We start from the raw sequence: 72,089 nt of genomic DNA on the forward strand, positions 1-72,089 counted from the left end.
TATTCGCCATCATCTTTTTTTTTATAACACAAGTCTTACATTGGAAAAGTTTTTGCCTCATTCTCACTTTCAAAAAATAAAGCAGATCAATTTATTAAATTAATGTTGTTGATTTCAACTGCGATGTAGGACTTGTTTGCTTGGGTTCACATGTACTCTGCGTTTATATGTCATTAAATTATTTTGAAGTGAAATCAAGTTGCGGTATAAGTATTATTTGTATTTCTATCTTCACCATATTTGCTTTATTTATATATCTAAAATCTACCACAAGTTCAAAGTAAGAAAGTTGTTAAGATATCTCCATCATCCCTAATTATGTAATTTAAATATAAATCCCATATCCTACAAAAATGACTGCCCACAACTATTTGTTTTTATCTCTTTCAATTTTGTTCATACATTGTGATATTTTGTGTATATTTTTTCATTTTGTTTCTATGATGATGATGATGGTGTTGTGTGTGTATTTTCGGGTATGCATAGATCGTTTGGCTGCAATTTGCTGTAACTTATTTGCTATACTGAACCCAAATGGGTGACAGTATAGAAGACTACAGGGCAGCCATAGGTTCATTTCATATGACAAGAAAAAAGTCTTTTAGATTTCTCGACTGTCGGTCTAGTTCTTATTACGAAATATTTATAACCAACTTACGGTCTACTTGTTTAATCTTCTCACTTTTTCTTCTACAGTCAGTAAATCCAAACATCGATATAGTTTTTCTGTTTTTTGTACTTCACTCCATCCTAATTATTGGGAATATTGAAACAAATCCTGGTCCTAGTGAAATGAAGGAATCGAATACACCCTTAACGGTCAATGAAAAATCCATTTCAATATGCACTTTAAATATCCGTAGTATAAGGAATAAACTAGAGTTCCTAGACAATTTCAGTGATGAATTTGATATTTTAGCTATCACAGAGACACACTTAGATTCAAATATATGCGACAAAGATCTAGAACTTAATTCATTTTCAAATAAAATCATCAGAAAAGATCGTAACAATTTTGGCGGCGGCCTCCTTATTTATGTTAAAGACGATATTGGTATTCTTCGTAGAAATGATCTTGAAAATCAATCAGATGAATCTCTCTGGGTTGAAATCCGTGCTAAAGGTCAAACATTCTTACTCTGTAATACCTATCGACCTCCCGAATTGACAGACGGTCATTATTGGACACGCTTAAATCATGCAATAGGATTGGCTTATCAATTTAATGAAAATATCGTAATTACGGGTGACCTGAACAGTGATTTATTCAAGACGCAGAACAACAAACTAATAGAAATTCTAAATATATTTAATTTAAGTAATGTTATTAATAAACCAACTCGAATGACAAATCATAGTAGCACACTACTCGATCCAATTATTTTAAGTGACACTTTGTCGTACTATATGTCAGATGTTATACCAACGCCTGCTAATATAAGCGACCACGATGCACCAATCATTTTTCTCGAGTGTCCGACAACTGTTACACGTTCGTATAAAAGAGAAGTGTGGATTTATGAAAAAGTTGATACAGTTAAATTCTCTGAAAAAATGGACGACGTTGACTGGAATGCACTGCTTCCTGATAATAAAGATGTGGATGAACTATCTGGAATCTTTACTGAAACATTCTTGAATATCGCGAGGGAGTGCATTCCAACTAAATTAGTTACTATACGTAGTTCTGATAAACCATGGTTTAATGGTGAATTAAAAAGAGAAATTCGAAAACGAGACCGTTTTAGAAAAAATGCCCTGAAATATAAAAGAGAATCGGATATTGCGAAGTACAAGAAACAGAGAAACAAAGTTAACAATTTAAAAAAGATCGCTAAGGAAAGATTTGAGACTAATTTAGATAATATTATATTGAGTAATGCTCCAAATTCAAAAAACTATTGGAAAATAATGAAAATGTTAATTAAGTCGAACAAGAGTTCAAATAATATTCCTCCTCTTCAAAACATAATAAACGATGAGGATTTCAATGACATAGTTTATGAGGATTGTGAGAAGTGCGACCTGTTGAACAAATATTTTGGTTTGATATCCAAACTCGAGGAAGAAAATGTTCCTGTTCCAGAATTTAAAGTAAAAACTAATACTTATATTCAAGATATATACATAAATCAAACTGAAATAATTGATATTATCAAAACTATTGATCCGAATAAGGCATCGGGACCAGATTTGATTAGTCACAGAATGCTGAAAATTTGCCCTAAGAAAGTGTCGGTTCCTTTACAAATAATATTAAATAAATCTCTTCAACAATGTAAGTATCCTTCTAGCTGGAAGATTGCAAATGTTATTGCTATTTTTAAAAAAGGTGATTCGTCATTACCTTCAAACTATAGGCCAATCTCTTTAATAAGCTGTGTAGGTAAAATCATGGAACGAATTGTTTTTAAACATGTATATAATCATCTACATATGAATAAACTAATTTATGAATATCAGTCTGGATTTTTGCCAAAATACTCAACTGTACATCAGCTTCTAGAAATGTATAATTGTATTCTTGACTCACTAGAAAAGAAGGAAATAAATTGTTTTGTCTTTTGCGATTTTTCTAGAGCTTTTGACAAGGTATGGCATAGAGGGCTCTTACATAAAATGAAAGCTTACGGAATACATGGTAATTTACTTAACTGGTTTGAGAGTTATCTTAGTGATAGGAAACAAAAAGTTGTTATTAATAAATCATCATCCTCATTTTGCAGTCTTTCAGCTGGAGTACCTCAAGGATCAGTCCTTGGTCCCTTATTATTTATAATATATATAAATGACATTGCAGAGAAACTCACATCCCTGACCAGACTCTATGCGGATGACACTTCGTTTAATTACTCAGGGCACGACGAAAAACAGATAAAAAATGTTATTGGTCGTGACCTTGAGGAGCTGAACGAATGGTCAAGAAGGTGGCTTATGTCTTTTAATCCAGACAAAACAGAAATAATGATTTTTTCAAATAATGACGCTCCAGATCTAAAATTCTGCTTAAATAACAAAGAAATTCCTATTACAAAATGTCACAAACACCTTGGGGTAACGTTTTGCTCTGATGCTCGGTGGAAAAGCCATATAGACAATTTGATTATTAGTGTAACGAAACATTTAAATATACTGAGAAAACTCAAGTATCAACTTTGTAGGAAAAACTTAGAAAAACTCTATATAGTATTTATAAGACCAATTTTTGAATATGCAACTGAAGTTTGGGATAATTGTGGGATAGGATATGCTAATAAACTTGAAAGTCTGCAGCTAGAAGCTGCTAGAATAGTTACTGGTGTGCCTATATTTACAAAATCTGAAAATCTGTATGAGGAAGTTGGGTGGGAAACTTTAGCTGACAGGAGGAAAAGACGAAAATTACAAATGTTTTATAACATTCAATACAAACATGCTCCGGATTATCTATGTAATCTAGTTCCACCCAGTGTACAGAGCACAACTGTATATCCCTTGCGAAATGGCAATGATATTATTGTTCCCTTTTGTAGATTATCCCTTACTAAACAATCTTTTATACCATCAACTATTAGACTATGGAATCATACCGATTTGTTCCTTCGAAAATCAGACTCTATCTCAAAATTTAAAATCCAATTAAAAAGGCTAAATACTATAAATAAAGATGTACCGAAGCACTATTCATATGGACCGAGGAAACTAAATATGATTCTAACACAATTCAGATGCTATTCATCTTTCTTGAACTATGACTTGTTTAGAGTCAATATAATTTCTGACCCATCTTGTTTTTGTAAATGCAACATTGAGACTGTACACCATTTCCTTTTCGACTGTTCTTTATATACACACCAGAGAGAAATTCTGATGAGCAATCTAAGATGGCTCCCTGATGACCTTATATTAAATGTTAAGTTACTAACATCTGGTAATCCAAACCTTTCGTATGAACAAAACGTCAATATATTTAAACATGTATTCGAGTTTATTAAAAGGTCTGAGAGATTTCTTGTTATATGATACTAATAGTGTTTTTGCGGTACATTCACGTCATCATCCTCATCATCATTACCAATTTTTCCGTTATTATTATTTTATCTTTTTTTTTCAATAGATAGACTCTTATAGTATTGTATATTCTGAATTATTGCATGCTCACATTAATATTGTATTGTAATTTATTGTTATTCGGAGCGGACTTCATAAGTATGGTTTACTTGTGTCCAATCCATTTTACTTTGAGTAAATAAAATATGTTTAAACTAAACTAAATTCAAAGATATATATATTGTTCAACTAGATAGATTCATAGATAACTCATTGTTTGCATAGATCATTTTTTGGTTACCTCTGGCAACCTACAGATAACTAGATAGATATATATATATATAGAGATAAATAGATGTGTGATCCTGGGATACATCGATCAACTAACTTAGCTGTTGGATCCTGGGATACAGCGATCCACAAAATGTACTTTATCACTAAAATATAGACCAACTGTAACTGTAGTTTATCACACGCAGCAAAGTTACCAAATTGATCAGGTACGGTATATATCAAACTCAACCGTACCGGATCAACCGCCACTTAAGTGGGGATGAAGCTGCGATTGGGCTGTGGACATCATGCAATCCTGACTCTCTGAGTAACGCCAATGTGTTCTCGGTAAAATCTGAGACCAAACAATCGAAGTATTTGGTAAATAACTGTGTACCTTCTCCAAGGTGGCCTTTATTTCATTTCTTAAATAACCTACTTTCGTCTTCCCCAAATCATTGCCTGCAATATGTATGACAACATATTTCGGGGGTTTTTCATATTTCAGTAGTTTCTTTATAGTTGATTCCAAATCTTTCAAACCCATGCCCCCATACCCTTGCCACCAAATATTAACTCCTATTCTATGGAGACATAAATTAATACCACCTGTTCTACTTCTTGCGTGCACAAATGCATTTCTTATCAAGGATGAGCCTACTATCAATACTGACACGTCTTAGCCTACAATTTAATACATGTATGTATCGACATTACAATCTTAATTGACCATAAAATTCAACGAAATATAAATCAAAATTGTGGTATTCGTATATAACCATTAAAGCTTCAGAACTCCAACGACCCATTACTTTAATTTGCTCGTCAGAAAAATCAAGCATAGTTGCTAAAGTCGCACCCCGATTCGAAATGAATGCGTCCCATACTTTGATTGGTCAGAGCCAATATACCCCAGGGCTTTTTACCAGACTCAAGCTGGCAGCCACTTTTAGCAGCCAATCAAGATAGCAGCCACTTTTTTCCAGCAGCCAATTTTGATGATATGTCTAAAAACCAAAAAACCATATAAGACTCAAACGTTCCAAAAATCTCAAAATCTTAGTTAAATATAATTTAACAGCGGAATTCGACAATTTTACGGCTTGTGGTGATTCTCAAAAGATTTCAGTCCGTTTTAAATACCAATAATGATGGCAGCCACTTTTTTTCGGAGACCAAAAACAGGGGATGATCCCATGTGCTCCAGAAGGGTAAGTAGATCCTTCTTCACATGTGACACATGTCTTGTTGTCATGTAGGTACAAATTCGTTGATGTCACACTCGAGGAAAATATGACAGGAATTTGTTGATGACAATTGGAACAAATCCTTCGTCATCTCTGAAAAAGATATTCCATAATGGGCAACTAACATGTGGCACCTGTCGTATTGCTCATGCGAGTACAAACCCTGTGATAAGTCTAATTAGGTAGGTCAAATGAGTCCAAGTTTCAAGTAAATTGTGTCTTCAGTGTCACGCAATAAAAGAGTGCCATCTATAGCTGCAATCAAAAACCCACAAACCCAACGTGACTCCTTAATACTTAGCAATTCTATTCTTATTAGAATTCAACCATAACAACAAGGAATCAGCTGTTAAATTGACAGCAAACAAAGTTTTCTGTATTTTGAAAGGCGCTCTCAGGCTTTTTTGACCTGCCACATTCTATGCATATTTTCCTATTTATCAAGGACCATAACTCCTAAACGGTAAAAGCGAAAAACGTCAATGTCGAACTTGACCACCATTTTGTCATCAGCAAAAGCATATTTAAATTCTAAAATCATTGATTGAACGTTTCATAAGAAATTGAATGGAAATGACATAAAGTGCCATTTTCCAATATATCAAGAACCATAACTCCTGGATAACAAAAGTGAAAATCCGCAATACCAAACTTGAGACCTACATTTTTTCATCAATGAAGCCCTTCCAGAGCACATGAAATCACCCCCGGTTCTTGATAGGTATCGCGTTGCTCAGTTTTTAGTTTTCTAGATCGTCTATATCGAACTCGACCTCCATTTTGTCATAAGAAACTACACATTAGAGTGGACCATCAAGGAGCTGCAAGAAAATTAATTTCCAAATTAGCAGAAGAATTTGAAAAATCAACAACACAACGCGACGAAATTGAAAGTTTATCTGAGATTTAAAGGAGAAAAGATACATTCTTACACAACTAGACAATGAAATTCTAGAGGAAATAACTGAGGAAATCATGGAAGCTGAGATAGAAGACGCAGATCGGTAGGTTTTAACTGTAGAACGTATTTTGACAAAAGTACACAATTCATCATAGCTAATTAATGGAATTTATGTTTATACATAAATTCGGTTATTCTAGTGAAAAGTTTTAATCTCGTCCGTTGTAGTGCTTTCTTAGTCATTTCATATATAGTTGTTAAGATGTGTAGTTGTGACGTCAAAATTTGACCATTAACGTTCTTTTTAACTTTGAGCAGCAAGAGAGCAGACGTAAAATAATTAGAGAGAGAAGTTATTCAAGTATTTTGAAAATCACGTGATTTAGTGGATATTTGAAGTTGGTATTTTATAGATGTAGGCAAAGAGACATATGAATAATGCATGAATTGTTTAAATCAATCAATTGCATAAAATAACTGTGAAAAGAAAAAAAAAAAAATAATTTCGAAACGGCATGGTCGCCACGTGATGCCGATTATGATATAAAAGAAAAATTATTAAATCACAATACGACTAAAGTTAAAAGCAATATATAATATTTTTGTTGTGATTTTATATTTGGTGAATAATTCATCCGGTGATTCTGCTGCGGAAGTAATATTACTCTGTTGAACACGACAAACGCACTCAATTCAACAAGAACGCTACATACATCGTTTGAACGGCTACAGCTTTAAGATATATTGATTGAAGGTGTTTAGTTGCACACACAAATAAAACGAATAAATTTTAAATAAATAAATAAATAAATAAATAAATCTATTTAGAAAAATCAATTTGTGAGTTTCAGTATGTTGAGACGAGGTACTAGAAAGCGGACAGCTTCAGCCAGAGCAGGTGTTGGAAGGACCCCGGTGACTTCACAGAGAGTATCGTCGGTGCAATCAACTCTGAGGGATGTAAGACCTGGCCATTTGTCCGAGTCTATATATACAACTTCTGGACCTGAAGGCGTTGCCATATCAACAGTATCAACGACAAGAAGGTTGATGCCAACATTTTCTCACAGAAAACTTTGTTTGCTGTCAATTTAACAGCTGATTCCTTGTTGTTATGGTTGAATTCTAATAAGAATAGAATTGCTAAGTATTAAGGAGTCACGTTGGGTTTGTGGGTTTTTGATTGCAGCTATAGATGGCACTCTTTTATTGCGTGACACTGACGACACAATTTACTTGAAACTTGGACTCATTTGACCTACCTAATTAGACTTATCACAGGGTTTGTACTTGCATGAGCAATACGACAGGTGCCACATGTTAGTTGCCCATTATGGAATATCTTTTTCAGAGATGACGAAGGATTTGTTCCAATTGTCATCAACAAATTCCTGTCATATTTTCCTCGAGTGTGACATCAACGAATTTGTACCTACATGACAACAAGACATGTGTCACATGTGAAGAAGGATCTACTTACCCTTCTGGAGCACATGGGATCATCCCCTGTTTTTGGTGGGGTTCGTGTTGCTCAGTCTTTAGTTATCTGTGTTGTGTTTTGTAGACCTTAGTTTGTCTGTTGGTCGTTTTTCATTTATTGCCATGGCATTGTCGTTGTTCGACCTGCGAGTTTGACTATCCCTTTGGTATCTTCCGCCTCTCTCTCTCTCTCTCTCTCTCTCTCTCGCTCTCTCTCTCTCTCTCTCTCTCCGTTTTTTTCATAATTTGGTCATATGTTCGAAAATACGGCCAACTTTAAAACCTCAAGGTACACATATGAATCTATGGTAAAGCGAATTTTAGTTTAGTTAAACTTGAAGGACATTAAGAAAATGGCACACATGTGAAAAAGAATGAAGGGAAATTGGGCCTACTTCTTTGTTTTTGTATTCATACACGTCGTAATTTACATACAAACTTGTATGACACTACAAAATATCGGATAGTTGGTTCTTTAATCTCATCTCCTGATATATGTATCAAATAAGTTGATATGTTACAAATTGAAAATACCCTGATTTCTCATCCTAATATAGGCAAGGATTTAATCCTAATATAGGATGCAGAAGATAAATAAAAAACGAATAAAGCTTGATATTTTACATCTAAACCCCTAACAAAAAGACAAAATATAAAAGAAATCATCCTAAGAGTACTCACATTAGCTAAAACCTATTTCAAAGCCAATTCCAACTAATAAATCAATAAGGTTATCTCAGATTAAACATCTATCAGAACACACACAATGGATTGAGTGTAAGACCTCATAAACAGTAAAAAAAGCATGGCCTTGTGCAATGCCAACAGATAAGTATCGACGACAAGATCACTACATACATGTATATGTTCTTTTGTGTATTGAGGGGCGCACAAACTAAAACGCATAAAATTTACAAGGGTTTTCTTCTGATTTTTATAGGGTCATCTAGTGAACTTCCTGAAGAAATTCATTTGCTGACCTTATTTAGAATTATTAGGAACATTATATCGATTTAACATTTCACTTGCTTTTCGAATTCCTGTACCAATAAAAACGGAAAATACTGATTGCGGGGTTAGGCGTGACAGTTGCTTGCAGTTATTCACAACACCAACAAAAAACTGCATTTCAGAGATTTACTATTGTCAATTTTGTACTCATTTTCATATGGTAGAAATGTCAAGTTTGTTATTATTAACAATGTTGTTTTCATTTTGTTTACCCTTGTACTTATATTTTACTTAATTTGTACCTTTAAGTGTTTACTTTATACTGAATGTACTATGAACTACAAAAACGTCTTGTTAGCGTCTTTGTCAAATTTACTATCAACTACACAACGAAGTCTTTGTTATATTTATTTATAAAAATAAGGAGATGTTTTATGATTGCAAATAAGACAATTATCCACGAAAATTCAAATGAAGCGGATGTAAGCAATTATATGCAACCGTACGGCCTTTAACAATGAGAAATTCCCATACCATTTAGTCGGCTATAAAAGACCCGGACATGAAAATATGAAACCATTCAATGAGAAAACTGACGGCCTAATTTATAACAAAGTAATTTACGAAAAACAAAGAGACATGAACCAACGCCAACCACTGAAATACAGGCTCCTGACTTGGGACAGACTTAAGAACAATGTGGCGCTGTTAAACATGTTTGAAGGCGCCAACCCTCCCCTAATCTGGGATAGTGGTGAAACAGTACAGCACAAGAAAAAACTATAAAAATTAGTTGACAAGGCCGTAACTCAACAGATCGATACAAAGCAGAAAAAAACATCTAGCAAAGACACAGACTGGACGTGGCAGGGAATTTATACATGTCTTACAACAAAAAAGACACAAAGTACATATCTGAGAGTACTCGTAGTTACTAACAGCTAATTCAAAGCCAATAACAACTAATAAAAAAATACTATATAAAACTAAAATATCAATCAGTACACATCCAACATCCAATAGATTTAGTTTACAGACGTCATTTACAGTTCGAAAACACATGACCTTGTGCCAGGCCATATTTTAAGTATCGACAGGTTGTAGAACCGTGAATGTGCATATGTGAACAGCAATAATATTTAGCATGGTCTTAATTAACTAAATTTTAACTGATAATAAAAGCAACATTTATACCAATAAAAAAATAATCAAAGATTTAATTACAGTTTTGAATTGGTAACCTTTCAGAATAAGTTTATTTAAAGGATTGATAAGTTTATCCGGATCGTATCTAAATTTCCTGGCTCGGTAAACAACATCACCGTGCTATTCCGTTTGAAGTATGTTTTCTACAGGTACAGCAAAACTTTTAAACCAAATCTTTGTATCGTTGGAAGAATTTAGTAAAGGTTTTCAGGAATTTGTGGTATTGTAATCCTTGACTTAATAATTTACCAGTAATTCATATATTACGCTCATTTGAAATCCAACACATCACTACAGACACGGACAAAGCGAACGACTTTGGATAGATAAACACCGTAAGACGGTGCCAAAGGAACTTCACCTTCCAAAAAAAGGAAAATTAACAATAGGAATAGAAAGATCGTGTGTTTTTCCGTGAATTTTTGTGTAGAGTTTTTCTTGTAAAACTGAAATATCTTAATCTAGGAAAGGACAGTTATTTCTGTTAATATCAAATTTATCTAAAGTAACATCCTTTGGGTAAATTTCGGCAGTATATTAAGAGAATTCTTGATTATTTAACGAAAATATATCATCACGATAACAGTAAGTGTTGTCGAATTTATCAATTAAATGGAACTTAGACGGGTGTTTACTGTATTATTGTTTGATTTTTCAGTCCGTTGTGTTGAATATCTGTGATGTATATTTACACAGTTTTATCTGCTGGATCAAAAACATTGTCACATTAACCTATTATGTCTGTTTTCTGTTGCTCTCCCAATTTTGTCAATATAATGGAACTATAACAACTGCCATACATGTGTGAGGTTTAGCAAGCTATCACCAAAAATCGGAAAATGCCTGTACCAAGTCAAGAATATGACAGTTGTTTTTCGTTCGTTTCGTCTTACGTTTGATATTGTCAGTTTTTATGGACTTCTCTTTTTTGAATTGACCTTGAAATTCGACATTTTTGTTAATACATTTTTACAAGTTAGAGAATGATATCGAATAACACTAAAATGGGTACAAATGCACCATATGATTGATAATTAGTGCATATAATTATTAGCTTCGTTATAACTAAGATCATTGACAAAGATTGTATGGTCAGATTATGTTATTTCATTTCTTTTGTATTGCAAAGATCAACTAGCTTACATTTTTTACTTATATAAACTAATCTTGATTGTTTATATTAGAAGAACGATTATGGATTTTCATTACCTGTAACACTTTCAGATCGGCAAATACCCTTACAACTTTTAATAGTAATTAAGTACTAACGATTATGAATTATTTGACCGAATAAACAATATAATGGGGAATGTAACAAAATGACGAAATGCATGGTACAATTACAGTAATTCTAGTTACAATAATTTAAGTCCATTTCTAAAAATAATAGGATCAATCCTTATTTTTTGGTTTTTTGCCAAAGATCTCTAGATTAATCCAATTATGACACGGGTTACGAATATTTGTTCTTATATGCATAAATCCAATATTGTTTTTGTAATACGGTTAATGATATACAAGAACTTTTTATTGTACGAGTTTTGTGAACGAAATCGGAATAAATATAATCTTTTAAACTATTTTTATAATGCTTAACATCTGCAAGATATCACATAAACAGTGAAACAAATACCACATATCTCCAAGTTTAACAACATGCTTTATAAAGCAATAAATTAGCAAATATATATATACACATACTATAATTTGTGGATTTTGGTTTAGGTGTGTAGATTTTTCCGGAAGGAAATCAAGTATGCTTTAGACCAAAAGTTTGAGAAGCTAAAATGGTAAGGCAGATGAGAGTATCGAAACCAAAAGGGGGTCTAAAGATTAGCGAAAAATGGTCTGAAGTTCTTTTACCGGAGTTGCCACCTAAGATAAATTACAATAATATAATCAAAAATATAAAAATATGAATGAATATATAGCATCGAACTTGTTTATCTAAATGATATAATTCATCGGTTTCTTTCTAGCCCACACATAATGTAAGTGTACAACATTTTTAAATTATGGCAATACCTAGCCAGACAGATTTGTTGTTATAACTGGCAAAATTGTGAATGCTTGTTTCTGAAAGGAAAGGAATCTCGAAAAAAACATAAAAATGTACACTGTACTTATCAAATAACGTTTAATAAACTTAAATAGCCCAATCAACACTAAAGCTTTTCTCATTGCTGATCATCTCTACACTTTTTTCCTATTTTTTTTTAACCCTTCCCGTATTTTTCTAGCTTTTACGATTTTTCATAAATGTGTAACGTTAAATAGCAATGCCTTTTGCAATCATTGTGTCTTGGGAATTCTAATAAGACAGACTAAATACTTTATTTTTCTTCAATTTATGTTTGTAGTATCGTTAAATTGTGCAAGGATTCTGTTCGGTTTGTTTTTGGATTGTTTGTTTGTCTAAAAAGTGAAAATATCTGTTGATTTTGTATTTGACATTTATCCATGATTGAATAAGTATCTTCTAAAAAGCCTTGGCTTTATGGTTGATTAGGGACTGCAGCTGGTCCCTTTAATGGTTTGTCTGGAATGAACTGTTTCAAACTGTTGAATTAAATCACATTTATTTTTATGTATTTTTCACTTTTTGTTTTATTATAGTGCAAATCGCCTTCTTGATACAATACATATGAATTAGGGTCTGTATGTGGGTTTAAAGAATAGAGAATAATAGGAAAACAACAAAGAAAAAAGGTTAAAAGATAAAAAGAATAGAAAGAATAGCGAAACAATAGACAAAAAAAAAGACTAGAGAAATTAAAGACCCAAAACCACCATAAATCAATATGATTATCATCCGTTCACCATATACTAACTAAGATCAAACTAATTCACTGTAGACTTTGTTTATTTAGAATATACAAAGAAACGATGAATATATATTGCCAACCACACTTTTAAACGCTAAAAAACTGAATACTGATAAAACAAATATAACAACATGAATATCAAAAACCAAATGACAAATGAAATAATGTTTTTTATGTAATTATGATGAGATTAATTTAGTTTAAATATAACAATGATGGCTTGCATTTGCGCTGTGTATGACTGGTCAGTTGACCAACTGTCTATTTAAATCTTCAACACACACCATGCCGTTACAATTGAAACAGCAGTGAACAGCAGAGTCGTCAACGGGAAAGATACGGTCACTGAAATAAAAGTTAACATTAATCATTTCATTTCTAGATTTATATTGAATCCGAATATTTGTCCTTTGGATATTTCACAACTTTTGAAGATTATATGTTTTTTTTTAATTCAACAAAGAGGAAATTTTGCTTGTACAATATTATTTCTACTGGGATGTTTTGTTTAGCAACTTGTTCTCTATTCTAACTTATTTTTGGTATAATACAACAGAACGTTTCACAGGCAAATAAACTATTTAATACCATGAAGTCTTTTTTCCGAAATGTTCACTGTTAACACGAGAACTATTTACTGTTGGTTCATTTTTTGTTCTTGAAAAAACACTTTGACAACTTATTATCAGCAAAACTTGGTCGGAGTTAAAATTAAAACTGAAAATGTTTAGTTCATGGTTGTACACCTCCGATTCAAATTGAGGAGTCTCAAATAAAACAAGAAGAAGGAATTGCTAATTTGTTTGTTATTTTGGTTGAATAATGGAAATTATATATAATTGAATTTTTCAGATTTCAGGTTTTCAAAATGCTAAAAATATATTAAAGTGATTAAGAATTAAAAACGGTTGACAGTGTGGTAGAACCAGCTCTTATTATAGAAAGACTGATTGGAACTTTGACGAATAGAGTGTCACACTTCTACTGTGGCCAGAGCTCGAACACTGTAGCACAACTTATTATCAGTTAAATTTGGACAGTGGGACAAAATGTAACCTATGTACTTCTATTAGAACTCATTAATGCCTCTTCTGATCAGTTCGTGGAAGTTGAAAGTTGTAGCACCATTTATTGTAAAAGTTATGTACTTACTGTGAACAAAACTTAGATAATATGATCATACTACACTTACTATGCGCAGAACTTGGACACGTTGCTAAAACATTAGCATCACAGGTAGCATATGTTGTAGTCTCGTCACTACCATCGTCACAATCTTTGTCACAATCACAAACAAACGCTTCATCGATACATGACACACTACCTCCATAGCAGGTAAACCAACCACTTGGACATAGCTGAATATATGCAAAAGTGACATTACATATTGTGTTTTATCGAATTTGTAATGCTGAGTTGATGATATCATGGATATACTATTCTTAAGTAATTTTGTCATTGCTGAGACAATTTGTCTACCGTCAACGTTTGTCTAAATCAAGGAATATTATATTTTGTTTTTTCAAAATCAACTGATATTTTTATTTCATATGAATATCATTGTAATATTAGAGAATGTATAGAAGGTAATTGCTGCAATTTAATAAGTCTCATGCATATATAAACAGTTTTATCAATATTAGATCATTAAATGCTGTTTTCAAATTTTGCGTGCAGAGTGTATAAGACAAGTGTTTTGAAGCCGTGTTGTGCTTTTCAGTCTGTTTTCTGACCACATGTTTAATTATACGACACTGCTTCTTAATATTTCTACTTACCTGAACGTATTGTCCTGCAGACGCAACTGGACACGCATTAGTATTACAATCACCAAATTCGCTTGAGTCACCACTGCAAGGTAATCCTCCATTCTGTGGTCTAGGATCAGAGCAGGTCCTTGCTCTCGAGTATTTTCCACCACCACAGGTAGTTGAACAGCCTCCCCAGGACCCCCAAGATGACCAAGCTCCATCAACTAAGAGACAAGATGTAGAATTTAAACAAATATAAAATGTGAATACTAGTTTGTAATCAATTCATTATGCTTTTTCCAACACTTTATATTAAATTGAAAATGTGTTGCAAATCCCATCGTTAATATTCTATATATTTAAAGATCACTCGACTTTCTACTGAAAAAAGTCAACGACAAAGCAATGTGGTTTATATCTCACCTGTTTTATATCTAATCAGCACCAAAATATATATTTAAATTTTTTACACCGTTCCGATTCAAAATTTAAAATCATGTCCTCTCTATAAATAATTCATAGTTTCTTGAATATATGCTCATCTGTCCAATCAAACTAGCCAGACTTATGTGTAGATCTTGTCTTGCTGATCATTCTTGCAATTTAAAGTTTCTTTGAATCTATTATATTTTTTAAGATAATAGGCAAAAATGAAATAAACTGGTAAAAATTGTCAATTAAAGGCAATAACTCCTATAAAAAGTCCCCCTGACAGTTTTGACATAAATAGACAATTATTTGAGCTCAACATTTTGAACATTTTTGCCCTTGTCAGATTTTCTCTATTTATAACAGTTTTCAAAATAATGGACACAACTTGCATTTTACCCATATGTTCTATTTTTAGCCATGTTGGCCATGTTGGTTGGCAGGTGGGGTCATCGGACACATTTTTGAAACTAGATACCCTACTGATCATTAAGGCTAAGTTTGATTAAATTTTAAACAGTTGTTTCAGAGAAGATTTTTGTAAAAGTTAACGGACGATGCACGACGACGACGGACAACGAACGACGGACGCCAAGTGATGAGAAAAGGTGAGCTAAATTTCAAACAATCAATCAAACCAATGCGGTACAAGGAAGAATTTTCTGTATTCTTATTATGTAATTTTATACTTCATCGTATTGCGAATGGGTGTTATATTTGACTTTTTAGCAAACTACACACACATCACACATACATACCAACAAATCCTATTATACCAAAAAAAATAACACGCTTGTAAACAAAATTTTTCAACTTAAACTTTGAAAGGAGAAGCATACTTGATATCAATAGTTGTGTTGTCTTGTTGAAGTGAATTAATTACAGGATATCATTTTAGGATATACGTGATTTGACATCAGTGTAAAGTGCTTTTCAATTTTCTTCTTACACTGCAAATTAGTTGCGTATATTTCCAGTGTTTTATGGTCAATCAATATAAATGTGATAAGAGCAAAGCATAACTTTAAACTTTACAATGAAAGAATAACTTACTTATGCATAATTGTGTATTACATCCCTGTGTTTCTGAGGTGACACCAACACAGTCAGCACCGCCGTACTGGGGAGATGGGTTTGTACAAGATCTAGTCCTGTCTTGACTTCCTCCACCACATGTTACGGTACATGTTCCCCAACTACTCCAACTGGTCCATACACCGTCAACTGAAAATTAGCCCTCGTGTTATAAAGGTAAACCTAGTTTCTTCAATTAAATCAACAAATTTTCGAGTTTTACGAAAAAGACTGTTCACTGCAACGGGATTCTGATGGTATACACAAAACATGATTTTAAAATTGTTCTATTGTGTATGTTGTTGTCAGTTTCGATGAAAAAATATTTTCATGGATATAAAAAAAAGAAGCCGTTACTGTGGTTAGATAATCAGAACAAGTATTAATCTAATATCAGAGAAAGCATCAACCTCATCTGCAGAATGTTTATTCTTTAAATGCGCGTTTACAAATATTGATTTTCATCAAAAGTAGTACCCGCATGCATGCGATTTGGCCCATGACACATTAGTCAATTAGATAACAATTGATAAAAACACACAAATTAAAAACAAATATACAACAATTCTCTTCCATAGGGCCACTGACAGCGGTACTTTAAAGAAGAGGAACATTTTGTCAAAAGTTATAGCTTGTACCACCAATACACTAAAAATGCATCTTCTACTTGAATTTAAAACGTTAATCTCCGAAATTATGAGAATTCACAAAAATATATTTCATATTTATCATAGTTTAATACTCATATTTTTCGTATTGATGTCGGTAAAGGGAGAAAATGATACATTTTGTTTTTTGTTACGTTGGAATGCTGTCGCATTGAATTCCAAATGTCGTGGCTAGTTTTCATCGATTAATAGTATCATCTGCATAGGAAGACAGGATCCATTTCGAAAAACTTTGAACAGTACTGATCATAGTCTGTGTATGAGGAACATTGGTCATTTTAACATCATTTTATCATACCAACGCGTATCACAATGTATCGTGAAGGGATCTGTTGTTGCATTTTAACTTCACTGAAGTTGTTTTCACACACGCACACGCACATGTGTATACGTCTTAATATGTGACAACCTTACGTAAGACGTTTTCCATCGGATAACCTATATATGTATATAAATTTGATATTAAGTACCCATCAATGAGGCAGCAATCAAACCAAACAACTTTACCCAATTCAAACACCTAGAGGCCACCATAATATCTTTAAATTTAAATGACAATACAAACAGTTTTTTTCGAATCACACGTACTTGGACAATGATGTGTGTTGCAGGACTGTTGACCAGACGCAGCTCCAGAACATTGTGATCCACCATATTGTGGTACAGGATTGGTACATGATCTGGTTCGGTCCTGAGTGCCGCCACCACATGTAACTGTGCAAGTGTCCCAACTGGACCATGATGTGTATCCACCGTTAACTATGCAAATTGAAAATGTCATCCTTAAGCAGAATAATCATTTACAAATGCAATGGCATTGATATGAAAACTACTATAATGAAGACGGAATTCTCGCTTTATCCGTTCAAAATTATCTATGTTTATATTATTATATTATATTATATTATGTAATATATACTGCTCAAGAAATTACTTTTTCTTTAATAGAATTTTTGAAAATTTTCAGGTTCATTTCATTTACTTACATACTTCTTAGAGATTAATTCCTACAATATCTGTTTAAACATACTTGGGCAATTATGAGTGTTACAGCTTTGTGAGTCTGAGGCTGATCCAGAACACGATAGACCATTATATTGTGGTGCAGGATTTGTACAACTTCTGGTTCTTCCTTGGGTTCCACCACCACACGTTACACTACAAGTAGCCCAAGATGTCCAGGAGGTATAACCACCATTAACTAAAAATTTACATACAAAAAATATTAGAAACTAGAAGTTATTTCGACACGTTCATGGTTTATGTGTTCGTCAAACATGTTTCAATGACTTATATAAAATGACAAAATGTTAAACCACTCCCTAAAATCAAGTAGATTATATGTACATTTTGCTAATGTCTGATATGGGTAAAGATGCGCAATTCATTGCAGGTAGGCGGTAATGGTAGCCTTTTCCTCAATTCCTCTGCCCATATTGTAAACTTGGATATGTATGAAGGCTCGTTTCGAAGCGAAGACATTTTCATATATGTGGTTAAAGTTTCGGGGTACGAAGTGAGATTCATTTTCCCGTAATTTAGCCGACCCCGAAAAGCATTTTGTGATGCGGCTTCTCGAGGTAAAACATCTCTTTCTTTTTTTACACAAAAAGTTCTTGAAAATTAGTTCTTTGCATACATCTAATAACTCCATAGTTTTTACACCTTTATTCTATGATCCTCTACTCTCCAAATCAGCACACATGGTTAAGTTCAGTCACTTGTTAAAAATTGAAACATGTTCAATATCCCTGCACAGAGATTTTTTGTTAACGCACTACTTTTGAGTCACATTGTGGATATTGACCCATATCAGCAGTTAGACAAATGAAAAAAATAGAAAAAACAAGATTATTATTTTTCTTTAGATTTCCAAAATATAGCATACATTGTTCTGTTCCAAAATTAGATAATAAAGGGATCTGTCACTACATTTGTATTCAAGCTACAGGTTGTGTAATATAACAGTTGAAGAGATTGTAATAGGTAAAACAAAATTGTTTAAAATCAAAGAAAAAATGAAGAATAACTCACATGTTGTGATAAAGTAATTGAAAAAGTTTTTAATTAAATACTTTCCTCAAATAAAATGTAAATTGAGAGTATTTTTTTCTTGCTTATAAGTAAACTAAACATTGAATTCTATTAGAAAAATTCCTAATTATCTGAGTTATACCGGAAAACCCATCATTCAGACAATGTTTTAACAAATAAAAAAAACGTTTTATGGATTGAAAAAGAAAACGATCATATTTGAGAATTTAATATAAAGTTAAAAGCAGATTCAACCACTGCATTGACTGTGATACCACTTCGACAGCTAAATTTTAAATTTTAAAAAGCTCGGAAAGCCTCGCGTTTTGAATATAAAAATTTGAATAGAGAAATATGGTATTGCAAGAGATTAGAGATCAAACGGACCACACGTTGATTATAAAAACACAACCTTGATTCGATGTTGTGTCTCTGCTGGGTTACTACAAACAAATTTCAGACATACTTGGACAATTAAGAGTGTTGCAGCTTTGTGAGTCTGAGGATGATCCAGAACATGAGAGGCCATTGTATTGAGGAGCAGGATTTGTACAACTTCTGGTTCTTCCTTGGGTTCCACCTGCACATGTTACACTACACGTACCCCAAGATGTCCAGGATGTATATCCACCATTAACTGATAAATGAATAAAAAAAAATCACAGTAGAATATTATATATCATTAAACTTAAACCAGTTTAGTTGCAAATGAACGTTGCTTTAAAAAAAACAGATGTTGCGTTGTAATAAACATATTTCAGCTTTGACTTCATTCAATGTGAAACATGCAAATGGTTTTGTTTTTCTTATCTAAATATCATACTAATCGATTTTACTTGTGTTTTCAATTCAAAGTAAAATAAAAAATGAAAAATTTCGATAAATTTATAAATATTCAATATTAGAGGAATATAATTTTGAAGATAATTCTCTATAGCAATTTTTAAATGTACAATAAAGAAATCATCGTATCCTTTAATATTTTAATGAGTAGGAATCACTTGATTATTGGTTGTAAAAATATTCTCTAGTAGATGAGTTTCAACATACTTGGACAATTATGCGTGTTGCAGCTTTGTGTGTCTGATGCTGATCCTGAACATGTTGCACCACCATTTTGAGGAGTAGGATTTGTACAACTTCTAGTTCTACCCTGAGTTCCGCCTCCACATGTATTACTGCACTGGCCCCATGATGTCCATGAAGTATAGCCGCCATCAACTGATAGTCAAATATTACCGATCTACATTTTACTATATCATAACTCCAGGAAGCACACGGTGAGTAATTGTTGACAGTTAATGTTAAATTAACGCACTTTTATTTGGGAAATAGGTAAGTTTAGTTTGAATGTATTTTATTTGAAAGAATAGCAAAGAGGATTGGACACAAGTTTTAACAACATACACATATAAACACAAAAGCATTTAAATAATGACATACAAATAATAGATAAATATGCCTTTAAAACATGATTATAGATTCAACGTCGATTCCACGCTCTCTGTGAATCAACGTTCCTTTGTAGTAATGCATACTTGGTAACTAGTACTAACAGAATGTCTGGGAATAAGAATAATAATTTAATAAAGTAAAGATGTACAACGTAGCTCAAAGGGTTGCTTTGAGAAACAATGGGTCATGTATATTGGGGTCGATGTTGAAACGTTTATAAATTGAGCGAAATTTACTATGGTCAGTCTAGACCTAAAGAACATTAAATACTCTTGACAAAAAAGTATCAGAAAACTAAATGTTTGCACCTGTCCTAAGTCAGGAATCTGATTACAGTAGTTGTCGTCTGTTTATGTAGTTCATACGTGTTTCTCGTTTCTCGTTTTTATATAGATTAGACCGTTGGGTTTTCCGTTTGAATGGTTTTACACTAGTAATATTTTGGGGCCCTTTATAGCTTGCTGTTCGGTGTGAGCCAATGCTCCGTGTTGAAGGCCGTACCTTGACCTATAATAGTTTACTTTTATAAATTGTAACTTGGATGGAGAGTTGTCTCATTGGCACTCATACCACATCTTCCTATATCTATCTACATCTTAAATGAAAATTGGCGTATGCTTTTGTTATCAATTGGGTTAGAGAATAAAAAAAGATGTAGGTGTTATACTCAATTAGACAGCGATCCAACATCGCAAAAAACACGTATTGAGATCTTCAATAAACCTGCAGCAGTACAAAGTTTTTATCTAAAAAAAATCACTCTCGGTGTTTAATTGGGTTCGAGCTGCTCAAAATTTGTTTTTCTGTGTATTGTTTTGTGGACTTTTATTTTGTCTTCATTCTTTCGTGACTTTCGATTGTCCACTTAGTATCTTAGTTGTCGTCTTATGCTTCTTTTATTGTCAACTATGCACATATGATTTAAATTGTCAATACTACTATGACAGTTTCCATTTCAATATAATAATAGAATGCTGACATAGAAATAGATATTTTGGACAAGCTGTACATCAGACAATAATGTTTGTACATTTTTATTAAACAAATAAAATATTTAAAGACATAATAATAAGTTATCATTATACTTACTTGGACAAGCGCTCAATGTGCAGGCTTTACTCGCCGTTGTACTACCGCTACAATCAGTACCACCGTGAGCTGCAGAAGGGTTGTTGCAGGCCCTTGACTTTGTCTGTGTACCACTTGCACATGTAACAGAACAAGATCCCCATGATCCCCAGCTGTTCCATCCTCCATTTACTGTCAACATAATACAGATTTCAAAAATCAATAGTACATACTTTATTGCAATGTACTAGTATTATATAAATATCTAACCGTGGTATAAAATATCCAATCTGATGACTTTTGATTTTTAACATAATTCAGGTATGAATTACAAAAGGACACCCACATCAGCTGTGATATAGCTGTAATTTAAATATTACTGATTGTTCGATACTATGAAAAACTGCAGTACAGTATACAAAGTGGTCCTACCAACACATACAAAAGTTGTCTTTATTGATCAATCAGACAGTTTCAACTTAAATTCCGTTGTGTCTGATATGAATGTATTCCAGTTTTTGTGAATCAATGCAGAATTTTCAATTACGCGAATCACTGTCAGAACTTTTATAAATAAGAAACATATAGCAGGCGGAAATTGATAGTGATTCACAGTGAAAAACTGGTGATATATTATTATGGAAAAATCCTTGTTTTTAGGATGAATAATAATGACTACTTACTTGGACAGTAGCTTGCGCTGGTACAAGAAGTACTCTGACTACTATCACCAGTGCATTGTAGTCCATCATATTTTGGAGTTGGATTTGAACATGTTCTTGTTCTGGTTTTCGTTCCAGATGCAGACGCACCAGACGCAGTACACGAGATTGAGCAGGTTCCCCATGAAGCCCAGCTTGCCCAGTCTCCATTAACTAAAATATAAGATTTCTTTTTATATATTATCAGCTCGTAGTCTTAAGATTGTATATCCTTTTAAATCTTTATCAAAATTGCTGCGATAGTTAAGCTACCACAAACAATTATAAGTTGCCTATGTAAGTCGTATGGAAACACCAGGGTTTGTGTGAACGGATGGTATTTAACAGTTCAAGAGAAATTTTAATGTCAGTGTGGGCAAGAATGTTTTAGAAAATTCACAGGCTTTATTACTAATATTCTACAATTGGAAATTTGAATTAAGGTAACTTTCTTGCTTATGGATGTCCAGGTAGGTGTATGTTCTTATTAAAGTTATGTAACTACGGTTAAAGTAAAAAATACTTCGTAAATAATTATTAATTCGAACACAATCATTCAGGTTTACTCGACTAGAACTGTATTTTGAGGATCTCTTTTCAGCATTATTTCTATTTAAGTGACTTACTGGACGACTGTTGGAAGATATTCATTCTTTGTTTTCTTTAAAAAAAATATCATGATAATAGACATAAAAAGTAAAAGCATATTCGGGGATTTGGGTATAATCGAGTAGACCCGTTTTATGAGCTCTACAATTAATACGTTTCAAGAGTTGTATTGAAATGAAATAACCGTTTAAATAGCTTGTGTCACAAATAATTAACCTTTGTACAAATGTTCAAAATCAAAATATTATGAATAAGACATGTTGATTTTCTATTAATTCTTGTCAGAAACTGGCACACAGTTGTCAATTTCTTTGAAATGTATTGCATTACTTCATATTATTCAGCTCAAGGTTACCCCCTACATGTTTCCAACATAGTAAAGGGGTTTTGGAATTCATTATTCTTGCCCCTTTAATCTCAGTTTTAAACAAATTTGAAAAGAAGCAGTTAAATTTAAATTAAGATATAAAATGGTATTAATGTTCAGTACTGTAAAACAAGGGACTATTGCTGATTATTATTTGTTGACCTCATTTAATATGAATGTCAAATTTCTTACTTGGTGATGGTGTTGCACAATCTTCTTCAGCTACTCCATCACCGTCATCATCTGGAAAGAAAGTTTACAATCGGTTTTGGTAAGTGCAGTCTTATGCATGCTATCATTGAAAGGAAATTGACCTCATATTCAGTTTTATAATTAAATATCTTGTCATATAGACTGATGTAACAGATACTTTCTATATCCGAACAATTTATGTTTTTTTTACAAAAACATAGTTACATGAACAAATGGAAAATTCATGCCTTGTACCTATGACTTCAGCTTTATGCCAGCATAGTACCATATTCAGGCAGAATAAATAAATTGCCAATGTTCTCTTACACATGTTTAATGCCACACAGATCACTAAATTATTATACCAAAATCCCAAAGACGGTCGATAATAGAGCAGCCAGCAGTTGATTATCCTTTCGATGGACCTGATTCACCTCTTTACATTTATAGGTGATAAAAAAAATGCAATTAAAGAAAGTAGTGAAACAAATGCTTTAAAGCAAACAGTACAATAAAAAACGAGAAAAAAAAATCAACGTGCAGAGTTAACTATTCATTTTTAATATTTAGGTTTCTCGTCCCTTTAAGAAAACATTAATTGATTTTTTTTAACATATTAATAATTCAAAATAGAGGACTAGTACGGAGAAGTGTCTGAACATAGGAATAAACACAATAAAATCAGTCTCTTTTCAAAACGGTTGCATGCTGAGATTAAAATCAACGTGAAGCTACAATTCAGGATTTTGTACCTCGGAAATTCCAAACACTGATATTAAAAGATAAATTTACCTTGACCTTGATTCTCAGTTGTACACAACTCTTCGTCAATCAATCCGTCACAATCGTTATCTACACCATCCCCTACTACTGTTGAACTTGGTACGCAAATCTATAAACGTATTTAACATTCATAACCAAAATTCAACTTAATCAACTGTTTCTTGGTGAACATAAGATTATGAATGTAAAAAACCTAGTACAAGAATAAATGCAGTAAGCATTGCTGATCTAATAGATTTAACATGTCTTATATTGCCATTACAGTGTACGGTTTAATCAATCCTGATTTTAGATTGAAAAAATGTCAAAAATAATTCTTCTGTGAGCAAAACAGATCAGTTTAGCAGACCATTTTAACATCTAAAATTGCAGTTTAGCAGACCATTTTAACATCTAAAATTGCAGTTTAGCAGACCATTTTAACATCTAAAATTGCATCGACTATTTAGTCACAATTTTCATGTTTAAAAAAAATTGAAGCAGTTCAAAACATTCTGAGTCGGGCCTTTCTTGTTCGAAGTTGCTCTGACGATTGACTGCCTTTTTAGGACTGACTTGGTCCAACGGTCCCAAATTAGGCCGGAAAAGGACTGTCAGACTTCAGAGCAATCTCGGACTATCCTGGGAGAGACTCATACAAGGAAAAGCAAATACGCATGATCGGACGGCTAATCAAACTATTTAAAAATAGTTTGGTGAATCAATGGATATTGCAATGTTATGTTGTTTATATTACAATTGTCATGGTTGTAGAAAATCGAATAACGTGTCCAAAAAAACATTAATTGATTCATAGATCCCTACTTGTATTATATTATTAGTGTTATTATTGATTACTTATGTTACAGTGGTCCTATTATCATTCTGCAGTCAGCCAACTATAACAGGTTTGCTTTATATTTTATTATCTGCCGAAGGTCGGTGGTTCTCACCGGGTACTCCGGTTTCCTCCACCATCAAAAAATTGGCAGCCATCTTGATATATGCGAATTTTGCTGAAATTGTGGTCAAACACTAACAATCAATTATTTTTTTATTGTTTGCTTTATTTGCGTAAAATAAGGAGTCTCTTCGCGATCCGAGTTTTGATGATGTCGATTTCTATAATAATGAAAGAACGGTTAGAAACAAAAAAAAAAGATAAGCGTACAGGTTAAATTAATTGCAGGATAAAACAATTTGTAAACGCTACGAAATGGGAGAAAAGCTGGGTGGGTCTTGATTTTCTTTCTGTTTCTAAAGCTCTTACAAATAAATTTTATATTATCCTTCAATGCACGTGTATTGTATATATAAACAACTTTATTACTTTAAAGGGCCGTTATTTGTCTTTCCATAAGATGTGTTGGTACAAAGCAGAGTATTATAGTTATCTTGTAATTGTTGGGAATACTATAGCATGTTACACAAAAGAATAGAGAACACCGCTGTGTTTTTATCTTTGTCAATTTGTCTTAAAAATACCTTTTATACCATTATGACCGGACGAAAAGCATGTCAATTACTTGGACTATCATATTTCGGACTTTAATAATTATATCTTTTGACATTTTTAGCTCAAATTTTCCCATATAATTATATTTTGGTTTAAAATGTATGTTTCTACTAATGCGATAATGGACTTCGTATCTACGTGTCAAATACAGTTTTAGCAGATTATCTTAACAATGGACAATAATTGCTTAATCCATACGTTACATGTATTTCTTTATCATTATGTTTTATGTACTTCTTGTAAATAATTTATATTCAGGTTTGGAAATGTTCAATAACCGTAAACACCGGACTCACTGTTGTAACATCGTTTATATTCTTGTTGGATTGTTTATTAAATTGTTAAACTTTATACCGACTTGAATCTTCATTTGATAGCCAGCAAATAGTCTGGTTATGCATGGTGTTAGAGATTCGTGAGTGTTATCTTTTATAGATCAACACAAAATTCCCTTACCTTAACAGCCAAGCCAAATTTCCCCCAAGGACAAGTTACAGCCAAGAGACTAGTAAACCCCTGAATTCTTACATTTCGGACAATTTATACATGGACAGTGTTTAATTAAATACAATTGATTATTACGGATATTCTTTCATACCACAATGGATGAGGAATTGTTCGACGTATTGTATAATCCAGGAAGAAGGGAATTTATCATAATGTGTGGAAAATGTGGAAAACATCATACCAACAAGAGTGTTTGTGCCGCAAGAAATTCAAAATGCTTCAAATGCCAAAAACCAGGACATTTTGCTGGGCAGTGCTACACTCGTATAAACCGAGTTAAAATTGAATTCAGGTTTGGAAATGTTCAATAACCGTAAACACCGGACTCAATATTGTAACATCGTTTATATTCTTGTTGGATTGTTTATTAAATTGTTAAACTTTATACCGACTCGAATCACCATTTGATAACCAGTAAACAGTCTGGTTATACAATTCTTATAAGTATAACTTATAACCTTTATCATGATTGAATACTTACGTTATATTGAAGATGATCTTTCTGAGAGGAATTATTCTTTCAAGCATAATATACAGACTAACATTTTACATTTTACTTACTTCGTTGATTGGGGCCATCCTCATACCAGTTGGGAAGCCGTAGGTTTCATACTTGGCCTGCCCATAAAGGTAGCCACCAAAAATAGAAATAGGTGAACTATGTCTTACAACGTGAGAACCTTCTGGAATGATGATGTAGCCGGCTACATAATCTGTTCCTGCTATCTGGTGATATGTAGTTGAGCCGGGAAATGCAACACCGTTATGTAGTAAACCAGCTTTTTCGCTCTCTTTGACGATAAACATAAATTTACTGTTGTATGACCCGTATGAATATTTCGGTGTACTGAAGGTGTAATCTGCTCCATATTGTTCCATGGGAGGTATCAACATCAACATTGGATCAGACTCTTCGTTGCTTGATTGTTCACTCAAGCAGAATTGGAATACACTGATTGGTTTATCTGCAACGACTTTGGTGTATATTCCAGATGGTATTGTCTTTTGTACAAATTTTCCACTATTTGAGATAGTAAATGTTGAACTGTAACCTCCAGAAATTGTCACTTGTGTATTATCTTCACTAGCAATGAATTTGAAATAGTCTCCAGTTGTTCTTAAAGGAATTGGACAAGTGATAAATGTTTTGCCCCATGTACCTACATGTGTTAACATTTCTACAATGTGATCAGAGGACCCTCCAGAACCAATACTTGTTCTCTGATTTCCACCAAGCACTCCGACCGGTTTATTAGACTGAATTCTACTCCCAGTCAAATCGCCGTATGACTGTAATTGAAGAACTTCATATTTCTGCAGACTTGTTGTTAGTACATCACCGCTGTAATACGACTGACCATTGAATGTTATTTTGTCGTTAGCAATGTGGGTTGAGATCGTCACCGTAACTGTGGTACTATCTTCAACACCAATGATGTCAATCTGGCAATGATATGATGACGGGTACCAAGAAACCGTGTAGTAATCGTCACCAAGTACGTCAATCGGGAGTGCGAGATAAGCATCGCAAGAATAGTATTGTTTGTTTACTCCGTAGACTATTACATCATCATCCGCTGATATTTGGATACCTAGAACAAAATTATGACTACTACAATTTTATCATTCTATGTCCTTCATTTGTGTCAGAAAGCAAGGCTACACAGCAGTTATATATTTTCCTACCACTTTGCTGTGATCAATACGATTTTAATTTAAACCTCAGTATAAAGCTCAGATCCCGAAAATTTGGAACATCCAAAGATAAGTAAACAGATTGGAGCAATGCATACAAAGGGGTCTAAAACATTTGTATTTTGGAGAACATATATTTCCCGTTTGAATGGTTTTACGCTAGTAATTTTTGGGGCCCTTTATAGCTTGCTGTTTGGTGTGAGCCAAGGCTCCGTGTTGAAGACCGTACTTTGACCTATAATGGTTTACTTTTATAAATTTTGACTTGGATGGAGAGTTGTCTCATTGGCACTCATACCACATCTTCTTATATCTATATAAATATTCCTAGTCTTTAAATTGTTGTATATATTTCATTTGTTTAATGCAGGTTGTTGCATATTTTTAATTGAATAGTTGCATTGTTCGTCCAATCATATTTGTCGTGATTTTCACCAAATGGGAATTTTATTTATCTCCGAAAGTAAATAGTGTTTATATTATTTTAAATATACTTATGCAAGAATTTTGTAAAGGCCCATATACATAATATTTGCATAAAACTTGAAATGCTGAATTTTTCCCTGTCCCTGTGTAAGATACAGTACCTCTTTTTAATCAGCAAAAAGATTCATTGCCTATTTGAAAAGGAATAAGTCGTGGATAAAAAGTGTAACTATGAAGAAAACTTAATGTCTTCCAAATTTTATTATAAAAGGATATTTTATTTTAATAGATAATTATTTCCTATAGTTTAATTACACTGTTGCTTCTTGTTCATTTACTCAACATTTCATTTCCAAATTATTCATTGATTCTAATATATATGTATATATGAAAAATGCATGAACGTTTTAATTAGACGTTAATCCGCCTCTCACAAAAAGAACCCACTTAATTGTACAACTATTGCAAGTGATTGTCATAATTTTACACCTATTGTTTTTAAACAGTGTGTTAATGGCAAGATGCGATATAGAACCTCACGTTTTAAATTTGAACTGTCTCGACTGGAGAAATATCGTATCACACTCGCAAAATCTCTCTCTTCATATATATGTGAAAGATCGTTGACTAATATCTAGACGTTATGTATAGATTATTACATGGCATTTTTCATATCAGACCCTTTATCGGCCCTAGGTCATGATATCAGCCCAAGAGCCGCAGGCTCGAGGGCTGATATCATGAACGAGGGCCGATAAAGGGTCTGATATGATAAATGACATGTAATTATCTTTTTATCATATACTTCAACAGAAGAAATACAGACAAGAACTATTAATTAAAATTTTGTCTTTCCATGAATTTTTAGATAATAATTTACAGACAACCAAATACAAATGTCTTAACTTTTATTGTTTTTATTGATATTACAAGCATTTTATTTATCTTGTCACAACAATTAACATGTTCTTAGTTTGAAATTTGCTCCTCAACTATTTTGTGGAAAGTCTTAAATCACTTGCGGTTTTCCGCACTGTGTTGTCGTTTTCGAACAAATTTCCGGAAATGCACGACGTTGCATGTGATAAACGTCACGGAAATTAACGGAAAGGCATGTGATAACATTCCGGAAGCAGTCAATAAAGGTTCCTTTATCAGCCCGCTGAGGAAATTCTTAGGAAACTGATAAATAAACCTAGTAATCCTTTCATAGCCTTTTAATATTTTAAATGTTATTGAACTGTAAAATTTTAGTAATATTTTATACAAGTATATGATAAATATATATATATAAAACGTCTAGATATTAGTCAACGATCTTTCTTGCGAAGGCGTTGAATCGTTATGAAAAAACGATACTGTACTGAATAAAAAAATTATATATACGCCTAAAAAGTGTACAAAACAACACCACGATTATAAAAAAGGAAACAATAATTACAAGCATCAATAAGTATTTCGGATAACAGATATCCTTCATTAGTATGATGTAAAATGAATCTTATCAATATATGATAGAAAAGAGAATGCAAACGGGAAGTGTGTCAAAGAGACGACAACAACCCGACCAAAGAGCAGATCACAGCCCAATGTCACAAATGGGTCTTCAACGCTACGAGAAAATCCGGCACTCGGAGGCGGGCTTCAGCTTGATGTTTTCGACTAATGAGTTTAAACGTTCTTTTGATATCTTTCGCCTCTCATGTTTATTAAATTTGCCTACCATGTATTATCATAGTACTTCCTATATGTTTTTTGACTTATTATATATAAGAAGATGTGGTATGAGTGCCAATGAGACAACTCTCCATCCAAGTCAAAATTTATAAAAGTAAACCATTATAGGTCAAAGTACGGTCTTCAACACGGAGCCTTGGCTCACACCGAACAGCAAGCTATAAAGGGCCCCAAAAATTACTAGTGTAAAACCATTCAAACGGGAAACCAACGGTCTAATCTATAAAAAAAACGAGAAACGAGAAACAATTATGAACCACATCAACAAACGACAACTACTGACCATCATATTCCTGACTTAGGACAGGTGCAAACAATTGCAGCGGGTTTAAACGTTTTAATGGTACCAAACCTTCACCCTTATCTGAAACAATAGTGTAACATCACAACATAGAAAGACACACTATAAAATATCAATTGAAATGGCTTAACTCAATCATAAGACATATTAACACCAGTGAACATACACTGAACAAATAAATTTGATCTATGATACAATGTAAATACAAAATAAATGCATGCTTATGTGTGTCCGGCGGTTGAAAGCTCAGTAGAGCTTATGTTGTGGTAATTTGTTTTTGTAAATAATTTCGACTCATAAAATATAAGCTTAATTATTATTATTATTATTATTATTATTATTATTATCATTATTATTAACAAGCTTCAAAACCAAACCTACTAATCGTAAGAAAGTAAATGACAACTTCGAAAAATATATTTACTTTGGAAAATTACGAATTTTACCTTAATCTCAACTGAGATTACAGCTTTGAAATAATTCTGGTCTGGATACTTTAAATTATCTTCTACGTGTACATGTACGTATTACTATAAAAAATATTGATGTTGAAATTAGCTTATTAATATACCTTTAAAACTTTTTGTTGTTCCAAACATTCTCAAATCATTGTCCAAAAGCAGCTGCTTAACGTATCCAGAAGTGACAGTAAATTGCTCATTAATGGTTTGCGCGGTATAAAGCGGTGCTGTTACGTGTACATTTACCGTTGTGGTACGAGAAGTTGTAACAAAAAGTTCTGTGTCCAAATCTTTGCCGCTGTTTTCTCCAAAGGCAACAATAAACAACATTCCTCTGTTGTCAGGAGCTAAAACACGACACAAAATATAAATTTTCTTAACAATATAGCACATGCATGACACGCATATTGTAATAGATAGATTTCACCAGTAGTTGTCACATCATACATTGTATTATCGGCTATCACTACAACAGATACATTATTGATATGTGTTCCAGGTTGCCATTCAAAACCATTGTTTTGACGTAGAAGACCGTTAGGTAATCTGAAGTTATGCTATCCTTCAATATCAGCTAATTCGAATTCTCTTTTAGTTTTTACAACTTCGCTTAAAAAGACAAAGGTTGAGACTGTTTCGAATGGCACATTGATTTTCTGAGTTGGTATTTCAAAACGGGTTTCAGCATTGACGATACCAAATTCTTTATCCCTTCATATATATTAATATTATAAATGAAATTTCATGAACATAATTTTCTGAAGTACATTTGTTTGTAATATCAACATGTTTTGAAGTGAGAAAATTTTCAGTAAAAAAGCATGAATATCTGTGTCCGCGGATAAATTTCTGACTTGATGACGTATACCTATCAAAGATTAATGGATTGAGAGGCATCACCAGTTATGTTGCGTCATTGATCGACCAAGCAAGTATCATTTAGTATCAGAGGATTGAGGTATTAATATAGCTGATAACGTTAAACTTTGATATGCATAGATTATCGGGTTTTCTACACATTTGATATTGTAAAATATCAGCCGCGAGCCACAACGTTAATCTTTTAGGAGAGTGAGCGTAGCCAACGAGCAAAAAGTCGTCACAAGAGCTGAGCAGAGTGATACAGAGAGTGGGACGACCGATAAGGATACATTATCGTTAACATAGGGATAATATATGAAGGAATTTATTTTGTACTTTTGTTCTTATATAGAATAATGGTTTCGACAGTATTTTATGGAAGAAATGTTTGATAACTTTTTTAAAAATATTTCAAGTAAACGCATAGAACAGCAAAAAATTACTTTCCCTTCTTATTTGGTTTTGATGAAATACTTTTAAGGATTTGTGTCATGCAATGATACCTATAACCCATTCCAGTGCATACAATGTATATTCATTATAAATGTCATCATCGATGGTTTCAGGATACTGGTACATTTTGACATTGCGGTTGACAATTTCGACATAACAAGTCGTAATTACGACATCACTATGTCGTAAATACGACATAGCTATGTCGTAATAACGACATCGCTATATATATATAAAAGAATATGTATTATGATTGCCAAGAGACTAAATGACACAGAAATTAAGAACTATAGGTCATCATAATGCCCTCAATAATGAGAAAAGCCCCCGCATAGTCAGCTATAAAAGAGGGACGAAAGATACCAGAGGGAGAGTCCCCGAAATGACAGCTGTTTAACAATTTAATTCAAACGAGTGAAAATAACGGTTTTAATAATGTACAAACAAAGACCGAAACACGAATATGTAACACAGCAACAAATGACAACCACTGAATTTCAGACTCCTGACCGCTATCTGATAATAACGACAACCTTATAGTTTAACTTTTCACTTTTTGAAGCGATAGGAATTTCAAAATTGTCCCCAGTAAAGGCAAAGTTTGTAGCGTAAACAAATTCATCTTTTTTTTTTGAGAATATTGAACACTTTATGCAATCAAGCTTAATTAAAGTTATTCACTAGCACCTCAGACTTGCACATACTAGAACTTTATTTATAAATAAGTCAAATGAGACCCAGTTGAATAGGGGAGCAATTCAAGCTCCCTGGAGCCTCTAATTATGTTTGGCATTGCAGGTTCTGAATAAGATGAATTTTAAGCTTTTCCCAATAAAGACTATGTTAAACTTTGGACTCATAGTGCTCAGACTCACGGATCTCTGTATCTTCATGTGTACACACTTGAATCTTAATGTACTACTGAGGCTTGATGCAAATTATAACTGCATTGCTATTGTTGGTTCTTAATGAGATTCTTCAAGCGTCCTCCCCATTGAAGCCTTATTAAAACTTTGTACCCCAAGTTCTTTTAACCACTGTTCCCTAGGACAACTATTCCTACAAACTTAGAGGGAGGTTTGGGATCCCGCTAACATGTTTAACCCCGCCACATTCTTAATGTATGTATCTGTCCCAAGTCTTTAATTTACATATTTGTTTTTCGTTTATTTTTGTACATAAAATAGGCCGCTAGTTTTTCTCGTTTGAATTGTATTACATTTGTCATTTCGGGGCCTTTTATAGCTGACTATGCGGTATGGGCTGTGATCATTGTTGAAGGCCGTACGGTGACCTATAATTGTTAATGTCTGTGTCATTTGGTTTCTTGTGGAGAGTTGCGTTTTTGAACAAACCAGCGTATCCCAAAGCCTTGATAACCTCTGTAGGCCCCAAATAAGACGGAAAAAAAAATTGGAGAGAAAACTGAAAATAAATGGTTTCTAACCTCAGGGATATTAACCTTTGGCATGCTGATTTGTTTTCAGAAATTGTCTAAATTTCGAGTATTTGTAAAAATATGCAAATGATATGCAAATGAGCTGTACCCTGATGCTGATGCATACTGATTGCATTAAATCTAAGATAGCCAAGGGTTAATATCCCTGAGGTTAGAAACCATTTTTTTCAGTTTTCTCTCTAATTTTGATGTTTTTTTCGTCTTATTTGGGACCTACAGAGGTTATCAAGGCCTTGGGATACGCTAGTTTGTTAAAAAACGCAACTCTCAACAAGAAACCAAATGACACAGAAATTTACAATTAAAGTCACCGTACGGCCTTCAACAATGATCACAGCCCATACCGCATAGTCAGCTATAAAAGGCCCCGAAATGACAAAGGTAATACAATTCAAACGAGAAAAACTAGCGGCCTATTTTATGTACAAAAATAAACGAAAAACAAATATGTAAATTAAAGACTTGGGACATACACATACATAAAGAATGTGGCGGGGTTAAACATGTTAGCGGGATCCTAAAACCTCCCCTTAATTTTGTAGGAATAGTTGCCCTGGGGAACAGTGGTTAAAAGAACTTGGGTTACAAAGTTTTAATAGGGCTTCAATGGGGAGGACGCTTGAAGAATCTCATTAAGAACCAACAATAGCAATGCAGTAATAATTTGCATCAAGCCTCAGTAGTTACTGTACATTAAGATTCAAGTGTGTACAAATGAAGGTACAGAGATCCGTGGGTCTGAGCACTATGAGTTCAAAGTTTAACATAGTCTTTATTGGGAAAAGCTTAAAATTCATCTTATTCAGAACCTGGAATGGAAATGCAGGACTTCATAATTTACACAAATCTGTACATGCCAAACATAATTAGAGGCTCCTAGGAGCTTGAATTGCTCCCCTATTCAACTGGGTCTCATTTGACTTGATTATAAATAAAGTTCTAGTATGTGCAAGTCTGAGGTGCTAGTGAATAACTTTAATTAAGCTTGATTGCATATAGTATTCATTATTCTAAAAAAAAAAAGATGAATTTGTTTCCGCTACAAACTTTGCCTTTACTGACAACCATTTTGAAATGCCTATCGCATCAAAAAAGTGAAAAGTTAAACTATAAGGTTGCCGTTATTATCACATAGCGGTCAGGAGTCTGTAATTCAGTGGTTGTCATTTGTTGCTGTGTTACATATTCGTTTTTCGGTCTTTGTTTGTACATTATTAAAACCGTTATTTTCACTCGTTTGAATTAAATTATTAAACAGCTGTCATGTCGGGGACTCTCCCTCTGGTATCTTTCGTCCCTCTTTTATAGCTGACTATGCGGGGGCTTTTCTCATTATTGAGGGCATTATGATGACCTATAGTTGTGAATTTCTGTGTCATTAAGTCTCTTGGCAATCATAATACATATTCTTCTATATATATATATCGATGTCGTTATTACGACATAGTGATGTCGTAATTACGACATCATTTTTTTTTTAATGGCCCTTATCGGCTTCCGTAGTATGTACTATCAACGACAAAAAAATAATTTTGTTGACGTCACAAGTTGTCAAACTTTTACTGTCTACATCTTTTTAGTTGGCGTCTTTGTTAGATTTATTTGTGTTTGTTTGAATTTTTTAGTCAGTTGTGTTGTATGTCTGTGATGTATGTTTACACAGTTTTGGCTACTGTGTCCCAATTATTGTCTAATGTCTTTTGGGGTTGCTCACCCAATTTTTTTCAATATAACGGAACTATAAACAACTGCCATACAAGTGGGAGGTTTAGCTAGCTATAAAACCAGGTTAACACACCATTTTCTTTGGAAAATGCCTGTACAAAATCAGGAATATGACAGTTGTTTTACACTTGTTCCGTTTATTGATAGCGTTTGATTTTGTCAGTTTTTATGGACTTCCCCCTTTTTTAATTAGCCTTGGAGTTCATTATTTTTTTTATACTATTTGTAAAGTAATTTGGCGGTAAATGTTGAAGATCCGGGCATTTTGATACACATTTGCAAATTAGGTTTTACATGTTTGATGCCACTCGTGAAATGAAATAAAGTGTACCAGAGAGACAAAGAAATATAATACAACTGTACTTCCAACAGATTGTTGGTTTTGGTTATAAATGTTCTTTATACATTTTTTTATAATTAAAAAATAAAAAATTGTCAAAAACTATTTAGGTATATAAAAAATAATCAATATCAAAATAAGAAGATGTGGTATGTTGCCAATGAGACAACTCTCCACCAGAGATCAAATGACGCAGAAATTAGCAACTATAAGTCACCGTATGGCCTTTGGCACTGAGTAAAACCCATATCGTATAGCTAGCTATAAAAGGCCCCGATATAACAAATGTGATACAATTCAAATGAGAAATCTAACGGCCTGATTTATGTACAAAACAATGAACGAAAAACAAACATTATATACAGCAACAAACGGCAACCACTGAGTTACAGGCTCCTGACTTGGGACAGGCACATATAAGAATGTGGCAGGGTTAAACGTGTGTGCTGGCACCCAACCCTCCCCTAACCTGGGCCAGCGGTGTAACAGCACAACATATGAGCGACTTTATAAAATACCAGGAGTCGGTTTCACAAAAAAAATTACGACTAAGATTGATCGTAAGTATACTGAATTGTTCATGACTTGAGATCAATCTTAGTCGTAAGTATTTTTGTGAAACCGACTCCTGAATGTAACATATTAAGATGGGAGCATGGTAAGATTAAGAAAAAGTATGATGTGTTGCTTTTTAAATTATTTCCGGTAAATATTTCCAACTAATCAAACAACCTAAAACGACAGTGTTGGAATAAAAAGGTCTACACTGTAGATTTTAAGCAAAACGGACAACCACCGCATACTATATACCCAAGCATGACTCACATGAGTATAGAATCATCGACACTTAGACTTCTCTAGTCTTGTTTTCGAGGGAAGGTGTTTGTTTGACTGTGTCCAATAGGATTGCTAATATTCATTGATTTCTTTAGTCATTGATCAGACAGTGCCTAGAACCTGTCTCTTTTTGTAGTTATCCTTTTCGACCCTCTGTGTCTTAATGTCATCCGAATAAACATTACGTCAGTTAGATTATTATAGCATACATTAGATTTGTGTCTGCAGTTAATTTTGGCATAGTGTACAGCATATTTTGATCTGTGTTACCTACTGCATCTTTAGTTATGATAGCCGGTAAATAAACTCATCATAGACACCAGGCTTAACAGTGTGTACGCCAGACACGAGTTTCGTCTTTTAAAGACTCACCAGTGACGCTCGAATTAAAAAAAGTTACAAAGGCAAATTAAAGTATGAAGTTGGAGAGTATTGATGACTCATACCATATGAAGTTTTCTCATAAAGATATAATTAACGAACTAAGTTCACAAACTACTGCTATTATCAACCAACCTCCTGATTCAGAGACATCCATCATCATGGCTATGCACACAAGTAGCAGAGTCGCTGCAGACCCGACACCTGTGAAAAGGATTACAAGTTAACTGTATTGAAACGGAAACTACAATGTTAGTTGATACAAGGGAACATTTTTATGTGGTACGTATCTCTGTTTCTGCATATATTATTACCTTAAGTGAAATCCTTGATTAAGGTTCAAATCTTAGTCACAGAAGCTATCCACCATATAATGCTTACATTGGGTTTAAACTGAGGTTCAAGTGAATCATGTAACAAACAAAAAATGAGAAAAGAGAAACTTTTAAAATAATGTATAGATATTTCTATTATGCATATATTATTACCTTAAGTGAAATCCTTGATTAAGGTTCAAATCTTAGTCACAGAAGCTATCCACCATATAATGCTTACATTGGGTTTAAACTGAGGTTCAAGTGAATCATGTAACAAACAAAAAATGAGAAAAGAGAAACTTTTAAAATAATGTATAGATATTTCTATTATGCATATATTATCATTCAGATTCTTAGTATTTTTTATAAAGGGTGGTTTAACTAATACTAATATTCAGGAGGTTTTATTTAATGAATGATAAGCTCTGTAAATTTTAAAACCGGACCAAATGATGCCATAGCTGGTGATATGGGCTGGAAACCACCATGCGTTAAACCACCATGCGTTAAACAATGGACATTGGGCTAGGTGTTCCATAATGGACCCACACAGGATAAATTTTAAGATTTTTAAATGGTCCATACGAAAGTGCAATACTAAAATTAAGAATTGGAGCTTTAGAGTTATAGAGATGTTAAAATTGTATAATTATGAGCAATATTGTAATTTTGAATTAAATGTATTGAACAAAAATAGTATTAAACAAATTGAGGAAGATGTATTTAATAAGTTTAAGTCAAACTGGTGTACAAGAGTTGCTGCGTATGCAGAGGGAAGTAAATGAGGACTTACAAATTGTTTAAAAATAATTATTGTACTGAAAATTATTTGAAAAATATTCTGTCAATTGAAAACAGAAGTGAGTTTGCAAGATTTAGATGTGGGGTAGCTCCACTAAAAATAGAAACTGGAAGGTATGAAAGAAAAGAAGTCCACGAGAGGACATGTTTTAACTGTAGCTCTACTATTGAAGATGAACTTCATGTCATTTCAAAATGCCCATTATATGTAGATTTAAGACAAATCATGATACATGAAGCTATACATTTTAATGAATGTTTTAATATGGAGGCTTTGATCTGTCGTCTTGAAGTCGAGTTGCCGAGATAATTAAGTCGACTTGCCGAGATAATTATCTCAACAAGTCGACCTACGTTTTGCATTAAGTCGACTTAATCACATCTTATGTCAACTTGCCGAGATATTTATCACGACAGGTCGACATAATTATCTCGACAAGTCGACTTAGAATATCTCGGCAACTCGTCCTAAAGTAGAGATGTACGGAAGCGTTAGGTATCTTTTTTTGTTGTTGTTACTATCGAATTGTTGCGTTATATCATACTTATCGATATATTTTATGTCGCTTGTGTGGCGATACCGCAATAAGTTATGAAAAATATTGCGAAATATTGTGTTATATCAAAACAATACGATATAAAAAATATTGACTTGAAGTAGATGTCGATATATTTATGTCGATACAAATCATAATCGAATTTGATTATATCGATTAAAATGACAATCAATTTTATAAATATATTTATCTTAATACTTCGAAAACAATACCGTTATATGTTTCTTATATTACGATATATCGATATACTAGAAATGATTTGTTGCGTTATTTCGACATACATGTATATCGATTTAATATATAGAATGTTTGACACCGGCGGGCTTGATACGGTGCTTTTGGTCCGGGATTCGCTTTTTGTCCGATAATTTTGCTTTTTATCCGACACTTTTGCTTTTTTTTCGTTGCTTTCGGTCCGTAAAAAGCAAAACGGACCGAAAGCAACGGACAAAAAGCAAAAGTGTCGGGCGAAAAGCAAACTTATCTGACAAAAAGCAAAACGGACCAAAAGCAAGGAACAAAAAGTAAAAGTGTCGGACAAAAAGCAAAATTATCAGACAAAAGGCAAAAGAGGACAAAAAGGAAATCCCGGACCAAAAGCACCGTATCAAGCGCGCTGGTGTCAATCATTCTATATATTAAAATCGATATATGTCAAAATAACGCTACAAATCATTTTCTAGTATATCGATATATCGTACTATAAGAAACATATAACGGTATTCATCTCGAAATATTGAGATAAATATATTTACAAAATTGATTGTCACTTTTAATCGATATAATTAAATTCGATTATAATTTGTATCGACATAAATATATCGAAATCTACTTCAAGTCAATGTTTGTTATATCGAATTGTTTTGATATAACACAATATTTCGCAATATTTTTCATAATTTATTGCGGTATCGCCACACAATTCGACATAAAATATATCGATAAGTATGATATAACGCAACAAGTCAATAGCAACAACAACAAAAAAAAAGATACCTTTACGCTTCCGTAGAGATGAATGCCCACATCTGCCGTCGTGTTGTCGTGTTGTCGAGATAATTAAGTCGACTTGCCGAGATAATTACCTCAACAAGTCGACTAACGTTTTGCATTAAGTCGACTTAATCACATCTTATGTCGTCTTGTCGTGATAATTACCTCGGCAAGTGGACATGAGATGTGATTAAGTCGACTTAACGCAAAACGTAAGTCGACTTGTTGAGATAGTTATCTTGGCAAGTCGACTTAATTTTCTCGGCAACTCGACTTCACGGCGGCAGATGTGGGCATTCATCTCGACTTCAGGACGAGTTGCCGAGATATTCTAAGTCGACTTGTCGAGATAATTATGTCGACTTGTCGTGATAAATATCTCGGCAAGTCGATATAAGATGTGATTAAGTCGACTTAATGCAAAACGTAAGTCGACTTGTTCAGATAATTATCTCGACAAGTCGACTTAATTATCTCGGCAACTCGACTTCACGACGGCAGATCAAAGCCTACATATTTTAACCTACTATCAGATAGTAAAAAAATTATATTTTTATTTAATAACGACAATGTTGCTGCTATAGTTGCCAAAACCTGCAACAATATTTTATTGAGAATGAACGGTATTTTATTTCACTAGTTCTTAAAGAAACAAATGTTTTACTCTCATTTAATATAGATGGACACTGTAAATTTTAAATGTAAATGTGTAAAAATATGTTTATATGTATAAATTGTGTCTTAAAAGTCTCTCATACATCTTTTTAAGATTGGTGCATACAATGCAAATGTTTTAATGTTTTATGTTTATTTCTGTGAATCTCGTTTTATGTTTGTATGTGGTGAGACTATAATGAAATATTGAATCCTGAATCCTGAATCTAAAATAAATAAATCACTATCAAACAAAAATGTGTTTTTTTTTTTCTCTCCAAAATTTAATTGAACACTAGGGCGAAGTATGTCCCTTTCACATTAATTAAAAGGAATAATCTGGCACAATTTGCCCGTTTAATTTGTGTCCAATTGGGAGAAACTAATTAGTTAACATATGTTAACAAATAATAATAATAATAAATTTATTTTATTATAGTGTCAGTTAACAGTACTTGTTCAGCAGGAACTGCTTAGCTGACATAACTGCGTTTGAAATTTGTGCTATTCCTTGATCTATCGTGGACTAATTATGCCTACATGACATAAAACTAATCAGTTTATCTATTTACATTAGGGGCCTCGGTGGCCGAGTGGTCTAAGTAGTTACTACTGTAATCACTAGCCAGTCAACACTGAGGTTGTGAGTTCGAACCCCGCTCGTGCGGGTGCACTCGACTCCAATCTTAATTGACTAGGATTGTCAGTTTTCCTATCGAAGGTCGGTGGTTTTCTCCGGGCGCTCCGGCTTCCTCCACCAATAAAAACTGGCCGCCACGAAATAGCCCAAAAGCGGTGCTTAAAAGTGGCGTTAAAACACCAAAAATCAAATCTATTTACATTAAGATAGAAATATTATAAAAGTTTATTTATTTCAGTTGTGGATTATCATTCATCTTGAATTATTAGTGTCCACTAGAATATCCATTAAAATATGATTTGTTAATATAAAACCTGTTTGCCTCTTTCTTTTCTTTTTTTTTTTCTTTTTTTCTTTCCTTTTTCTTAACACAAATAAAATGAATTACCTGTTCCCATAATGAGCATGGTGGCGTTACAGACGAATTTTTCTTGTTTGGAGAAATAAGACGTTTAGCACATTTTTATACAAAGATTAACTGTAATTATGTCAGATTAAAATTTTGTGCTATACTTTAATTAGTCGTCTTTATTCATTGTGTTAAATTAAAAGACATAGTTTGTTTCTAATATAAATAAAATCCAGTCTAATTTCTACCCTAAAGATTTGGCACGATTAATTACTACAAGAATAACAATCGACGTGAAATACCATCTTAACCTTGGTCAGCATTGGATTAATAACTATATTTATATTATTTGAACAATAGTTGCATTTATTTACACTTATAGGATATTCTCCAAATTTTCAGTGAAGAATGCTTCAAAATATGCGTTTTGCAAATAACGCTTCGTCTCACGGGTATAACTTTCCAAGTATTTGTTACTAAGGTATTGGGATTATTTACTTAATTTTAACAACAAATTCACAGTTCATAAGTTGCTTTATGTTAGTTAGTAAAATGCAAGGCTCATATCAATTTCTTAGTTTTCATAAGACTGGTCTTGTTATTGTTTACTTTTATGTTTCGATAAATTTATGTTTACATTCAACTTATAAAAATATGACATTAACGCTTCTTCTTTGGAAGAAACAATTAATATTATACTAAAATTAAAGACATGCAACAAAGAAATAGTAAAACAGAGTGTTGTTGATAGGGTACAAAGTACTCATGAACTTAAAGATATATTTTTTCTTTTGGATGTTGATTAAAATATAGTGACCTACATTGTATACGAACTACTTAAACCATTTGTCAAAAAAATCAGATTAATAACAATCCTGTTAATCTTCTTAACTTCATATGTATATGAATATTTTTAAAACATGTTAAATGTAGTATGGTGGTATAAGATATCTACTTATATTAATCATCTACTGACAATGAATATTGGTAGTCTGCTAGTAAGTAACGCTTTCGTCATTTATGATTTAAATTAATTGTTTTCCAATAAATAAATTAATTAATTAATTAATTAATTAATCAATCAATCAATCAAAAAATTGACCAATCAATAAATCAATCAATGATCAATAATTCAATAAATAAATGAATAAATAAATAGATAAATAAATTATTATATTATATTATTATATATATTTTATATATATTATATATAGCTATACTAATTAAATAAACGTTTAAGGTATCAAAAGTCATGAAATTTCCGAATGCAAATACGTTAAATGTATAAAAAGTCATGACATTTCCGAATGCAATGGTTACAGGTTTTCTGATGCAACATTTCTGATACATTTTCCCAAGCCAACATTTCTGATGCAAAGGTTTTTTAAATTTCAGGATCGCCAGAAAATAAAGATTTTTTTTAATATGTTGTTCATTCACCCAAAGACATGAACTATGCATCTAGCTATACTGCTATATATTTTATCGAACATTTATTTTCAACTTCGACTGAATTTTACTTGAATGCCGTTGTAAAAGTGCGTTTAATAGTGGAGCAGATGGCAGATTGCTAAAAAATAATTCAATTCAATTCAAATTCTTTATTTAACCTCAGACACATTTTAAAAGTGTACAAGAGGACAATAAACTAACATTGTATACATAAATGATGGCAGGCAAGACTGACAAAGTACAGAGAAAATACAGTAAAATCGAACATATGATATCATGCGTCAACACACTATTGAAATTCAATCTGATACATGGTTTTTCTAAAAATACTTCGAGATTTTTTTCAGGAACAATGACAGGTTTTTGTATAGTCGAACATGACATAAAGATAACATATTTTTCATTTTTATCTGACTTGGATTTTTACTATAGTAACTAGGTACATATGTTTTTCTAAGTTTTACAAATGGTGGAAATACACATTGGAATAAATAATGAAATTCATTCCCGATTCCGTTTTTGCAAAGGTTACAAATTATATTCTCTTTAGGTATCCCGGCCCATCTTCCAGTTTCTATAGGAAATCTAATATTTGCAAATCTGAATTTAGTAATGAATACCCTTTCATGTCCCTCGAGATTCATCAAATATTTTTCCAATTCAAACTTGTTTTTGAATAGAGAATAGAATTCTCCCCTTGAAGAATTTTGAATCTGAAATACCCAATGCTGAATGAATTGATCGGTTAGTCTTTGTCTTATATTTAATTTAAGCTGGTTTTTATCCATATAGTTTTATGTAATTCAAACATTACTTCTTACATAATTGTTGATAATTTATGATCATTTATCAATGAATTATTCCAAAAAGACAACATTTTTTGTTTCATTACAATTTCTAAAGGATATCTCCCAGCTTCACCATAAACCATGTAGTTAGGTGTGGTGTTTCTTATTTTCAGTATTTTTTTGCAAAATTGAAGATGCATTTTTTCTATACAATTTTTATTTTCATCAAGATTCAAAATATCTATAATACTGTCATCTGGAATAATGTAATCAGATTACACACTAGTTTTGGAATTAAAATCACCAATCAAACCATATTCTAGTTTTTCTTTTTTCAAAAATAACATCAGTTCATTTTCAATTTCGTCAAACGCTTCAACATTTGAGTACTTAGTATTTTCAGGTGGTATGTATATGCAACCCAATAAAATATCTGTCTTTAGATTAAAAAGCAATTTTGAAATCTGCATCCAATAAACAAATTGACAGTCAGTTTCATGAACTGTAATATACTTTTCAAATATTTTTTGTAAACAATTGCTATACCACCTGACGCTTCTTGGAATTTGTTTCTGTTTTTAGTTTTACGAACAAAGGCAGATCAAGAATATAAAATTCAGTTAGTTTAGTTTCTACAAATAAAAGAATATCATTTTTGTTTATAAGATCAACAAACTCTGGACATAACAATTTAGATTTTATACCACAAATGTTTAATAAGCAACATTTCAAGTCATTCACATTGCATGGTTGTCCTCCTGTACTGTACCCCTAACTTCTTATCCTATCACGGTTTTCCGATCTAGGGGGGATGGGGGTAGTACCGCTTATAGTCGATGTAAAGTTTATCGTCCCGTAAGACAGCATGGTGGTTCTTACTTCTTGCGTCTTTCAGAATTGGTATCAGTTGTCTTCGTCTGTCGGCTACTTCGAAGGGAAATTGCTCATAGACAGAATATCTAGGATTTTCTCGTAACTTGTCTCTGGCGATTACAAGAACTCTGTCCCTGTCCTTGCGCCTTGAATTTGGCAACAATACTTCTGGGAGTACCATCTGTTTTTGGCTTAAGCCTATGGACTACATGGAAGTTGATGTTATCCTTAATTTTTAGCACTTCACCCATGAATTCTTTGACTTTAGCTTCAGCGTCTCTAGTTCGTTATAATTTTCAACGTCAGCTATGCCTTTGAAAATTAAATTGTCCCTCATTGATCTTGTTTGAGACTCAACCACTCTCTCCCTCAATGCATTGTTCTCCTGACTTATTTGCTGATTTTCATATTCGACACGAGCAAGTCTATCTCGAAATTCATTTGTCTGTTTCCCGTAATTTTCCATACTTGAGTTTACTTAATAGTTGTAAATTGACTCTTAATATCTCCAATGTCTTTGTCAAGTGACTTACAGTGACTTTCAGTACTCAACATTCGGTTACATAAGTCATCTAGAATGTTTAATTTGGACAGTTTTTCGTTGACTTCAACCATGAATCTGTCTAGACGTTCATAAAATGGCATAGGTGGAGACTGCGAGAATGATAGTTGTTGTGGGAGGAGTGCCGGTTGAAAAGGTGTCTGTCTGTACATTAGCTGGTGTCGGATGAGGGGCCTGCATTTGAATAGGTACTGTAGACGGACTATATGGAGAATCATGAATGCCTTGACCACATTATGCCTGATGAGCAGCACTATATGCTCCACAAATCGTAAAGTCATTTTGAGGAGTTGTGAGTTGTGTTGTCGTTGCATTTGCGGTTGCCGCCATTTTTGTAGGTCTCGTAGCTGGGGACGGGGTACTTGTGCCACTTCGATTCCTTTTTTTACTTGTTTCCATTGAAATCACCACATAAATTTACTAGTTTCATTATATTGAATCTAATCACTACTGTTTCCCATTATTGATTTATCCTTTACTTGTCCAAAATCAACAGTAATCACCATTGTGTACACCTGAGTTTTCTCACGACTCCTACCTGCCCGCCATCTTGCTTGTCTGTATGCTGTATATGTAATAAATCGTTTTGTTCAAAAAGGAGTGTTAAAAGACATATAACAGAGCAACACAACAATCGCTAAATCGAATGTAATGTCTGTAAAGCTTCTTTCAAGCGCAGAAGCTTTTATACAGCACATCAGTTAAAATGTTTTACAAAGGAAAGTGAATGCAATGCAAATAACAATAATTTATGAAATGTCATCATTTATTTCACATGTTTCAGGATATTAAACTGGAATTACCAGCAAGCATATGTAGAAAATTAGAAAATGATGAACAAGTAAGTAAGCTTAAATCAGTTGACCTCATAATAATTATAAAATGTTATATGTAGAATAAATTTGAAAATTTTGACACTCCTTGCGAAGGGGATAGGAATATATTATCGTGGCTTTGTTTGTCCAAACGAAAGAAATCTATATTAAAATTGAATATAACCTTGATCTACAGAAAACTTAAATATTTTAATAGTAGAATTGTGTGTGGGTCGATTCAAGTGTTGGTGGAGGTTTCTCATAGGTATCTTCAGCTCAGTAGTCAGCACTACTGTGTTGACATTCGTTATCATTGATATGGTCATAATTATAAATTAACTACAATGTATGAACAAAACTTAGAATTTTTCGAAATTCTAAGGATTTTCTTCCCCAGGTATAGATGACCTTAGTTGTATTTGGCAAAACCTTTCGGAATTTTAAGTCTTCAATGCTCTTCAACTTCGTATTTGATTTGGCTTTTTCAACTTTTTTTATTCGAGCGTCACTGACAATACGCGCGTCTGGCGTACAAAAGCTTACTCCTGGTATTTATGAGGAGTTTCTTGTCATCTTGTGTATTTACCATTTTAAGGGGCCTCGGTGGCCGTGTGGTCTAAGTAGCTATTACTGTAATCACTAGCCATTTAACACCGAGGTTGTGAGTTCGAATCCTGCTCGTGCGGGTGCATTCTTATCTTAATTGACTAGAATTGTTTTCCTATCGAAGGTCGGTGGTTTTCTCATGGGCACTCCGATTTCCTCCGCCAATAAAAACTGGCCGCCACGAAATAGCCCAAGTGCACTTTGAAGTGGCGTTAAAATACCAATTTTTCATGATCTAAATGCAGTTTGGTAACAGACAGTGATAATTCAAGTTACATTGTATAATGATTGTGGCCAGTATTACAAAGTATATCACTGGATTAAGCTCTCTGTCTAAGTATAGTTTTAAGGTTCTTTGCATTGAGCTCAGTTTATTGTTATGCATATACATTTTCTATGGAATTAAGATTTGAAAACAGACCATCCATATCTACATGTACATGATATGAACTGTAGGGTAGGAGGATTGAAACATTTTGCATAATCTATATATAAATCTCTTTAACAACTGTCAGCACATGGTACTACTGAAGCAATTTACCTTAACTGTTCGGAGCGATTAAAGTATTTTATTTCCATTTGAACCTAAAATTCATTGCCTGCCAGACAGCCAAATAAAGGAAAGCATAATTAAATACACAAAAAATGCTTATTGCAATACATGTATAATGTCAGGTATTTTTGACACATTTTTGTAACCATCTATACTGCCTACTAAAGAGTCCCAAGTACAAATGGTCATTCATTTATAGATAATATTTTTGTAAAAAGACGAAACTCACAAGGCCTAACTGACTTCTAAAATTGAACTTATTTTCTTAGTCTAAATTTGTGGTCATAACAACACTGCCTTATTTTTATTCCATGATGTAAAAACTGCATGCTCCTATTTTCATCTACACTTTCCTTCAAGATTCATTAGTTATAATATCTTTCTTCACAAAACAAAAAATTTCGAACAAAATTGATTATGCAACAATGTTTTGCATTTCGAATTCAGTCAAATGCTATAGTCATGATATTAATTTTTTCTGTTTCATATTTCCTTTTTTCTCCCGAAGAAATCTGTAATCATGGAAAAATCAAATGAATTTATCAATTTATTAAAAGTAAAAGTAAAACTGATAAATCGTTTGAAAACTTTTCCTATTTAAATCTTCTGCCGACGGTACTTCACAAAATCATATTTTTGGTGTTGATCTGAAATTTATAATGGTTGCAAGGGTAAAAATGTATTCTGATTACCTGAAATTGCAAAGATCTTCTGAGGAATTTCTTTGGATATTTATCTAAAATATTGTAGAAATGGTCCATAGATAGCCTTATACCAATTTTGAGTTTGTAGCCAATCCAAATTCAAGATGGCCAACACCACTGGACACAGTTTAACATATGAGAAATACATATACAAAGTTCCTTCTCAGAAGTTGTCTCGCATATTTAAACACAATGTAACTGGGGTGATCCTATATAAGTATTTGCGATTTTGAATGCCACCCTCAAATAAGATATGACTACCACAGTGGAACATAATAAGGCCAAGAAATATCCACATTCAGCTTCTCAAAAACCATATCGCACTTAACAATCAAAATTGTGCACCTATAGGGTGTTCCTCTACTAATTTTAAATTCTGGTGTGTATCCGAAAAGAAACATTGTCACTAGAGTGGAATAGAAGTTCACCGTAGCTGTATTTGACAAAACCTTTCCGAATTACGGGTCCTCAATGCTCTTCAGCTTTGTACTTTATTTTGCCTTTTCACCTTTTTTGATTTGAGTGTCACTGAGGAGTGATTTGTAGCCGAAAAGCGCGTATGACGCATAAAATTATTAGCCTTGTGTCTGATGATTTTTGTTTTTGTTTACAATGCAGTCATTTCGGAAATCCATACAAATACAAAAAAATGTAGCTTCTCCAAATCTTCAACATGTAAGTAAATATTGTATAAATGACACTATCGTGGCTAGCCATTAACAGCTGCTCATGTTTCCCTGGACAAGTAAAAGTTTAAAGTTGAAAAAGACAGAATCTGTTTTTCATTAACTCTCTTTTTAAATAAATAAATCATTATATTAGTATTCCCAGACAATTTCGACAAACTTGCATATTCTTAGTATTTTCCTTTCTTGATATAAACATTGTCTCATTGGCACTCATACCACATGTTCTTATATCTATATAGTAAAATGATGGCCCATTAGGGTAAAATCAGTTGCTGACGCATTCTTTGGTGAACCATTCAGATTGGACCGGATTATTTAAGGAAAACTATCTGATAAACAATAATATAAATTGGAGATCACCTTGAAATTGTTGACTTTCATAAAACTTGTACAAAAATGAAATCAATGAAAATAAAAATAAATATATATATTTATAAATAAGTTTTTACATGATAATTATGAGCTTTCTCAAAGTTCAGCACTACTTTAGTTAAGGAAACAAGATGAAGAACAATCAAGTATAGTTGTGTATAAGAGTGAACCCATTTTACTACCCTTTTACCGAGGAAAAAATATGCTTATCTATAGCTCAAAAAGACCATGAATTTTCCAGCAAAAGGCACCCTTCAACCTCTAAGGGAACAAATAATATCCCTTAAAGGCAATAAAGCATAAAACCAACTTAATTACTAAAAATCATCAATACATCGTCAAAAGTAACAGCAACTTTATATTTAATTTACCAAAGCTATAAAGTTAACTAAGAATTATATAAGATCCATAAAGCAATGAAAATCAATATTGATTTTGTATATTTATATAAACGATAAATAAAATGAATGAATGAATGAATGAATGAATGAATGAATGAACGAACGATTAACGAACGAACGAATGATTGAATGAATGAATGTCCTCCCATTTTCCTTTTCCATGATCTTTAACACGCCATCATCTTCCAACTTTCCTATCCAATTGACTTTTATCACGTCCTAATCCTCTACAACATTTCTTGCAAATTAAAGAAAACGTGGATAACTTTTGAAAATTAAAAATACATTTTAATTACTACCTTAAGTTTGATTAATATTATCTTGATTTCAAATCAATCCTTTGATTTTTAGCAGTCTTGACTGAATTTTGAAAAAGTAAATAATTTTGTCACAGCTAAAAAGGGTAAACTGATATGCCAAAACAATTATTTTTCTAGGCTGGAAATTTCAGTAGGGTGAGACAGCAACACACTAAACAGATACACACAAAGAAACCCAAAAGACATTTGGAGAGATTATTTGTCCTTGTTGTTCACAAAAATTTGGAACACATGTACAAATAATGTACTTAAAATATCCCGAAATGTTGATCAAAATCTAGAATGTGAACTACTGGACTCGAACTGCTTAAAACCAGTTTGTCAAATCAGATTAATAACAATCCTGATTTTCCTCTTTACTATACAAAAAAAAAAAAAAATCGGTAACTCGTTTTAACTTATGAGATTGTGTTTACTGACACACTTGCGTATACATTTAAAACATGGGAAGTATGAGTTTAACGCAAGTTTTATCTTAGGAATGTCATCCTGATTATCTCTCTTTTGATAAGATAAGAAATCCAGTGAGACTGTCATCAAACATATGTTCCTTCATATTATAAGTTCCAGTTGAAATAAATGTTCTGGAATATCATTTCCACTTGAACAAAAATTACAGTATTTGTGTCTAACGGAATAAAGGATATAGAATATTTGTTTCAACGGGAACAGATATAATGGCATTGTTTATAACAAGTTTCCAGGGGACCTTCTGTTATGCGGGACAAATATACAGTACAACAAGAAAAGTGCATGTTAGACAATCAGGGATTTAAAGGGACACTAGCTACGAGATATATAAAAATTCAAAATATGATTTTTTTTTTGTTCAATCATTAATGAAAGTGAAATAGTGAATAATAATTCGCTTTAAGCGGCCAATATGATTAAATTTTTTCAAAATAAGCTAAGAAACATTGATGATGAATTATTCACTTGCAAGTGAATAATTCGACCTCATTGAATCCGTATTTGTGTGAACTTCAATTTAACCCCTTAGCTAGAGATTGATAACGCATGCATTGTGCGTGTTGCGTTATCTAAAGGAAAAGAATGTCAACATTGAAAGTGAAACAAAGGTAAATCATTTGATTAAAATTGAGAATGGAAATGGGGAATGTGTCAAAGAGACAACAACCCGACCATAGAGCAGACAACATTGACTGATTCGATCCACAAAACATCATTCTTATACAGGTAAAAACGATGATAAACATATATTTTTAATCTATAATATGAAATTAAACAGACCTAGACAAATCCAATTGCACGAGTCCACTTTCTATTTATATCTATATTTATGTTTATATCGCTTATATGACCATCGGAGGTTTTCGGAGGTCAACGCGATAGTTAATTTGATTTGATTTTGATTTTTGGTGTTTTAACGCCACTTTCAAGCACCGCTTTTGGGCTATTTCGTGGCGGCCAGTTTTTATTGGTGGAGGAAGCCGGAGTGCCCGGAGAAAAACACCGACCTTCGATAGGAAAACTGACAATCCTAGTCAATTAAGATTGGAGTCGAGTGCACCCACACGAGCGGGGTTCGAACTCACAACCTCAGGGTTGACTGGCTAGTGATTACAGTATTAACTACTTAGACCACTCGGCCACCGAGGCCCCCGATAGTTAATTAGATGGCGTCTAGACTAAAATACACACGAAACGAAGTTACATATTCTCGAGCCCATGCCCTGTAAATTTTTTATTTTAAAATTGAGAATGGAAATGGGGAATGTGTCAAAGAGACAACAACCCGACCATAGAGCAGACAACAGCCGAAGGCCACCAATGGGTCTTCAATGCAGCGAGAAACTCCCGCATCCGGAGGCGTCCTTCAGCTGGCCCCTAAACAAATATGTATACTAGTTCAGTGATAATGGACGTCATACTAAACTCCAAATTATACACAAGAAACTAAAATTAAAAATGATACAAGACTAACAAAGGCCAGCGGCTCCTGACTTGGGACAGGCGCAAAAATGCGGCGGGGTTAAACATGTTTTTTGATATCTCAACCCTCCCCCTATACCTCTAGCCAATGTAGACTTTTTATACTTTGGATAAATATTTTACATTGTTATAAATCAAATATGAGAATTTGAGTCAAATCGGTTAACATAAATTTGACAGCTAGTGCCCCTTTAAATGTTGGATAATTCGGAATTGTTTATATTAAAATCAAAGTATAAATCAAATCAGTTGTTTAACAAGAATTGATGTTGATTATTGAATGAAAATTCTTTCGGGAAACAAATCCTTACGGATTTGGTTCAACTTTGGTGGGGGGAGGGCTTAGATAGACATTTAAAAACATTTTATATAAAGGACCTCCATTCAATATTCAAAACAGTGTTTAAGAATTCAAAGTTTATCATTGGATTCAATTTCTAAATGTGTATAAAAGTTATTTGCATTGAGCTTGATTAGTTCATTGTAATGCAAATGAAACTTTCATGAAATTTATATTTGAAAAAAGACAACCCATTTCTAGACATAAACTGTAAAGTACATGTAAGATGGTTGAATTTGGCGGTTGAAACATTTTGCATATACTTACTATATCATATCAATATACCTGTCAACAAAAGTTATTATGGAAGCATAACATTAGTTGTTAAGAGAAATTAAAGCATTCATAAAAAAACCATTTGAACCAAATTTATTTCACCTTCCAGGCAGCATTTTGAAAGAAAGCAGTATTAAATACACACACAAAAAACCAAATAACTGCAATATGTGTTTTTGAAACACATTTAACCATCTACTGAAGAGTCCCGAGTACAACTGGTCATTCATTTATACACGTATTTATGCAAAGAGACGAAACTGACAAGGTCTAAATGACTTCCATAAATATCTTACATTGTTCAACTTTTATAATTATTTGATTACAACACTGCTCTATTTTTTTTTACCACATTAAACAAGCGTGCATACGCTGAAATGTCTTGCCTGCTTTACTGAACATTGATTTTATGTTGAAAGCCCTAAAGATAAACCTAACACTTTTATAGATCCGTGACAATGAGGTCAAGGTCAGATAAGTTTGACAGGATTTAATCACGTAACTTTTATCTTGATCATTGATTCATGAAATGAGGTGTACGTCAAGTGAACCCTGTCTGAAGGACATGTAGACGTTGTAATGAACCCATATACCAAATATAGTTATCCTATTACTCATAATAAGTGAGAAATTAACATGAAAAAAAAACTTCGTTCAGTCGCTGAACCATGAAAATGAGGTCAAGGACAATAGACATATGACAGACGGAAAGTTCTTAACATAATAGTATCTGCATAAAAGGTGTGAAGCATTTTTAGGTCTTCTACCTTCTGAAATATAAAGTTTTATACAAAAAGTTTATGCCGCCGCCGGATGGTAATCCCTAGGTCTCGAATACTACTACTTCCGTCGCAGGCGAGACAAAAAATGTATACTTTTACAATTTCGTTCAAAAAGTTAATTTTTATATCTTTTTCCACATAAGAAGATAGTGTCAACAGAAGCAAGGTGTCTAAGCTAGGTTGTCTGTAGTTGAGAATATAAGCATTGGTGGGTTGATGTTGTCAGAGGATAGAAGAAACTGATCTGATTTAGCAGTACGGCACCATTTGTCTTGAAGATTGGTGTCTGCTGTTGTCTTGGGTAGTCCGGGTATATTTAGTGATCTTTGATGGTACAGCGATGTCTAAACTGAGTAATATGTTGGTAGTTGTTCTACAATCTGTTTGGTGTCGTCTGTCCAATCTGGGTGACGGAGTTTGACAAGCTCCTCCTCGTATAGTTTTGGCATAGGTGTGACCTCTGTCTTGGCTCTTTGTTTCATTGTCTGTAGGATTTTGGATACCTATATCTTGGTTGGGTTAGCTTGGTGGTTGTGTGGTGGACGGAATTTAATCGGGTGACCCTCATGTGTGTTGACTGTTGCTGGACATGTTGAAACAGTGCATCTCCAGTAGATTCTGTTATATTGTTGCGTCTATTCTTAATACTATAACGGTGACCTCCTAATACTAAACTATCTCTGCCAAACTTGTTCTGAATATACTGAAGTGGTTGTAGTTGTGCATTTACCATACTTTTAAAACCTCAATATTAATATTCTTATAACATTTATCTCTTTTTTAATTATATTTATAGTTTTTGTTATAATATTTTTCCTTTTTAAATCTCAATATTGAATCAAATTTCAATCAAAAATATGTATTCTTTATAAGATTTTACAGGTAAATAATATGCCTAAATTTAAGAAACAGACTTTAATTGTTAAAACAACAATTCCCCCTATGTTTATATATGCATGTAATTAAAAGTGGGCAAACCAGGATGACACCGGGGGATGTTAGCGCTTGACATAGACATGATACTGTTTCGGCAGGTGCCTATTATTGAAGACCGTAATAAACTATGTTGGCTTGATTGCCTTCGATGTTGTTGATTATTGTGATGTTTCATTGGGTTGTTGTATCTTTGGCGTATACATCAACTTATTCAAAATACAATACCATGACAAAGAATGCATTTATTTACTATAAATATTCTTGTATCGGCGATATGCACCTCAGCATTACAATTTAGATGAATGTCATTTCTGTTTGCAACAGACAAATATAAATGTTAACAATATTCAGTAAAAACAAACCTTTCTTCAGAATCTGATCGTCTGACGATATCAAAAATTCGTAAGGGGTTTCCCGGAACCCTGTGTCTCGCCTGCGATAGCTGCTGTCAGTGTTAAAGTGTAATGTTGATTTAAAAACGTGAGTCCATTTATCAGTAAAATACAGAATTTAAAAAAAATCAAACTTTTTCTTTAGATGCTATTTCAGGGACTTAAAGATTATCTTCTGTCAAAGTTTCATAACAATCCACGAAGGTTTACAAATATATCATGTCAAAAAGGTTAAATCCCAGAATGTCTGTAAATGTTAACTGTAAAAAACTAAATCCATCTATCAATACTGGAAATTAAGAAAATCTATTTTCAAAAGTTTGCTTCAGACATTATCTCTTAATCATAAAAAAGCTTCTGCCAAAGTTTCATATAATTCTATGACGGTTTGATAAAGTAATTGCTGTGTAACAAACTTTAACCCCAGACTGTATCTATTTGTTAAATGTAAAAAAAAAATCAAAATTTTGCTCAAAATACTGTATTTTGGTCATAACTAATATTCTGTCCAAATTTCCTAAAATTCCATGAAGGTTTGACAAAGTTATTGACGACTGAAAAACGTTAACCTCAGTCTGTATCTACTTGTAAACTGTAAAAAAAACTAAGTCCATTTATCAGTAAAATTCGGAAAAATGAAAATAAATATTTTCAGATTTTTGCCCTGGATACTGTCTTTTGGACATAAACAAGCTTGGTCCTACATCCTGTCCATATTATGTATTTATATTTTGGCATTGCAAAGGGTCATGCTTTTCTCAAACTGTTTATATGAAGTCTTCACCTTTAATCCGTTAAATGTGTTATGATCGATACTTTAGCCTAGGAGAACATGAACTAGCTTACAGTTTATATTTAATTTAATTAGATTTTTTTTCATCGTGCGATCTGATGAGTCTAGCCATTTCCAACTGATGTTTTGTTATTATGTTGTACAGTTACACCATTGTCACAAGTTAAGGGGAGGATAGAGCGCTCACAATCATTTTATATGTGCCTGTCCCAAGTTAGGAGCCTGAAGTTTAGTGACTGTCGTTGATTTCTGTCTGTTACTGTAACATCTGTTTTTCGTTTCGTCATAAATCAGGCCTTTTCTTGTTTGTTTGAATTGTTTCACATTTTGTCATATTGGTGCCTTTTATAGCGGACTAAACGGTATGGGTTTTGCTCATTGTTGAAGGCCGTACGGTGACCTATTTTTGCTTAAATCCACGTCTTTTGAACTTTTGTTGGATAGTTGTATCATTGGTCATCATACCACACCTCCTTATTTTATATAGATATGCAAAGATTAGAGGTTTTTGCGCACATAAAACTGGTGTAAAGCCCCACATGTTATGCCTGTACCAAGAGAGGCGAAAGATACCAAAGAGATATTCAAACTCATATGTCGAAAAAACAAACTGACAATGCCATGGCAAATAAACGAAAAGGACGAAAAGACTTACAGTACACAAAACACAAAGAAAACTCTATAGCAACATGAACCCCACCAAAACGGGGGTGGGGGATGATCTCAGTTGCTCCCGAAGGGTTAGCGGTCCTGCTCCACATGTGGCACCCGTCGTGTTGCTAAAGTAAGTACACATCCGGTGACAAGTCCTATTCGGTATTTCACATTCGAGGAAAAGAGGACGGGACTGTGGTTACGACAATTATATAGAACATATCCGTCGTCATCTGTGAAACAGATATTCCATAACGGTCAAAACCAACTCGTGATGGCGTCCGTAAAATTTGCGAAGGGAGGATTTCAACTGCACCACCTTCAACTCTTGATTTGATACTTCTTTGTAAGCAGAACCCTCTATCAAGGAAATCATGATAGGAAAAGCAAGCTCTTGAATATCGTATCAATTGAGAGACATATATTCCATATGCAGGTGCTTCTGGAATGTTGCTACATAGAATGTAACGTTCACAATTTTGAAGCTGAAATCATCTCTTTTGTCGTAAAGAGTTGTTCTAAACCGACCTTCATTGTCAATTTCTAGATGTAAGTCAACATATGAGGCAGACATAACTGTATCTGTTGTATCATTTATTTAAAGTTCGATGGGATAGATGCGTTTAAAATAGTCATAGTATTGTTGTTTATTGTTAGTCTATGTTTGTATGTTAGCTGAGGAGTCGGGTGTTGGTGGTAGATGCAATCTTTGTTACTCAGAACATGTATTGTTGTTTATTGTTAGTCTATGTTTGTATGTCAGCTGAGGAGTCGGGTGTTGGTGGTAGATGCGGTCTTTGTTACTCAGAACATGTATTGTTGTTTATTGTTAGTCTATGTTTGTATGTCAGCTGAGGAGTCGGGTGTTGGTGGTAGATGCGGTCTTTGTTACTCAGAACATGTATTGTTGTTTATTGTTAGTCTATGTTTGTATGTCAGCTGAGGAGTCGGGTGTTGGTGGTAGATGCGGTCTTTGTTACTCAGAACATGTATTGTTGTTTATTGTTAGTCTATGTTTGTATGTCAGCTGAGGAGTCGGGTGTTGGTGGTAGGTGCGGTCTTTGTTACTCAGAACATGTATTGTTGTTTATTGTTAGTCTATGTTTGTATGTCAGCTGAGGAGTCGGGTGTTGGTGGTAGGTGCGGTCATTGTTACTCAGAACATGTATTGTTGTTTATTGTTAGTCTATGCTTGTATGTCAGCTGAGGAGTCGGGTGTTGGTGGTAGGTGCGGTCTTTGTTACTCAGAACATGTATTGTTGTTTATTGTTAGTCTATGTTTGTATGTCAGCTGAGGAGTCGGGTGTTGGTGGTAGGGGCGGTCTTTGTTACTCAGAACATGTATTGTTGTTTATTGTTAGTCTATGTTTGTATGTCAGCTGAGGAGTCGGGTGTTGGTGGTAGGTGCGGTCTTTGTTACTCAGAACATGTATTGTTGTTTATTGTTAGTCTATGTTTGTATGTCAGCTGAGGAGTCGGGTGTTGGTGGTAGGTGCGGTCTTTGTTACTCAGAACATGTATTGTTGTTTATTGTTAGTCTATGTTTGTATATCAGCTGAGGAGTCGGGTGTTGGTGGTAGGTGCGGTCTTTGTTACTCAGAACATGTATTGTTGTTTATTGTTAGTCTATGTTTGTATATCAGCTGAGGAGTCGGGTGTTGGTGGTAGGTGCGGTCTTTGTTACTCAGAACATGTATTGTTGTTTATTGTTAGTCTATGTTTGTATATCAGCTGAGGAGTCGGGTGTTGGTGGTAGGTGCGGTCATTGTTACTCAGAACATGTATTGTTGTTTATTGTTAGTCTATGTTTGTATTTCAGCTGAGGAGTCGGGTGTTGGTGGTAGGTGCGGTCTTTGCTACTCAGAACATGTATTGTTGTTTATTGTTAGTCTATGTTTGTATGTCAGTTGAGGAGTCGGGTGTTGGTGGTAGATGCAATCTTTGTTACTCAGAACATGTATTGTTGTTTATTGTTAGTCTATGTTTGTATGTCAGCTGAGGAGTCGGGTGTTGGTGGTAGGTGCGGTCTTTGTTACTCAGAACATGTATTGTTGTTTATTGTTAGTCTATGTTTGTATGTCAGCTGAGGAGTCGGGTGTCGGTGGTAGATGCAATCTTTGTTACTCAGAACATGTATTGTTGTTTATTGTTAGTCTATGTTTGTATGTCAGCTGAGGAGTCGGGTGTTGGTGGTAGGTGCGGTCTTTGCTACTCAGAACATGTATTGTTATTTATTGTTAGTCTATGTTTGTATGTCAGCTGAGGAGTCGGGTGTTGGTGGTAGATGCAAGCTTTGTTACTCAGAACATGTATTGTTATTTATTGTTAGTCTATGTTTGCATGTCAGCTGAGGAGTCGGGTGTTGGTGGTAGATGCAATCTTTGTTACTCAGAACATGTATTGTTGTTTATTGTTAGTCTATGTTTGTATGTCAGCTGAGGAGTCGGGTGTTGGTGGTAGGTGCGGTCTTTGTTACTCAGAACATGTATTGTTGTTAATTGTTAGTCTATGTTTGTATGTCAGCTAAGGAGTCGGGTGTTGGTGGTAGATGCAATCTTTGTTACTCAGAACATGTATTGTTGTTTATTGTTAGTCTATGTTTGTATGTCAGCTGAGGAGTCGGGTGTTGGTGGTAGATGCGGTCTTTGTTACTCAGAACATGTATTGTTGTTTATTGTTAGTCTATGTTTGTATGTCAGCTGAGGAGTCGGGTGTTGGTGGTAGATGCGGTCTTTGTTACTCAGAACATGTATTGTTGTTTATTGTTAGTCTATGTTTGTATGTCAGCTGAGGAGTCGGGTGTTGGTGGTAGGTGCGGTCTTTGTTACTCAGAACATTTATTGTTGTTTATTGTTAGTCTATGTTTGTATGTTAGCTGAGGAGTCGGGTGTTGGTGGTAGGTGCGGTCATTGTTACTCAGAACATGTATTGTTGTTTATTGTTAGTCTATGTTTGTATGTCAGCTGAGGAGTCGGGTGTAGGTGGTAGGTGCGGTCTTTGTTACTCAGAACATGTATTGTTGTTTATTGTTAGTCTATGTTTGTATGTCAGCTGAGGAGTCGGGTGTTGGTGGTAGGGGCGGTCTTTGTTACTCAGAACATGTATTGTTGTTTATTGTTAGTCTATGTTTGTATGTCAGCTGAGGAGTCGGGTGTTGGTGGTAGGTGCGGTCTTTGTTACTCAGAACATGTATTGTTGTTTATTGTTAGTCTATGTTTGTATGTCAGCTGAAGAGTCGGGTGTTGGTGGTAGGTGCGGTCTTTGTTACTCAGAACATGTATTGTTGTTTATTGTTAGTCTATGTTTGTATATCAGCTGAGGAGTCGGGTGTTGGTGGTAGGTGCGGTCTTTGTTACTCAGAACATGTATTGTTGTTTATTGTTAGTCTATGTTTGTATATCAGCTGAGGAGTCGGGTGTTGGTGGTAGGTGCGGTCTTTGTTACTCAGAACATGTATTGTTGTTTATTGTTAGTCTATGTTTGTATATCAGCTGAGGAGTCGGGTGTTGGTGGTAGGTGCGGTCATTGTTACTCAGAACATGTATTGTTGTTTATTGTTAGTCTATGTTTGTATTTCAGCTGAGGAGTCGGGTGTTGGTGGTAAGTGCAGTCTTTGCTACTAAGAACATGTATTGTTGTTTATTGTTAGTCTATATTTGTATGTCAGCTGAGGAGTCGGGTGTTGGTGGTAGATGCAATCTTTGTTACTCAGAACATGTATTGTTGTTTATTGTTAGTCTATGTTTGTATGTCAGCTGAGGAGTCGGGTGTTGGTGGTAGATGCAATCTTTGTTACTCAGAACATGTATTGTTGTTTATTGTTAGTCTATGTTTGTATGTCAGCTGAGGAGTCGGGTGTTGGTGGTAGGTGCGGTCTTTGCTACTCAGAACATGTATTGTTATTTATTGTTAGTCTATGTTTGTATGTCAGCTGAGGAGTCGGGTGTCGGTGGTAGGTGCGGTCTTTGTTACTCAGAACATGTATTGTTGTTAATTGTTAGTCTATGTTTGTATGCCAGCTGAGGAGTCGGGTGTTGGTGGTAGGTGCGGTCTTTGTTACTCAGAACATTTATTGTTGTTTATTGTTAGTCTATGTTTGTATATCAACTGAGGAGTCGGGTGTTGGTGGTAGGTGCGGTCTTTGTTACTCAGAACATGTATTGTTGTTTATTGTTAGTCTATGTTTGTATATCAGCTGAGGAGTCGGGTGTTGGTGGTAGGTGCGGTCTTTGTTACTCAGAACATGTATTGTTGTTTATTGTTAGTCTATGTTTATATGTCAGCTGAGGAGTCGGGTGTTGGTGGTAGGTGCGGTCATTGTTACTCAGAACATGTATTGTTGTTTATTGTTAGTCTATGTTTGTATGTCAGCTGAGGAGTCGGGTGTTGGTAGTAGGTGCGGTCTTTGCTACTCAGAACATGTATTGTTGTTTATTGTTAGTCTATGTTTGTATGTCAGCTGAGGAGTCGGGTGTTGGTGGTAGATGCAATCTTTGTTACTCAGAACATGTATTGTTGTTTATTGTTAGTCTTTGTTTGTATGTCAGCTGAGGAGTCGGATGTTGGTGGTAGGTGCGGTCTTTGTTACTCAGAACATGTATTGTTGTTTATTGTTAGTCTATGTTTGTATGTCACCTGAGGAGTCGGGTGTAGGTGGTAGGTGCGGTCTTTGTTACTCAGAACATGTATTGTTGTTTATTGTTAGTCTATGTTTGTATATCAGCTGAGGAGTCGGGTGTAGGTGCTGTCTTTGTTACTCAGAACATGTATTGTTGTTTATTGTTAGTCTATGTTTGTATGTCAGCTGAGGAGTCGGGTGTTGGTGGTAGGTGCGGTCTTTGTTACTCAGAACATGTATTGTTGTTTATTGTTAGTCTATGTTTGTATGTCACCTGAGGAGTCGGGTGTAGGTGGTAGGTGCGGTCTTTGTTACTCAGAACATGTATTGTTGTTTATTGTTAGTCTATGTTTGTATATCAGCTGAGGAGTCGGGTGTAGGTGCTGTCTTTGTTACTCAAAACATGTATTGTTGTTTATTGTTAGTCTATGGTTGCATACAGTCCGCCAAAAGTTAAGCACCACCTAAATAAAACTGGCAATATTTTTATAACTATTGCGAAAAAATATTTATGTTTGGTGTTATGAATTACCTATAACATACACTAAGAAAATTCATTACGACAAAAAAAAATAAACTCCGATAAACACGCCAATCAATTTTTTGTTAGAGGTCATCTGCACTTTTTCGAATACACTGTTTCGATGCCTTTAAATCATCTTCCTACTGTTTCGAGTACCGGTGAAATTTGACCTTCACCAAGTCACTGTGAAATATGGCAAGGGGTAAGTTATATGTGACTGAACCTTGCCAAGCAATTGACATGTCAAAATGCCGGTAGGAGTACTAGTTGCATAGGTAACCATTTCAATGTTAAACACCCCGTCATTGTCAGATTTTTATAACGTCATATGTTGACACAGGAACTGTAAATGATAGACCAAGGTCCGGAAGACCCCGTTTAACTATCGATCGTGATGACAGACTCCTTATTGGTTGTGCTAAAGCCAACCCATTTACTCCTGCCCCACAACTTAGACAGCACTGGCGTCATGGTGGTCATGTTAGTGTTCGAACATTGGTCCGTCGACTTCGTAGAGGCTACCTAAGAGCACTTCGTGTTGTCAAGAGACCTGCCCTTACAGCCAGGCACCGTATAATCAGGTTTCAAAGGGCTAATGACCATCGACGCTGGAACAAGAGAAGCTGGAAAAATGTTCATTGGTCAAATGAGAATCAGTTTCTGTTACGAAACAATGGAAGGCAGAATACGAGTTTGTCGTGGAAATAAAACTGCTAATCACCAAAACAACATTTGCCCAACGACTGCATACGTTGCTGGTGGTGTTACAGTATGCGGTTTCTTCTGGTACTGTTGTAAGGTGGGTATGCATATTCTGCAGGGTAACATGAACGGACAGACATACAGGGATTTGGTGCTGAGAAACATTGTAGTCCCTCATTTTGATAATCCTCCACTTGCTTCAAGACCCTTGTGCATGTACGACAATGCTAGACCACACAGGGCAAGGATTGTAACCGAGTTCAAAGAGTACAAAGAGCAAGAAGCCATTGACACTATCTTTTGGCCTTCCATGTCTCCAGACATGAACCCTATCGAACATGTTTGGGATGCCATTGGCAGAAATCTCAATCGCAGAGATCCACCTTTGCAAAATCTTAGCGATTTAAGAAGCGCAATTGTTGCTGAATGGAATAAATTCGCTCAACTAAAGTTCAGAAGGCTTGTACAGAGTATGAGACTCCTTGTTATGGAACTGTACCGGAAGAGAGGGTGTTACACATCCTATTGACTCAAATATTGACATTAAATTTGCCGAACATACCAAAGATTATTTGCAGAGACTTTTAATGATATTGGGTGATTAATTGTTGTAAAAAAATGAAATCACAGTGAAACTTAAATTCCGTTTCTGATTTGTGTAATTTTCACTATTTCTATGAACGCAAATTTCAAATGCATACAACCTGCATACGTGAACAAACTTAAGTCTACGGTTTGTTTATGGTACATGTTAGCAAAATTGCTACATGAATATTTTCTCTTTTTCGAGGATTAACTAATTTTTTTAAATGAAAAAAATTTTGATGCAATAAAAATAGGTGGTGCTTAACTTTTGGCGGACTGTATATATCAGCTGAGGAGTCGGGTGTTGGTGGTAGGAGCGGTCTTTGTTACTCAGAACATGTATTGTTGTTTATTGTTAGTCTATGTTTGTATATCAGCTGAGGAGTCGGGTGTTGGTGGTAGGTGCGGTCTTTGTTACTCAGAACATGTATTGTTGTTTATTGTTAGTCTATGTTTGTATGTCAGCTGAGGAGTCGGGTGTTGGTGGTAGGTGCGGTCATTGTTACTCAGAACATGTATTGTTGTTTATTGTTAGTCTATGTTTGTATTTCAGCTGAGGAGTCGGGTGTTGGTGGTAGGTGCGGTCTTTGCTACTCAGAACATGTATTGTTGTTTATTGTTAGTCTATGTTTGTATGTCAGTTGAGGAGTCGGGTGTTGGTGGTAGATGCAATCTTTGTTACTCAGAACATGTATTGTTGTTTATTGTTAGTCTATGTTTGTATGTCAGCTGAGGAGTCGGGTGTTGGTGGTAGGTGCGGTCTTTGTTACTCAGAACATGTATTGTTGTTTATTGTTAGTCTATGTTTGTATGTCAGCTGAGGAGTCGGGTGTCGGTGGTAGATGCAATCTTTGTTACTCAGAACATGTATTGTTGTTTATTGTTAGTCTATGTTTGTATGTCAGCTGAGGAGTCGGGTGTTGGTGGTAGGTGCGGTCTTTGCTACTCAGAACATGTATTGTTATTTATTGTTAGTCTATGTTTGTATGTCAGCTGAGGAGTCGGGTGTTGGTGGTAGATGCAAGCTTTGTTACTCAGAACATGTATTGTTATTTATTGTTAGTCTATGTTTGTATGTCAGCTGAGGAGTCGGGTGTTGGTGGTAGATGCAATCTTTGTTACTCAGAACATGTATTGTTGTTTATTGTTAGTCTATGTTTGTATGTCAGCTGAGGAGTCGGGTGTTGGTGGTAGGTGCGGTCTTTGTTACTGAGAACATGTATTGTTGTTAATTGTTAGTCTATGTTTGTATGTCAGCTAAGGAGTCGGGTGTTGGTGGTAGATGCAATCTTTGTTACTCAGAACATGTATTGTTGTTTATTGTTAGTCTATGTTTGTATGTCAGCTGAGGAGTCGGGTGTTGGTGGTAGATGCGGTCTTTGTTACTCAGAACATGTATTGTTGTTTATTGTTAGTCTATGTTTGTATGTCAGCTGAGGAGTCGGGTGTTGGTGGTAGATGCGGTCTTTGTTACTCAGAACATGTATTGTTGTTTATTGTTAGTCTATGTTTGTATGTCAGCTGAGGAGTCGGGTGTTGGTGGTAGGTGCGGTCTTTGTTACTCAGAACATTTATTGTTGTTTATTGTTAGTCTATGTTTGTATGTTAGCTGAGGAGTCGGGTGTTGGTGGTAGGTGCGGTCATTGTTACTCAGAACATGTATTGTTGTTTATTGTTAGTCTATGTTTGTATGTCAGCTGAGGAGTCGGGTGTAGGTGGTAGGTGCGGTCTTTGTTACTCAGAACATGTATTGTTGTTTATTGTTAGTCTATGTTTGTATGTCAGCTGAGGAGTCGGGTGTTGGTGGTAGGGGCGGTCTTTGTTACTCAGAACATGTATTGTTGTTTATTGTTAGTCTATGTTTGTATGTCAGCTGAGGAGTCGGGTGTTGGTGGTAGGTGCGGTCTTTGTTACTCAGAACATGTATTGTTGTTTATTGTTAGTCTATGTTTGTATGTCAGCTGAGGAGTCGGGTGTTGGTGGTAGGTGCGGTCTTTGTTACTCAGAACATGTATTGTTGTTTATTGTTAGTCTATGTTTGTATATCTGCTGAGGAGTCGGGTGTTGGTGGTAGGTGCGGTCTTTGTTACTCAGAACATGTATTGTTGTTTATTGTTAGTCTATGTTTGTATATCAGCTGAGGAGTCGGGTGTTGGTGGTAGGTGCGGTCTTTGTTACTCAGAACATGTATTGTTGTTTATTGTTAGTCTATGTTTGTATATCAGCTGAGGAGTCGGGTGTTGGTGGTAGGTGCGGTCATTGTTACTCAGAACATGTATTGTTGTTTATTGTTAGTCTATGTTTGTATTTCAGCTGAGGAGTCGGGTGTTGGTGGTAAGTGCAGTCTTTGCTACTAAGAACATGTATTGTTGTTTATTGTTAGTCTATATTTGTATGTCAGCTGAGGAGTCGGGTGTTGGTGGTAGATGCAATCTTTGTTACTCAGAACATGTATTGTTGTTTATTGTTAGTCTATGTTTGTATGTCAGCTGAGGAGTCGGGTGTTGGTGGTAGATGCAATCTTTGTTACTCAGAACATGTATTGTTGTTTATTGTTAGTCTATGTTTGTATGTCAGCTGAGGAGTCGGGTGTTGGTGGTAGGTGCGGTCTTTGCTACTCAGAACATGTATTGTTATTTATTGTTAGTCTATGTTTGTATGTCAGCTGAGGAGTCGGGTGTCGGTGGTAGGTGCGGTCTTTGTTACTCAGAACATGTATTGTTGTTAATTGTTAGTCTATGTTTGTATGTCAGCTGAGGAGTCGGGTGTTGGTGGTAGGTGCGGTCTTTGTTACTCAGAACATTTATTGTTGTTTATTGTTAGTCTATGTTTGTATATCAACTGAGGAGTCGGGTGTTGGTGGTAGGTGCGGTCTTTGTTACTCAGAACATGTATTGTTGTTTATTGTTAGTCTATGTTTGTATATCAGCTGAGGAGTCGGGTGTTGGTGGTAGGTGCGGTCTTTGTTACTCAGAACATGTATTGTTGTTTATTGTTAGTCTATGTTTGTATATCAGCTGAGGAGTCGGGTGTTGGTGGTAGGTGCGGTCATTGTTACTCAGAACATGTATTGTTGTTTATTGTTAGTCTATGTTTATATGTCAGCTGAGGAGTCGGGTGTTGGTGGTAGGTGCGGTCATTGTTACTCAGAACATGTATTGTTGTTTATTGTTAGTCTATGTTTGTATGTCAGCTGAGGAGTCGGGTGTTGGTAGTAGGTGCGGTCTTTGCTACTCAGAACATGTATTGTTGTTTATTGTTAGTCTATGTTTGTATGTCAGCTGAGGAGTCGGGTGTTGGTGGTAGATGCAATCTTTGTTACTCAGAACATGTATTGTTGTTTATTGTTAGTCTTTGTTTGTATGTCAGCTGAGGAGTCGGATGTTGGTGGTAGGTGCGGTCTTTGTTACTCAGAACATGTATTGTTGTTTATTGTTAGTCTATGTTTGTATGTCACCTGAGGAGTCGGGTGTAGGTGGTAGGTGCGGTCTTTGTTACTCAGAACATGTATTGTTGTTTATTGTTAGTCTATGTTTGTATATCAGCTGAGGAGTCGGGTGTAGGTGCTGTCTTTGTTACTCAGAACATGTATTGTTGTTTATTGTTAGTCTATGTTTGTATGTCAGCTGAGGAGTCGGGTGTTGGTGGTAGGTGCGGTCTTTGTTACTCAGAACATGTATTGTTGTTTATTGTTAGTCTATGTTTGTATGTCACCTGAGGAGTCGGGTGTAGGTGGTAGGTGCGGTCTTTGTTACTCAGAACATGTATTGTTGTTTATTGTTAGTCTATGTTTGTATATCAGCTGAGGAGTCGGGTGTAGGTGCTGTCTTTGTTACTCAAAACATGTATTGTTGTTTATTGTTAGTCTATGGTTGCATACAGTCCGCCAAAAGTTAAGCACCACCTAAATAAAACTGGCAATATTTTTATAACTATTGCGAAAAAATATTTATGTTTGGTGTTATGAATTACCTATAACATACACTAAGAAAATTCATTACGACAAAAAAAAATAAACTCCGATAAACACGCCAATCAATTTTTTGTTAGAGGTCATCTGCACTTTTTCGAATACACTGTTTCGATGCCTTTAAATCATCTTCCTACTGTTTCGAGTACCGGTGAAATTTGACCTTCACCAAGTCACTGTGAAATATGGCAAGGGGTAAGTTATATGTGACTGAACCTTGCCAAGCAATTGACATGTCAAAATGCCGGTAGGAATACTAGTTGCATAGGTAACCATTTCAATGTTAAACACCCCGTCATTGTCAGATTTTTATAACGTCATATGTTGACACAGGAACTGTAAATGATAGACCAAGGTCCGGAAGACCCCGTTTAACTATCGATCGTGATGACAGACTCCTTATTGGTTGTGCTAAAGCCAACCCATTTACTCCTGCCCCACAACTTAGACAGCACTGGCGTCATGGTGGTCATGTTAGTGTTCGAACATTGGTCCGTCGACTTCGTAGAGGCTACCTAAGAGCACTTCGTGTTGTCAAGAGACCTGCCCTTACAGCCAGGCACCGTATAATCAGGTTTCAAAGGGCTAATGACCATCGACGCTGGAACAAGAGAAGCTGGAAAAATGTTCATTGGTCAAATGAGAATCAGTTTCTGTTACGAAACAATGGAAGGCAGAATACGAGTTTGTCGTGGAAATAAAACTGCTAATCACCAAAACAACATTTGCCCAACGACTGCATACGTTGCTGGTGGTGTTACAGTATGCGGTTTCTTCTGGTACTGTTGTAAGGTGGGTATGCATATTCTGCAGGGTAACATGAACGGACAGACATACAGGGATTTGGTGCTGAGAAACATTGTAGTCCCTCATTTTGATAATCCTCCACTTGCTTCAAGACCCTTGTGCATGTACGACAATGCTAGACCACACAGGGCAAGGATTGTAACCGAGTTCAAAGAGTACAAAGAGCAAGAAGCCATTGACACTATCTTTTGGCCTTCCATGTCTCCAGACATGAACCCTATCGAACATGTTTGGGATGCCATTGGCAGAAATCTCAATCGCAGAGATCCACCTTTGCAAAATCTTAGCGATTTAAGAAGCGCAATTGTTGCTGAATGGAATAAATTCGCTCAACTAAAGTTCAGAAGGCTTGTACAGAGTATGAGACTCCTTGTTATGGAACTGTACCGGAAGAGAGGGTGTTACACATCCTATTGACTCAAATATTGACATTAAATTTGCCGAACATACCAAAGATTATTTGCAGAGACTTTTAATGATATTGGGTGATTAATTGTTGTAAAAAAATGAAATCACAGTGAAACTTAAATTCCGTTTCTGATTTGTGTAATTTTCACTATTTCTATGAACGCAAATTTCAAATGCATACAACCTGCATACGTGAACAAACTTAAGTCTACGGTTTGTTTATGGTACATGTTAGCAAAATTGCTACATGAATATTTTCTCTTTTTCGAGGATTCACTAATTTTTTTAAATGAAAAAAATTTTGATGCAATAAAAATAGGTGGTGCTTAACTTTTGGCGGACTGTATATATCAGCTGAGGAGTCGGGTGTTGGTGGTAGGAGCGGTCTTTGTTACTCAGAACATGTATTGTTGTTTATTGTTAGTCTATGTTTGTATATCAGCTGAGGAGTCGGGTGTTGGTGGTAGGTGCGGTCTTTGTTACTCAGAACATGTATTGTTGTTTATTGTTAGTCTATGTTTGTATGTCAGCTGAGGAGTCGGGTGTTGGTGGTAGGTGCGGTCATTGTTACTCAGAACATGTATTGTTGTTTATTGTTAGTCTATGTTTGTATTTCAGCTGAGGAGTCGGGTGTTGGTGGTAGGTGCGGTCTTTGCTACTCAGAACATGTATTGTTGTTTATTGTTAGTCTATGTTTGTATGTCAGTTGAGGAGTCGGGTGTTGGTGGTAGATGCAATCTTTGTTACTCAGAACATGTATTATTGTTTATTGTTAGTCTATGTTTGTATGTCAGCTGAGGAGTCGGGTGTTGGTGGTAGGTACGGTCTTTGTTACTCAGAACATGTATTGTTGTTTATTGTTAGTCTATGTTTGTATGTCAGCTGAGGAGTCGGGTGTCGGTGGTAGATGCAATCTTTGTTACTCAGAACATGTATTGTTGTTTATTGTTAGTCTATGTTTGTATGTCAGCTGAGGAGTCGGGTGTTGGTGGTAGGTGCGGTCTTTGCTACTCAGAACATGTATTGTTATTTATTGTTAGTCTATGTTTGTATGTCAGCTGAGGAGTCGGGTGTTGGTGGTAGATGCAAGCTTTGTTACTCAGAACATGTATTGTTATTTATTGTTAGTCTATGTTTGTATGTCAGCTGAGGAGTCGGGTGTTGGTGGTAGATGCAATCTTTGTTACTCAGAACATGTATTGTTGTTTATTGTTAGTCTATGTTTGTATGTCAGCTGAGGAGTCGGGTATTGGTGGTAGGTGCGGTCTTTGTTACTCAGAACATGTATTGTTGTTAATTGTTAGTCTATGTTTGTATGTCAGCTAAGGAGTCGGGTGTTGGTGGTAGATGCAATCTTTGTTACTCAGAACATGTATTGTTGTTTATTGTTAGTCTATGTTTGTATGTCAGCTGAGGAGTCGGGTGTTGGTGGTAGATGCGGTCTTTGTTACTCAGAACATGTATTGTTGTTTATTGTTAGTCTATGTTTGTATGTCAGCTGAGGAGTCGGGTGTTGGTGGTAGATGCGGTCTTTGTTACTCAGAACATGTATTGTTGTTTATTGTTAGTCTATGTTTGTATGTCAGCTGAGGAGTCGGGTGTTGGTGGTAGGTGCGGTCTTTGTTACTCAGAACATTTATTGTTGTTTATTGTTAGTCTATGTTTGTATGTTAGCTGAGGAGTCGGGTGTTGGTGGTAGGTGCGGTCATTGTTACTCAGAACATGTATTGTTGTTTATTGTTAGTCTATGTTTGTATGTCAGCTGAGGAGTCGGGTGTAGGTGGTAGGTGCGGTCTTTGTTACTCAGAACATGTATTGTTGTTTATTGTTAGTCTATGTTTGTATGTCAGCTGAGGAGTCGGGTGTTGGTGGTAGGGGCGGTCTTTGTTACTCAGAACATGTATTGTTGTTTATTGTTAGTCTATGTTTGTATGTCAGCTGAGGAGTCGGGTGTTGGTGGTAGGTGCGGTCTTTGTTACTCAGAACATGTATTGTTGTTTATTGTTAGTCTATGTTTGTATGTCAGCTGAGGAGTCGGGTGTTGGTGGTAGGTGCGGTCTTTGTTACTCAGAACATGTATTGTTGTTTATTGTTAGTCTATGTTTGTATATCAGCTGAGGAGTCGGGTGTTGGTGGTAGGTGCGGTCTTTGTTACTCAGAACATGTATTGTTGTTTATTGTTAGTCTATGTTTGTATATCAGCTGAGGAGTCGGGTGTTGGTGGTAGGTGCGGTCTTTGTTACTCAGAACATGTATTGTTGTTTATTGTTAGTCTATGTTTGTATATCAGCTGAGGAGTCGGGTGTTGGTGGTAGGTGCGGTCATTGTTACTCAGAACATGTATTGTTGTTTATTGTTAGTCTATGTTTGTATTTCAGCTGAGGAGTCGGGTGTTGGTGGTAAGTGCAGTCTTTGCTACTAAGAACATGTATTGTTGTTTATTGTTAGTCTATATTTGTATGTCAGCTGAGGAGTCGGGTGTTGGTGGTAGATGCAATCTTTGTTACTCAGAACATGTATTGTTGTTTATTGTTAGTCTATGTTTGTATGTCAGCTGAGGAGTCGGATGTTGGTGGTAGGTGCGGTCTTTGCTACTCAGAACATTAATTGTTGTTTATTGTTAGTCTATGTTTGTATGTCAGCTGAGGAGTCGGGTGTTGGTGGTAGGTGCGGTCTTTGTTACTCAGAACATTAATTGTTGTTTATTGTTCGTCTATGTGTGTATGTCAGCTGAGGAGTCGGGTGTTGGTGGTAGGTGCGGTCTTTGTTACTCAGAACATGTATTGTTGTTTATTGTTAGTCTATGTTTGTATATCAGCTGAGGAGTCGGGTGTAGGTGGTAGGTGCGGTCTTTGTTACTCAGAACATGTATTGTTGTTTATTGTTAGTCTATGTTTGTATGTCAGCTGAGGAGTCGGGTGTTGGTGGTAGGTGCGGTCTTTGTTACTATCCTGTTTTTTTGGTGATACTTTTTTAGTCCTTTTTTATTTATTATGAATTTATTTTTATTATGAATTTATTCAAGGAAAAAACTACTCAAGTAAAAATCACTCAAAAGTTCTTTCAACTATACTCTAAGTGTATCTCTCTGGATTTATGTCGTTTTAGTCTTTTGTTTTCCGGGACCAAATCGATCATTAGTATTCAGATTTTTTTATTTCTGCAATGATGGAGGAACAATTGTCGTTTTATCAGTGTGTGAGTGTACTGCTATTTGAATCGTCTGGTTATCTTTGATATGTACGGTTCGTGGTACTAGTATAGATGTCGTTTTATCATTTGCGTTGCAATCAACACAATATGGTGCTGCGTTTCTTTCAAAGCATATTGTGTTTCCATAAAGCTTTTTTCCATTCTTTCATCTGTATTTTCTGCTGGTCATGAAAAGTCTGTCCCTGGTCTTTCAATCGTTTTTTTTTATGTTATCCTTCTTATTAAATTTTCTTTAATTACTAATTCAAACTGTCTCGTTCTATCACTAGAGTTCTATTTTGTTTTCTTAGATCTTCGTTAATTTCATCAGTTTTTTTTTTGAACTTTCCCTCAAGCTTTATTATACATGTATCCCAATTAATTCTGCTTCTCGTCGTTTCTTTAATAATACACCGTTCTCTTCGTTAGCGCCATCTAATTGTTTTGCCCTACCGTTTTGAATGCCTACTTTTTCGTCTAGTTTTTCGTTCCTTCCTAGCTTCGAGTAACCGAATTTTATCATCCTTTTCTTCACGTATAATGTCATTTTGCTTTTCATAATATGTTCGATTTCTTCCAACATAAGCTTCAGAATATCGTTTTCTGATTCCAGATTCGGCCATGTATCTTATCAGTAGAGGATGTGGTGTTCCTAGTTGATATTGCCTTAAAACCTATTTACACAAATTATCAACCACTTTTCAAGCTAAAACAAATTATAAATCCTGAATTGGAACTTTTGTCAACTGCTGGTGATATTAAAAAGCAATCTTTAGATTTGCGAAAAATGTGGTCCATCAAAAATTACATTATCATAACTATTGTTTGTTTTGTTTTATGTGTATTCTTGTAATTCTTGATTGTTGTGTAAATAATGTGTTATATTTCGTGTTTTTGCTTGACCCACATAGGTTCAATTTGCAAATACAATTATTATTATTAATAATTATTACGGACTTATGAATTAAACATCACACGTATAACAAATTAATACCTTATACTGGCATACTGACACACCTGTGATCAATATTCCTGTAATTACGATTGACGTCAATTTTAAATAACTCCTATAATATAGAAAGGATTGAAAATAGTAAATCCGTTAAGAACATTATTCAATAACAATAGTGCCTCAAAATTAGGTCACCAATATTGTTTTACATTCATTCCTATGCGTACAGCCCCCCTTTCCCCCTTAAAAAAAACTCCAACAAAAACACAAAAAAAAACAAAACCAAAAACCAATAAGAACCCCAAAAAACAACAAAAATTAAAATAAATTATTAAAAACAAAAAATAACGACAGAAAAATACACCCAAAAACACGCTGAAATGCATCGACTGCTTCATTGATTTTTTACTGAATAATATGTTGGACATTCTCTTAACATAAAAAAAAACTCAATGAAAATGAGATCAAGATGAGGCGAACCTTGTCAGAGCAAATATAATTTACCTTCTAGTCATAGAAACTGAGTAACTGACCTAAGAAAGCCAACTATATAAGCGTTGATGATTGAACCGTGTAAATGAGCTCAAGGTAAAATTCAGGTAAGGCGAGATCACTTCTACTAGACTACGATCAGACGTACATGTAAATGTTAGAATATTCTATAGACATTATATTTGACCAATCCCTCATAGTTACTGAAAACTGATCTTACATGAAAACGTAACATCAGAGACAGTCATTATTATGAAAATTTAAAATTGACGTTGAAAATGAGGCAAAGGTCAAGTGAACCTCGTCAGAGGCTTGGACTACAACACAATAATATAGTATCATAGTTCAGACGGACATGACACTTGTAATCAGATTCTAGAGATCGAAATACTATTGAACTTTTAATATAGGAAATTATAATTGACCTAGGTGATTCCTGCCAAAAGAACATTTACAACTTTAATTAATTAAATGGTTCGAAAAACACTATATTAACTATATAACTAGCTCATCTAGCCCCAAGCATCATGTCAGGCATTTTCATTACT

General features: G+C 34.5%; 1 protein-coding gene across 1 annotated transcript; it reads right to left on the reverse strand.

The window, feature by feature from the left end:
• Nucleotides 1-12,931: 12,931 nt before the first annotated feature.
• On the reverse strand, nt 12,932-41,099 carry LOC127709121 (SCO-spondin-like). Its single transcript, XM_052214472.1, has 16 exons — nt 41,071-41,099; nt 36,856-36,924; nt 30,775-31,011; nt 26,606-27,636; nt 24,052-24,151; nt 23,260-23,310; nt 22,074-22,265; nt 21,412-21,582; nt 19,918-20,088; nt 19,334-19,504; nt 17,864-18,034; nt 17,422-17,592; nt 16,145-16,315; nt 14,690-14,886; nt 14,104-14,269; nt 12,932-13,256 (listed from the first exon to the last, which is right to left on the reverse strand). The coding sequence occupies exons 1-16, from the start codon at nt 41,087-41,089 to the stop codon at nt 13,177-13,179; spliced, it is 3,168 nt and encodes a 1,055-aa protein (XP_052070432.1). The 5' UTR covers nt 41,090-41,099; the 3' UTR covers nt 12,932-13,176.
• Between the last annotated feature and the right edge of the window lie 30,990 nt (nt 41,100-72,089).

Source organism: Mytilus californianus, unplaced genomic scaffold, assembly GCF_021869535.1.
Source record: "Mytilus californianus isolate M0D057914Y unplaced genomic scaffold, xbMytCali1.0.p SCAF_7, whole genome shotgun sequence".
NCBI classification, from domain to species: domain Eukaryota; kingdom Metazoa; phylum Mollusca; class Bivalvia; order Mytilida; family Mytilidae; genus Mytilus; species Mytilus californianus.

Bases quoted from the DNA above. Each gene is read 5' to 3' on its own strand.
- LOC127709121 (XM_052214472.1), bottom strand. The intron at 22,266-23,259 runs GTAAGAAATTTG...CTTATATTTTAG, and splicing joins TTGTGCAACACCATCACCAA to TTAATGGAGACTGGGCAAGC. The intron at 19,505-19,917 runs GTATGTTGAAAC...TTCATTTATCAG, and splicing joins CAACACGCATAATTGTCCAA to TTAATGGTGGATATACATCC.